The sequence below is a fragment of the Cetorhinus maximus genome, chromosome 5 (assembly GCF_964194155.1).
Source record: "Cetorhinus maximus chromosome 5, sCetMax3.hap1.1, whole genome shotgun sequence".
Lineage (NCBI taxonomy): Eukaryota > Metazoa > Chordata > Chondrichthyes > Lamniformes > Cetorhinidae > Cetorhinus > Cetorhinus maximus.
In genome coordinates, this window is record NC_135883.1 from 156,542,990 (window position 1) to 156,615,078 (window position 72,089).

Sequence of the window (72,089 nt, forward strand, 5' to 3'; positions counted from 1 at the left end):
TTAGCCCAAAATATAAAAACAGATGGCAAGAGTTTCTATAAATATTTGAAAAGAGAAACAAGTTAACAAAGTGAGCATTTTTCCTATTGTAAGTGAGTCTGGAGAATTGATAATGGAAAACAAAGAAATGGCAGATGAATTGAATAGGTATTTTGCATCAGTTTTCACTAGGGAGGATAAAAGTAACATCCCAGAAGCAGCTATAAATCAGGAAGTGGAAGAGTGGGAGGACCTCAGGAGGCTACAATAAGTTATAGATAGGTTAAGTGAGTGGGCAAAGATCTGACAAATGGAGTATGATGTGGGAAAATGTGAAATTGTCCATTTTTGGCAGGAAGAATAAAAGAGAAGGATATGATCAAAATGGTGAGAGATTTCAGATCTCTGAGATGGGGAGGGATCTGGGCGTCTTAGTACATGTATCGCAAAAGGTTACTATGCAGGTACAGCAAGTAATAAGGAAAGCTAATGAAATGCTGTCCTTTATTGTGAGGAGAATTGAACACAAAAGTTGAGAGGTTATGCTTCAATTAAATAGTCCACTGGAGAGACCACATCTGGAGTACTGTGTACAGTTTTGGTCACCGTATTTAAGGAAGGATATAAATGCTTTGAAAGCAGTTCAGAGAAGGTTTACTAGTCTAATACCTAGAATTATTGGGTTGTGTTATGAGGAAAGGTTGGACAGGCTGGGATTGTTTCCGCTGGAGTTTAGGAGAGTAAGAGATAGCTTGATGGAAATATATTTGATCCTAGAGGGTCTTAACAGGGTGGATGTGCAGATAAAGTTTCCTCTTGTGGGAGAATCTAGAATAGGCATCACTATTTAAAAATAAAGTGTCATCCATTAAAAATGGAGATGGGGTGACATTTTTCCTTTCAGATGGTCGTGAGATTTTGGAACTCTCTTCCTGAGAAGGCGGTGGAAGCAGAGTCTTTGAATATTTTTAAGGCTCATGTGGATAGATTCTTGATAAGCAAGGTGGATGATAGGTTATCGGGAGTAAGCAAGATGCAAATTTGAGGTTATTATCAGCTCAGCTGTGATCTTTTTGATTGGCAGAGCAGGCTGAAGGGGCTGAATGGCCTACTCCTGCTCCTTGTTCAGATGCTCGTATGGAACATTGTGCAATCATCAGGGAACATCCCCACTTCTGACCTCATGATGGAAGGAAGGTCATTGGCGAAGAAGCTGAAGATGGCTGAGCCGAGGACACGACCCTGATGAACTCCTGCAGTGATGTCCTGGAACTCAGGTGATAGACCTCCAACAACCACAACCTTCATATACCACATTACTGATTTGTGTGATAGGCAGAATGACTTTTTGGCTTGATGGCAGCATCCTGCTACTAGTGAATACCACTCTTGTTACTGCTGCACAAATGATTGGGGTACTTTGCCCTTCCAGGGTAATCAGAGGTAGACTGGGCACTTTTCAGGGCTGTAATGACAGCCTTAGCCCCATTCATGAGTTTGTGTGATACACAACATGAACTGATCTGATCAGGGTAGCCATTCTCCAGCAGGATATCTTTGATACGCCCTATTTCAGCATCAAGCTTGCATGGGGAGCAAATGGCTCGGGCCCTATTTAGAAGGTTGCAGATAAGATCATTCTTATAGCGTGTGGAACTATAAGAATCCCAACGCTGTAATTGACCAGTGCAGGTAGGCTTGTGGTAGACTTGGTAGAGAAACTCATGGCAGATTTCTAATCTAGCACATCAAGGAATGGGAGTGAATTTGACTGCTCCATTTCTCAAGTGAATTTGAGGACAGGATGGAGCCCATTAAGAAATGTTAGGAAATTATTACATGCAGCTGAGTTTAATGTAGCAAACGTACCATCCACATATCAGGAAATTGCAATGGTGTTATGGCACAGCGGATGGTAAATGCTGAGCTGTTCAAATACCAGAGGGAAACTTAAAACAACTGCCACAACTCATTTACAATTTCTATTTATTTTGAGCTGTGTGATTTAAGTTCAGTACTAATAGGCCCACCAAGTTTTATAGGTTCCTTGTACATCCAAATTAAACCTTTATTAATAAAAATGATTTTAAGCACATATATGGGTTTACAAATTGCTACTCTGAAAGCTCCTGGATCCGCTGGTTAATCTAACTCCCAGTTACACTTCCATTAATTCAACAGTAAAACACAGATTTTAAATGACCCAGGCAAAGTAACACGATGCCCAGAACAGTAGAATTCAAAGTGAATTTTCATCACTTCAGTTCGTGTAGAAGCAACTTGAGGCTAAGAGGCTTGAGGATTTTCACACTTGTTAGATCTTAGAATGCCCTCCTCTTACACAAAACCGCATCTCCTCTGTACAGGTTTCTTCCTTTTTAATGAAAATCCCATTGTCCCAATATGCCTTTCAACTCTATTTTACTAATAAAAATATTTTTTAAAGATCTTTCACAGTTCCAATTTTATCAGTAAGCTTTGGGGAAAATAAACACACTGTTTGGCTTCTTCTGGTTATGTATAACATTTTAACGCCAATTTTGAAATTTAAACGACTCTGGTTTATCTAAAAATGCAAATTTCCCTTTACACCTCACATTCTAAAACTTCAGCCATGTTTAACTATTTATAATTTCAAACCCAGCTTCACTTCTGTTACATCAAATCCTTCAGACCAGCTATCTTTAATTCAATTAAGCCCTACCTTACAATAAATTGTGATACCAAACGAAAAATTATTATAACAAAAACAAAATACTGTGGATGCTGGAAATCTGAAACAAAAACAAAAATAGCTGGAAAAACTCAGCAGGTCTGACAGCATCTGTGGAGAGGAATACAGTTAATGTTTCGAGTCCATATGACTCTCCATCAGATAAAAATTATTATGTTTTCCTAACTAGGGGTAGGAGGTTCGGTGTCACTCCATCAAAGACACGTTTCTCATGGAAACCAAAAAAGATGTTTGAGAGAGCTGGGCCTCGAGTTGACCCCATAGCAACACCATCTATTTGGGCTTACATGATGTCATCAAAGCTGAACTCAACTGCGCGAATTGTCACGATCATAAGTTCAATGAAAACTGATACACGTCATGTCAACGCCTCTACCAGTCAGAGTCCACTTGCCAATCAATCAACACTCTCTTCTCATACAGTATAAATTATTGTTTTCCCCTTATATTGCTATTCTTGAGAAGAGTCCTGATGAGTATAAAATGAAAAGCTTTGACATGTCTCTGTTTTCAGCAATAATCATGTTCCCTACTACCAATATTGTAATATTAATAAGACTGCATTCTCTATTAGAGACAAGATTATACTAAGTTTTCCTCGAACTGTCAATGTTGCGATTGAATTACCATAAAAATGAATTGCATGCTCAGTTCCTGAATAAACATTTATATAATTTAGAAAGTATATTGTCTCATATCACCTTCTATATCCAAACCCGGAAATACATCTCTGTACAGCCTTCAGTGGAGAATTATAATGTTATGGAGAGATGCCCGAACCTCAATAATATCTGGGCTGTTATAATCGAGTTTAAACTTGTTAAAACGGCTATCTGGAGGACAGCAATATTCTCTGGTAGTTCCTTCCCTTCAGGGAGAGTTCGATCAGCTCTAAATATCTGTGAGGCCTCATTCTCTTAACCTGAAGTGAGAGTGATCATCCGAGGAGTGTGTCTGATCGGGAATAGCGCAAAGAGGGGCTAGGATTATAATCCACTTCATCCTTACCCAGTTTTGACCCTGTTGGAGGCTACACTATAAACAAAATTGTCAAAATCCCAGCTCCCAACCGCTGGGATTCATCCTTGAATTGAATGGTTGATTCCTGGGAAGGTTCATCATGGAGCAGGATATCCGGCTGCCCCATGGATATGCTGCTGCCCCTGCCTGGAATTCCAGGATCAGGACGATTGGAATATATTGGGGCTGTGGCTGTGATTCCCTCACTAACTGGTGTGTCTGTCTGAGTGGGGTTTGGAGGGATATCACTGTGTGATCTTGCTGCCATGTAAGTGGGGCCTCTTCCCTGGAACAAAGATCCTTAAAAAAATAACAAGACCTGATTTTAAATGTTCTGTTTTTGCAGCAGGAAAAGTGTCCCTTAGAGGGAAAGCAGGTCTCACTCCAGCCAGGATCAGACCCTGGAATGCTAGTCTCCCAGTTTCCTACAGGGAGAAGCAACTTTCACACAATGGAGGTGGAACTGACAGAATTCCCAATTGATGAGATTCTCCCGTCAGTTCAACCTCTTCCTGAAAATTGTGGAGGGAAGGAGTTTTGGACCATTCTTGGGTGTAAATTTGAACACGTGAGGAAAGGAGAATGAGACGCAGATTAACCAGGTCCCTCCCTAGAATCGTCCCTTACCTGCCCAGATTGAGAGAGTTTCCAAGCGATATGAATTTCACAACACCCGACCGATGATTGATCCATGAATTGTGTGTTGGACTCTGTCTATCCTGGGAGTTTATCAGTGAAATCCCATTGAGAGAGTTTTGAACCCTGTTCAGAGTGGAGTTTGACAGGTTGAAGTGTCAGGCTGCACGGGGTGTGAGCTGTCACCTGGAGAATAAGGAGCTCACTCTCCAAGTGTCACATCTCTCAAGAAATTACTCTCTGTCTCTTCATTCCTTCTCAGTCTTTCCTCTTACACCTTAATATTTTGACAGAATCATTTCACTGAAATGTGGAGAGTTTATCTAAGATTTTTATTTCATCTTCCATGGGATATGGGTGTTCACAGAATGACAGAATCACACAGTGCAGAAGAGGCTCTTCGGCCCATCGAGTCTGCACCGACACTTGAGAAACACCTGACTTACCTACCTAATCCCATTTACCAGCACTTGGCCCATAGCCTTGAATGTTATGATGGGCCAAATGCTCATCCAGGTACGTTTTAAAGGATATGAGGCAACCCGCCTCCACCAACCTCCCAGGCAGCGCATTCCAAACCGTCACCACCCTCTGGGTAAAAATGTTTTTCCTCACATCCCCCCCACTATTACCACAATACCACTATCTCCCCAGAAATAGTAAATGAGTGACCCAGATTTATTTCTGAGTAAGAATCTAACATGAGACCAAATGTTGAAATGCATCACCCTCTTTATTTCACAGTGAGAATACATTCCCAGCAGTTTGAAAAACAAAAGACAAACAAAGGCAAGAAGACAATGGCTTATTTGTTCCATGCGAGAAGCCTGTGAATGGGTCACCTGTTAACAGGGGTAATATCTGAATAGATCATGTCCTCAATCACAGGTTCAGTCTGTTGATATTCCAAATGTGATCTCCCAATGTGGGTGAGGAGATGGGATTCTGATTTTTATTCCATATTCAGTCCTTGGATTCTAATTTTAGATTGGGGTTCTTTCTCAGTTTTAAGCTGCTTCAAACCAGAGTCGTAAAATCTTCCACTTCAGGTTCCTCACGATTCTAATGAAAACTTAATTTGCCGATTGTGTACATGGGAGACGTGTGTGACCATGCTGCGGGGAAGCTTTTCAGTGGTGAATACTGTTGTCAGCTGACATATGAACAGGTATAGGCGGGTTATAAAAGAGTCTCCTGGACAAACAGGGAGGATCTTCATCATGACCACAACTTTCCTGCCCAACTCTATTGCTACTAACAGGAGAATTATTGAGAGCAGAAAGGTGGACTGCATGTTTTTTAAATTTAAACTTCGCTTGTAAGTATTTCACATTACATTGGTTTCTCTTTATTCATGTCGGCACCATCGTTATTTGTTGAAACTAATTTAATCAGAAAGCTCAATGTCCTGTCACAGCTCATAGTTGGCACAACTTGATGGTTACAGAAGAATTAGGGAGATACAATATTATCTCTTCCACAATAAAGGAGTTTTTTGCTTCACTCTTTATTGATGTTTATGTTAGTGTCCAGTGTTGCACTCACTGCTCTGTGGAACATGGCTGAAGTTGCCGGCTCAGCTGGCTCTCCCTTCCATGCATTGTAAAGGAGATTGTCGGAGATCACTCTCCGCAGGGATATTTGGAATGTTGTAGGTGAACTCAAGGACTCAGCCAATCAACAATTAGAAATGGATCCACATGTCCTGACATTGTCCTTTAAGCCCCTCATTTTCTGATCAAAAACTCCTTTTCCCCACCACCCTTACACCCACCCCTACCAGACCCAAGATGCCAGGCCCCTCCTATTTCACCCCTCCCTGCCCCAAGTCCACCCTCTGCCCTCCTTGGATCTTTCTGTTTTTGATTACTGTTTTGAAATTGCAATCTGTACATATTGTTCACTAGAAGCTTCCTTCCAGAATTATACCCGCAGAGGGAGTCTGCAGGAAGAAGTGGAGAGTCTGAAGAAGCTGTTTTAATACAAGCAGCCATGTTGCTCATGCACTTTAATTCTAGGTGTCTCTGGCTGTTTCTATTACCGAGCACCTCACACACTTTTTAACTTCTGCATGTCCCCGAACCCTGACTCAACTCCACATACCCCTTCACCACTGAGTCACTCGTGCCGGTCCTGGGCCTCAATGCAAGCTGCCAATCTCATGCTCCTCTCCCTGAGCTCAGGTACAATGCCAAACCTGACCACTCCATAATTTCATTCGTAACAACTTCAATTCTCTCTGCTCTGAAACACATCCCATTTTCAATTAGATACTTTCACTTCACCTTTAAGCATCCTGATCAGCATGATTGTGATAAACATAAATATAATCCATTGCTGTGTCAAGATAGAACATTCTGGAACTATTTCAGTCACTAGGACCATCTCAATCTCAGTATGGTCATGATTCAATTAAAGCAAGATTATAGAAAAGGAAATTACTGCAGTGATTAATCTCTGTTACCCAATGGAGGGCTCACTACCCATGTCCAACTGGGATTAGGCCTGTGTATATGCAGGGCGGTGATGTTAGACTCATTTTACCTTTGCTGCCCACAGAGGTGGTTGGTCAGAAATGAACCTGAAACATGAGCAAATAACTTGGAATTGAAGGAGGAACCTAATTATAAACAATATGAAAAGCAACAGCAGCAGTCAGGGCTCCTGTGTCAGGGACAGTCAGATCTGCCAGGGCTGGATCCTCATGTCTGGTTAACGTGTGGGAAGAAGACCATGTGGTTTCTCCATATTTGTTTGGTTAAGTGAATGGGTAAGAAGGTGGCAGACGGAATCTCAATTGAGGACATGTGAAGTCTGCCAAATATAGGAAAAATTTAAAGTGGAATATTTTGCATGGGTGAGTGACTGGAAAATGTTGGTATTCAGAAGGGCTTGGGTGTCTTTACTCATGAAGCATAGAAAGGTAATATGCAGTTACAACAAGCAATCAGGAAAACAAATGGTATCTTAGCCTTTATTACTACGAGAGTAAAAAGAAAATAAATTTTACTTCAATTATATAGGTGACACCACAACTGTAGTTTTGGCCTCCTTACCTAAGGTTTGATGAACTTTCCTTAGAGGGACTGCAATGCCTGTTTATTAGACAGATTACACACTCGAGGGATAGTGTGGGAAGGTGGAATTGAGGGAGAAGATCAGCCATGATCTTACTGAATGGTGGAGCAGGATTGAAGAGCCTCTGTTTTATTTGACTTTGGGAAAGACAAGGAGGGACAGCCCCTGGTGAGAACCATGATCTGTCTGTCACTGGATAGTGTGGGAGACATTGAGCTCGACACCTGGAAAGAGCAGTTGTTTAGAATCACTGAACAAAACAACTAAAGGGACCAGTTTATGTAATGAGGAAGAAAGGCTCACTGTTGATGCTAACGTGTTTGTATAATTTTGAATAAAGATTAAATGCAGCAGTGTGTTTGGGAGTCAGAGTTATCTGTCAGTAGAGGGCAATTTTCTAAACAGGGTCTCAGTGCTGAATGTGTCATTGGTGGAATTGTTCATAACCCCAATACCAGCACATATATGTAATCTGTCTAATGAACAGTCATTGCATTCCCTCTAAGGTAAATATATCCTTCCTTAGGAAAGGAGACCAGAACTTTGCACAGTACTCCAGCTTAAATCCAAAGTGTAATTAGTGGAAGGTTCAATCAGTTTAAGAATAAAGTTAAGCACATCTCACTGTTCGATGTCTATAGAGGCAACAAAACCTACCCGAGAGGATTTACTATCTTTCTAAAAGCTATTTGCATGAGCCCATGTGTGTTAAAAAAAGCAATGATAAATTTTGGATCAAAGTGTCGATTGTCTTGTTCCAAGTCCTGCCGGAATTCAGTCACGAGTTTTTCATATTGTTGCCCATCAAGTTTCTGGTCAAAATCCCTGCAACAGAATTAAGAATATATAATTTTCATTTTTGTTCCTCCTGACAAAGCCCGTATGGAAGCCAAATGGATTGTCAGGACATTCAGCCCACTGAGGATCCTCCACCATTCAGTTCATCCACAGCTGTAGTGACATAATATCTAAGATAGCCCAATGGGCAGACAAGTGGCAGATTGGATTTAATACAGGGAAATGACATTCAATGGCATTACCATCACTGAATCCCCTACTATCAATTTCCTGTGGGTTACCGTTGACCAGAAACGGAACTGGACTAGCCATATAAATACTGTGTCTACAAGAGAAGGTCAGAGGTTGGAAATCCTGTGGTGAATAACTTACCTCCTGACTCCCCAAAGACTGTCCACCAATTACAAGAATGTGATGGAATACTCTCCACTTGCCTGGATGAGCGCTGCTCCATCAACACTTGAGCAGTTTGACATTATCCAGGAGAAAGCAGCGCACTTGATTGGCTTCCCATCCACAAACATTCACTCCCTCCACCACTGGTGCACAGTGGCAGCAGTGTGTATCATCTAAAAGATGCACTGCAGGAACTCACCAAGGCTCCCTAGACAGCATCTTCCAAACCCACAATCGCTACCATCTAGAAGGACAAGGGCAGCAGATGGAGTTTAGAAGGATGAGGGGGGATCTGATGGAAACTTACAGAATAATGAAATGCCTGGATAGAGTGGACGTGGGGAAGATGTTTCCATTAGTAGCAGAGACTAGGACCCGACGGCGCAGCCTCGGATTAAAGGGAAGACCTTTTAGAACAGAGATGAGGAGAAACTTCTTTAGCCAGAGAGTGGTGAATCTATGGAATTCATTGCCACAGAAGGCTGTGGAGGCCAGGTCATTGAGTGTATTTAATACCGAGATAGATAGGTTCTTGATTGGTAAGGGGAGATGGCGGGAGAATGGGGTTGAGAAACTTATCAACCATGATTGAATGGCGGAGCAGACTCGAAGGGCCGAATGGCCTAATTTCTGCTCCTATGTCTTATGGTCTTATGGTCTTATGGTGTGGGAGAATTGGGTTTCGATTCATGGTCGCTGGCACCAGTATTGGGGAAAGTGGGAGCTGTGTTGCTGGGACAGTTTTTATCTGAATTGTGCTGCGACCAGTGTTCTGGTGAGTCATGTAACTAGGTTGGCAGCTAGGACTTGAAAATAATTTGTGGGGCCGAGGGATCTAGTATTGGAGGATGTGATGAGAGAAGACAAGGCGGGAGAGCAAGGAATCAATAGGGGAAATGATAGTCAGAGTGTGGCAGGAAGGGACGGAGTGTAGAAACTTATATGTGCGCCAGCAGATAAAGCTGGAGGTTATGGAAATAGAAAAAGCATAGAACTAAAGGCTCTGTATTTAATTGCATGGAGCATTCACAATAAAATGAATGGATTGAGAGTCCAAACATAAATAAATATGTATGATCTGATAGCCATTGCAAACACATGGCTGCACGATGACAATGCCTGGGACATGAATATTCGAGGGTATGTGACAAGTCAGAAGGACAGGAGCTGGGAAAAATTGGAGGGTTAACTCTGTTCCTTAAGTTTTGCATTAGTACTTTGGAGAGAGATGACTTTAGTTCTAAAAACCAAGATGAAGAATCAGTTTGGGAAGAGATGGAAGTCATTTATGGGAGTGGTTTATCGGCCCCAAACAGTAACCACACTGTAGGAGCGGGTATCAGAAAGGAATAACAGGGGCTTGTGACAAAGGTACAGTGATAATCATGGGTAATTTTAATCTACATATAAATTGGATGAATCAGGTTGGCAAGATGTGCTCAGAGAGTGTTTTTGGGACAGTATCTTAGAGCAGCACATTCTACAGCCAACCAGAGAGCAGACGATGCTACACCTGGTCATGGGCAGCAAGACAGGATTATTTAATGATACGTAACAGTAAAGGCACATCTAGGCAGCAGTGACCATAATATGATTGAATTTTGCTTTCAGTTTGAGGCAGAGAACTTGGGCCAGAACTTCCGTGAATTGACAACGACTATTGCATTGCCACTCTGCTCCTTTTTCTGACCTTACTCAGGAGCTGCACCTTCCTGTCCCGACCTTTCGCCTCGGGCCAGGTGAGAAATGTGCAGTGCAGCGTGTTCCCGAGGCCTTCAGTCGAGGGCAGCAGAATCATTCGAGAGGAGGCCAGAACCCTTTTTATGGCACCAGCTGCTATAAAGCAGGTAAGTTTAAAGTTTAATGAGCTGGAGAGGCTGGGCCGCAAAGTACATTCAAGGCTGAGATAGACAGATTTTTATTCAGTAAGGGAATCAAGGATTATGTGGAAAAAGCAGGAAAGTGGAGTTGAGAATTATCAGGTCAGCCATGATCTCATTGAATAGCAGGGCATGCTTGATGGGCCAAATGGCCGACTTCTGCTCCTACGTCTTTTGATCTTTTGGACCCAGCCATTTTGAGAAGCCAGGGAGAAGGTAAGTGTGCAAGGTAAGTGGGTAGGATCGGGGGATGCCTGGTGGTCAGTGGGGGTGGTGGGATTGTAGGGTGAGCCAGAGGCTGGCACGGGAATGGGAGGGTATCCGCGGAGGATGGGGGTTGGTCATGGGATCGGGAGGGTTCAACCAGTTGCTGGGTGAGTAGTCGGGGAGGGTAGGGAGTAAAAACAAAAAGCTAAAAGCTACTGCGGATGCTGGAAATCCAAAACAAAAACAGAATTACCTGGAAAAACTCAGCAGGTCTGGCAGCATCGGCGGAGAAGAAATCAGTTAACGTTTCGAGCCTCCATGGCCCTTCGGCAGAACTGAAGCATAGTTAGAAGAAGGGAGAAATATAAATTGGTTTAAGGTTGGGGGTGGGGGGTGGGGGTGTGGTTGGTGGGGGGAGAGAGACACATTGAGGGTGTGGTGATTGTGGAGATGAGCAGATTATCTGCTCATCTCCACAATCACTACACCCTCAATGTGTCTCTCTCCCCCCACCAACCACCACCCCCACCCCAAACCTTAAACCAATTTATATTTCTCCCTTCTTCTAACTATGCTTCAGTTCTGCCGAAGGGCCATGAAGGCTCGAAACGTTAACTGGTTTCTTCTCCGCCGATGCTGCCAGACCTGCTGAGTTTTTCCAGGTAATTCTGTTTTTGTTTAGGGTAGGGAGTAGGTTGGGCATGTTGGGCCAATTTGAGTTTCGAAGAATGAGGTGATCTTATTGAAACATAAAAGATGTTGAGGGGGCTTGACAGAGTGGATGCTGAGAGGTTTTTTCCCTTTGTTGGAGAGACCTGAACCTGAGAGCAAAGTTTAAAAAGAGCTCTCCTATTGAAAATGGAGATGAAGTGAACGTTTTTTTTTCTCAGAGGGTCTTGAGTGAGTGGAACTCTCTTCCCCAGAGAGCAGAAGAGGGTCATTCAATAGTTTTAAGGTAGACGGAGTTAGATTATTGACCAGTAAGGGAGTGAAAGGTATAGGGGGTAGGCAGGAAAGTGAAATTGAGGCCGCAGTCAGATCGGCCATGATCTTAGTGAATGGCAGAGAAGGCTCCAGGGGCTGATGGCCTACTCCTGCTCCTAATTTGTATGTTTGTATGATCTTGCTGTGCACAAATTGCCTGCAGAATTTCCAGCTCTCTACAAATCTACCACATACTGCCAACCCATATAAAGGATCCACATCCAGCTGATGTCTCAGAAACTCCTCCCACCCCAACTTCTACTCTTTGAAGGGAAAACTTCCACTTTCTTTGATTGTTTAAAATATGAGGACAGAATCTGTGATCAGGAATTCCTGGAGTGAATTGTTGTTCACAGGGGTCACTGGTTGGGAATTCACAGGCCCCAAGTCTGAATTTCTGTCAATAATTTAAAGAGAGTGAAAACTAGGCCGTAATTTTACCAAACAGCAATCTCTGTGATCACAACTGCTCACTGTAAAAGCTCAATGTGCAAGCTCTACAGATGACAAAATAGCATCACTGTTCATTGCAGCAGGGGGACAATGTCCACATTGGAGATCGTCCTGTGTAGTGACCCTCACTGATAGTGTGAATTGGTGAATGTTTAGTGAGGAAAGGACTGGGCCCAGCTTGATCCTCTCTGAGATCAGCAAATCACACTGTCATTCATCATCCAGACACATATGAGGAAAATGTCCCATCCAAAGGGATTGGGAGCGAAGCCAGTAACATTTGGAACCGTGCCAGTTATGACTAAGCACAGAAAGAGCAGATAAAGGGACATTTAAACTAATTAGAATAGAACATCAGACATCTCAATGAGATGATGAAATGAAATGGTTTTGGGTGAGGCACTGATTAACCATAGAACCATAGAAAAGTTACGGTGAAGAAACAGGCCATTCAGCCCATCATGTCTGCACCAGCCAAAAAAGAGGAAAACAAAACTAACCACTCATTTTAATCCCACTTTCCAGCAATAGGTCCGTAGCCTTGCAGGTTACAATGTTTCAGATGCAGGTCCAGGTACCATTTAAAAGAGTTGAGCTTTTCAGCCTCAACCACCAACTTAAGCAGTGAATTCCAAAGTTTTTCCACATGTCCCCTCTAATATTCCTACCAATCTCCTTAAATCTATGTCCTCTGCTAATTGACCCCTCAGCCAGGGGAATCAAGTCTTTCCTGTTTACCCATTCTCGGCCCCACATAACTTTGTACACCTCAATTAGGTCACTCCTTAGTCTCCTCTGTTCTAAGGAAATCTACCAGAGCCTATCCAATCTCCCCTCATACTGAAATTTTGAAGCCATGGCAAAATTCTTGTAAATCTCCTCTGCACTCTCTCCTGAGCAATTATGTCCTTCCTGTAATGTGGTGACTAGAACTGTGCACAGAATTCCAGCTGTGGCCTAATCAGCATTTGATAAAGTTCCATCATTATATCCTTGCTTTTATATTAAATAGCTCGCCTGATTAAGTTAACCATCTTGTCCACCGGTCCTGCCACATTCAAGGACCTGTAGACATGCACTCCAAAGTCTCTCACTTTGTCAAACCCTCTCAATAATTTCCCGTTTATTGAATATTCCCTTGCTTTGTTTGTCCTCTCCAATTGCATTTCCTCACACTTTTCCGGATTGAATTCCATTTGCCATTTCTCCACCCACTCAACAAAACCATTGATATCATTCTGGAGTCAACAGCTGTCCTCTTCACTATCATCTGCACAGCCAATTTCTGTGTCATTTACAAATTTCCCAATGATGCCTCACACGTTAAAGTCTAATTCATTAATAAATACAATAAACAGCAAGGTCCCAACAATGAGCCTCATGGAAAACCACTGGAAACCCTTTGTTTCCTGTCACTGAGCCAATTTGGGATTCAACCAGCCACCTTCCCCTGTATCCAATGGGATCTCACTTTTCTGAACAGTCTGCCATGCGGGACCTTGTCAAATGCCTCATTAAAATCCATGTAGACAACATCCACTGCACTACTCTCATCAATCCTCCTTGTTGCTTCCTCAAAAATTTAATTAAGCTAGAAAGACACAATATTCCCGAACAAAACCAGGCTGACTATCCATGATCGATCCGTCCCAGTTCATCCTGTCTCTCAGAGTTGTATCCAATAATTTGTCCACTGCTGAAGTCAGACTGACTGGCCTGTAATTTTCGGGCATATCCTTCACACCCTTTTTAAAAAATGGTACGACATTTGCAGGCCTCCAATCCTATTGAGGATTGGAGAGTGATCCTTAGAGCATCTGCGGTTTCTTCCCTGGCTTTATTCAAAAGCCTGGATACAATCCATCCGGCCCTGGTGATTTATCCACCTTCAAGGATGCCAGTCCCTCCAATACTTCCTCTCCCACTATGCTTATTGTATCTATATAAAACAAGGATGTGAATTTGTTCTTCCAAAAATAAACAATGTGGTGGATGTGAGAGTGTCGGAAAAACAGGAGCTAACTCCACATGAACCTGACTAATGTGAATGGGGAGGTCTCGCTCTGTTCTCAGAAGAAGGAACTGCAGATTGTGAGATATGAATCACTCCATTATACAATTACTATTGACCAATGTTCCAATGTACTCGGATGAGCCCATTAATCATAGCCTGATTCTAGGTTAGGTGATGTTGACACAAGAGCTGAGTTAAAGCAATATCAAACTCAATGTATCAGTAACTAAATTCACCTGACATAGTACCAATCTGTGGGTTGAATCCCTAGTTGAACTGTTGGATCTGTTGGTTCTGGTGGATTGATGACTTCAGCAACTATCATAACAGATATCAAGAATGTCTGTTCCATTGTGCCATTTTCCATGTATCCAGAAACTACCCAAGGTGCAGAGATGGGAACAATTGTACCTGTAGACAAAGAAACACATTGTTACAGCATTGCTCATGGTGAATCAGGGAGACTTTGCTGAGATGTGGAAAACACTGATGTGGTTACATTGAATCATAGACACACAGAATGATACAGCCTCCAGGCAGGCTGCTCCTGTGTTGTTTGGTGGACATAACCCACTAATCACCCTGACCTCCTCTTTTCCCACAGACACACAAAAATGTTTCCCATTATCTCAAGAATTGTCTTTTGAATTTTAATATTGAACTTGGTTCACCACCAGTTCAGGCAGTGCTCTCCATATCACAGTGACTCATTGTTTAAATAAATGTTCCACCTGATCCTTTTGCCAATCATCTAAATTCTATGCACTCTGGGTATCAGCTGCTCTGCCACTGAAAACAGTTTCTCCTTATTTACTCTGTCAAAACCCTTCCTGGTTCTGAAAACCTCTCTCAAATCTCCTGGCAACGTTCTCTGCTCGAAGGAAATGACTTCTGACCTCTCCAGTCTCTCCATGTAACTGAGACCCATCCACACTCCTATATTTCTAGTAAATCTCTTCTGCACCCTCTCCAAGGCCTTGATCTCCTTCCTATTGTAAAGAAACCAAAGATGTGCCTGGAGGAGGTGTGATTGACAGAATCTGAACAGCTACCGCCTGAAAACAAAAAGAGCAAAACAAGAGAGAGAAAAGGAAACCAGCAAAGAGAAAGGAAAGGAAATGGAGGCAGAGGCTCTGATGAGAGTCATTGGAACATGGCAGGAGACTGTGGACAGCAAGATCAGCATGGAAGCAAAATGGAGAATTAAAATGACAGGTGACCAGAGGCTTGAAGACTGAAGGGACGTGTTTTGCAAACCAATCGCCTGATCTCACTTTCATAAAAACATACAAATTAGGAGCAGGAGTAAGTCATTTGGCTCCTTGAGCCTGCTCCACACTCAGTAAGATCATGGCTGATCTGATTGTGGCCTCAACATTCTTGCCTACCCCCTGTACCTTTGACTCCATTGTTGGTCACAAATTTATCTATTTCTGCCTTAAAAATATTCAGTGACCTGCCTCTACCCATCTCAGGGAAAGTGGGTTACACAGACGCACAACCTTCTGAGAAAAAAAAAAAATCTCTTCATCTCTCTCTTAAATGGGAAACCCATTAATTTTAAACTGTGTCCCCCAGTTCTGGTCTTTCCAACAAGGGGAAATATCCTCTCAACATCCACCCTGTCCAGCCTCCTCTGGGTCTTATATGTTTCAATAAAATCACCTCCATCTTCTAAACTTCAATGGATACAGGCCCAACCTGTCCAACCTTTCCTCATATGATAATCTGCTCAGCCCAGGAATCAGTCGTCTGAAACTTCTCTGAACTGCTTCTCACGCAATTATATCATTTCTTAAATAAGGAGATCAAAACTGTACACAGTACTCTAGATGTGGTCTCACCAATGCCCTGTAAAACCGCATGAAAAGCATCACTACCTTTATATTCAACTCCATTACTCAAGGGGAGTCTGGGCAGGAGGAGTGGGCCTGGGCATGCTGGAGTTTGAAATTAAATGTGAGAGAAAAAATAAATCAAAATGTCACATCACTGGAAAGTATGAATTAATTGGCTGGTGAGTATTGTAGCTTGTTTCCCTATCTCCAAAGTTAAGGAGATAGTTTAAGGAGCAGGGAAATTAAAAACTACAAAACAAAATTAAGAAAGTCAATGAGATTTAAATAAAACATTTGGTTACATTCCCTATGTTTCAATGGCATCAGTAGAAAGGAAGTGAGAAGCTGGTGAGTCTTTATTTTTTTTAAGTAGTAAGCTGTATTAGTAGTAGTAAGTTTTCGTATCTAATAGATAGAGGAATGGAAGGGCAGCTCTGACCTCTTGAATGCACATTCTGCGCTACGTAGGAACTCCAGGATGCTATCTTCCTACCTAGCTCCCTAAATCCTGACTGCAGGATCACATTCCTCATTGCGTCTGTGCCGTTGGTACTGCTATGGACCAGACCGCTGGCTGTTCACTCTTCCCCAGCAGGATGCTCAGCAGCTGAACCGTGACATCTTTGACCCTGGCACCATGGAGGCAATATACCATCCAAATTCACCTCTGCAGTCACAGAAAAATACAACCTGTCCCCTAGCTATTGAATTTCCTATTACTATTGCTCTTCCAGTCTTCTTCAAGTGTCCCTCTACAGCTGGGCCAATGGTGGTGCTAATGACTTCCCAGAAGGTAAAAACTGTTTTGACCGGTATTCTTATTTCCTAGTTTTACTGGTGTTCCATTTTAAGGTATACAAGGTGGGCTCAGGGTAAGAGGGAGAGTAACAATGTCTAAATTAATGTTACTGTGCATGTATGTGAACACATGGGGCAGGATTTTACGCATCGGCGTAAAAACCTTTTTCTCCCAAAGGTTCATTGGTGTGTGGAATTCTCTTCCCCAGAAAGTAGTGGAGGCTGCGTCTTTGAATTTATTTAAGGCAGGGTTAGAAGATTTCTGTTAGTCAAGGGTTATGGGGGAGCAGACAGGAAAGGGGAACTGAGACCACAGCCAGATCAGCCATGATCTTATTGAATGGTGGAGCAGACTCAAAGTGCCAAATGGCCTGCTCCTGCTCCTATGCTCCTACACTTATATTGGACGTCCTGTTAGAACCTCCTTATTTTTTGCTGCATTCCCTAACATTAATATCATCTGCAAATGTTGGCATTATGCCTTGCATACCCGATTCCAGATCATTAATACTTATCAAAAGTGTAATAGTCCCTGACCCCTGGAGAACACCACTGTAAACTTCCACCCAGTCTGAAAAACAACTGTCCACCACTACTCTCTGTGTTCTGTCTCTTAGCCAATTCTGTATCCACACTGCCAACCCCTTTAATCCCATGGGCTTTAATTTTAATAACAGTCTATTATATATTAATTTGTCAAGCATCTTTTGAAAGTGTATAGACATAATATCAACTATACTCTCATCCACCTTTAACCATTAAATATCTCAATGAAGCTAGTCAAACATGATTTATCTGTAACAAGACAGAATTTCCTCAGTCTGGACCCAGCATTCCAGCAGCATCCAGTAACCTGAGAGAGATGCAATGTATCAGCTTCCACAAGGGTACATGTCTACTCCAGTAGTGGGATTCATGCCTGGCATATGGAGCCTTTATTACACTAGGAAAATTCAGCAGCCACTGCTGGAGTAGGAACATGAGTTTGGAATCCCACTCCCACCATGGGCAGGATTTTCTGTGCCCGCTGGAGTCGGCATGATCGGTGGCGTGAGCGGATAATATGGCGCGATTGGTTTTGTGACAGCAGTAAACCAGTTTGCGATTGCCCGCTCAGCCCGCTATCGGGCATCATTGTAACTCATTAGGAAACTCACGGTAATACATCTGCATATCATTATCAGGCCAGCCCGCCAGAATCGGACCCCCCTCCCCCGGGTCATCCGTCCATGTCAGCAGGATAGTCCGCCAATGTGTTTCACAACAGCACATAAAAGGAGTGAGCTTGGTGGCCTGCACTTTGAGGGGAACTCGGAGGTGAGTACACAGTAACTTTGTGCAGCTCTCGCCAGGGTCCCCTGTTGGACTTCAAGCTTCAGGAGAATCGGGGGGGTTAGGGTTAAGGGCAGCCACGATGCTCACAGCTCCTTGCAATGTCAGCATCCCAGTTTAGACCCGTCTCCCCAATTGCTCAAGCTAATAGGGCAGCCATGCAGTGCACTATTCTCTGACCATCCAAGTGGTGGCCAGCACTCTCCGGGAAGTGTTATGGGGCCATTACACTTAACCAGGACAGGTTCTTAGTGCACCCATGCTAACCACATGTCTCTCACTTTCATCCTGCAGGCTGAGTATATCAGGATCATGGAGCCTGGTGAACTAGCTGTATGCCTGATGGCCTACAGGATGCAAAGACGATGGAGGAGAGAGCGACTGAGGATCCTGGCTGCATAGAGGCAGGAACAGCAACCTCAGGAAGAAGGGGCGGCTGGTGCTCCAGCAGACATCACCCACGAGCCCCAGTGAGCCATTGCAGGCCAGCGCCTAGCCACACCCAGGGTCTATAGACGCTGCCTGTCATTCCTGCAGATGACCAAGAACCAGTGTTGCCGAAGACTGCACATGTCTAGGGAACTGGTCGGTCCCATCTGCCGGCTCCTGCAGGATTTGGTGCCATGGGGACATGGAGAGTATCCAACGCCAGTGGCTGTGAAATTGACAGTGTAGCTCAATTTCTGCGCCAGTGGCTTCTTTCAAGGCTCCACAGGGGACCTCTGTGGGGTATCACAAGCTTCTACCCACAAATGCATCCATGAGGTCACGGATGACATCTTCACGAGGCCACACAACTCTGTGCATTTCACCAGGGACCAGGACAGCCAGGAAGCAAGAGGGATTGGATTCACCCAGATCTCGGGTTTTCCATAGGTGCAGGGTGCGATTGACTGCACCCATGTGGTGCTCAGGTCTCTATTGCAACATAGTGGACTATATCAACCACACGTGGTTCCATTCGCTGAATGTGCAGCTAGTGTGCGACCACCAGAAACACATCCTGCAGGTGTGCGCACGGTTTCCAGGGAGTGTGCACAATGCCTACATCCTCAGTCAGTCACAGATCCCTGGAGTTTTGCAGGGTCCACAGAAGCTGCAGGATTGGCTCCTCGGGGACAAGGGCTACCCGCAGAGGCCGGGGCTGATGACACCGTGCGGCAGCCTCAGACTGCAGCAGAACAATGTTATAATGAGGCTCATGCTGCAACGCGTAACTTGCTGGAGCAGACCATCGGGATGCTGTAGATGAGGTTCCGCTGCCTGGACCAGTCTGGTGGAGCCCTGCAATACAGTCCGCAGAGGGTGACACACATTGTTGTCTTCAGATACGCCCTTTACAACCTGATCCTGCAACGTGGAGAGGAGCTGGCTGAAGAGGAAATGGAGGAGCTGCACGTCTCCTCTGATGAGGATGACGCCAACAGGGATGAGGGTCAGGGGGTCCTCGGAGGCGACGATGATGGTCATAAGCCCTCGCACTGACTAGATGAGACAGGCGTGGTCAGGAGGCCCTCATAGCTGCTAGATTTGTGGAGGATGATGACGACATACAGTGAGGAGACACCATAGATCCTCACATCACATCTGTTAATGTTTGACTCCAGTCTGGCTTATGGCAGCTCAAATACCCTCTGTGATAATGCTCCTGTCATGGAGATGCAGTGGAGGCCCTAATAGTCGCTTGATTACAGGAGGATGATGATGACCTGCAGTGAGGACACTCCATAGATCTTCACGAAGCCTCTGACAATGTCTATCTCCTGGCTGGCTGAGGGGCAGGTCGCCTGTGCTCTGTGATCAGGGACATATCATAGAGACACAGCCATGAAACTTTAGAAGCATCTGATCCTTTGTCCACCTTCAGCATCTGAGCCCTTCAGGAGCACAGCGTCACTGGTCACAGATGCTGAAGAGACGGGGGTCAGCCCCTCCTTAAAGGTGCTGAGAGCACACTGAGAGAATGAGCGAGCTCTGTGGCACCAGCCCACTACATTCTGGCAGCAATGACAAGCACTGTCGAGGTGCAGACATCAGTAATATTTCCCGGGGTAGAATTTTCCGCTCGTCGTGCGGGTGCGCGCCCGATCTGAACGTGTGTAAAATGACGCAGGATGACATCAGGCGAGCATCCCGACGTCATCGCTCCCTCACGCGGTATTTCAGTGGGCAGGCGCGTGCAACAGTCGGCAGCTCGCCCGCCGACAATTAACAGGCCCATTAAGGACATTAAAGGTCCAATTGAATGAAATGTTTCACCGCCCGTCCGACCTTACGGTTGGTGGGTGGGTGAAAAGGCCAAGCGGCCTTTGGATTTTTTGTGAATCCTCATCCACGGGCGGGATGAGGTTTCGATCAGTCATCAAAAAAAATTTAAATGTTTCAACTAATTGCCTTTACCGCTCCAGCAACTGTGACATGACTGAGTCCAGAGGCTCGTCATCTGACTTGGACTCAGCACAATTCTGGCCTCCAGCGGTCCACCGAGTGCCAGAAACCTCGGGGGTCACTGCCTCCGCCTGCTGTGCGATGTGCTCACCAGATTGTGATCCCGGGGCTACTCTAAGGCTCAGTCCCACCGAAGTGTGTGTCTGCGCTGGTGGAGGGTGAGGGTCAGCACTGTGATGGGACTTCAGGGAGGGTGCCTCCAGATTCCTGCACAGAGGTTTCTTTGGGGCTTGTTTGGAGGTGCTGGGCTGTGGACTCCATCGGCTTTTTGGCAGATGTGCTTGCGCAAGCAAGGGGAGATAATTAGTGCATGGCAGTGGCCTGTGAAAGAGAACATATCATTCACAGCATAGTTGTCTGTTGTGAAGCGTTCTCAAAATTCCCACATTTTTAAAATCATCAACAAGTATATGACTTTTGGACTTTTAAACTGCTGAGTTAAGTGTAAAACCCTGCAGACAGGAGGCTGGGCCCATGAAGGCCTGGGGCTGCACATGCCCGGGCGTGTTGAGTGCAGTGTGGATTGTTTTGCCTGAAACCAGACAACGAGAGGAGACAGAATACGCATTCTTCCCTTTAATACAATCAACCCAGAGAAAAACTTCACCTCACACGAAACTGTAGCCCATCAAAAATCTTGCATAAATAATCAAAGGCACAATTAATTCAATTATGCGTACCCATCAATACTCCACACATACAATGGCTTTCAGTTTAAAGCTAGTTACCAGGCAGGAAGACAATGATAAACATCATGCGAGCCCATTAAAAACAATGAGACATCAATCACCTGGGGAATCCCACCAAAATCAAACAAAGAACTAACCTTGATTTGGATTCCAATAAGAAATTCGAAAGACAGTATAACTGGGCAGTCAGTTACGAGAGGGAGAGAGGGAGAAACCAGCTAACAGAAGGGTAAGCGGTTTTGAAAGCTGACACAGGACAGTGAGCAGTTGGGAGCGGTTGAAACAGAGTTTAAGCAAGAAGATTTGGAGGTTTGTAGGCCCGCAGGCAACTTCACGGCGAGGGGCATGGGGTGGCAGGCTCAACCGAAGACAACAAGGCCGCAACCGCAGCCCTCCACGAAGACCGACCACCTACAACCGCGCCCTCCACCCAACTGAAGAACCTTCGCAGATTCCACAGACCAGGACCACGTGGGGACGGCAGACCCCAGAGGACACAAAGAGTGTACCCCAAAGCTGCAACCGGCTTACCTGGCTGGATTTCGAACTGTCAAGGAACCCTGGTTGGTGAGCATGATCCCTGACCTCTCCAAGATCAATTTAGTTAGGTTTTGGGGGTGGGACCAGGGTAAGGGGATTAGTAGCGTGATTTTCCCTCGTTATGCCGTGTGTTCCCCATTCTTATCTAAGTGTACTTTGTAAATCTGAATAATCTCAGTGTAATCCTAATGTTATAAATTCATTTGTGACTTCAATAAACACAGTTTTTTTTGCACCAAAACCAGTTGTCTGCTGCACCTTGTCACAACCCCCAAGTAAGTCCAAGGTCTAGAACCCAGGGAGTGGGAGCGATTCGGACCGCTCAGAAGTCAGAGGTGAAGCTGACTCACACCACCACCTCCTACAGTTGGATGTTGCACTGCTGGACCCTCAGTTGGTAGAGCACCGCTGACCTCACCGTCAGCCAGGACCGGTCCAGATCATCACCGGCCAGCTGGACGGCTCTGTTTTCAAAGTCCATGAGGACCTTGATTTCGGGCAGTCCACCAGCGGTCTCTTGAACCAGCTGTGAGTGATGGCCCTGTGGGTCTGCGATGCGTTTGTGAGTGTGTGAGTTGAAAGTGATGAGAAGAGTGAACTGTCTATTTTTATTCGTTCATGGGATGTAGACGTTGCTGGCTAGGCCAGCATTTATTGCCCATCCCTAATTGCCCTTATTCAGAGGGCATTTTTAAGAGTCAACCACATTTCTGTGGGTGTGGAGTCACATGTAGGCCAGGCCAGCTGAGGACAGGAGATTTCCTTCCCTAAAGGGCGTTACTGAACCAGATGGGTTCTTATGACAATTGACAATGGTTTCATGGTCATCATCAGAACTTCAATTCCAGATATTAATTGAATTAAAATTTCAAATTCCACCATCTGCTGTGGTGGGATTTGAACCGGGTCCCCAGAGCCGGGGGGATTACCAGCCCAGTGACAATACCACTACACCACCGCCTCCGCTAATTACCCTGGCAGAAAGGAGGAGATCTTTCATGCTCTTGCGGCACTGGATGGCTGTTCTCTATTGAAGGGCGTTGGCACTGCCAACTGCTGCCACCACCTCCCAAGCTGGGTTAGTGCTGTTGATGCCCTTCCTGTGGCCAGAGTGGGGGAAAGGACATCCCGGGAGCCCCCAAGGCATCCAAACGGTGCTCGAGGGGTGCGTCGCTGAACCTGTGGGCTGCAGTCTTTTCCGTTTCAGGGCCATGTCTTAGGGGCGGCAATTGTGGTCTGGAAGCACTGAGATGTGTGCCTGCAGCTGGACTTTAAATGTGGTGCCCGGCGTGATGCAGCGGCGGGGTAATTGTGGGAGGGTGAATGACAGCCCACCCACCATGGAAATAGCGCGTTTCCCGGGAGTACATAAATAATGTGGTGGGCTTCGGATGATACGGCGTGAAAACCCATCATCGTTTTACCTGCCTGCTTCCGCACTGAGTGCAAATCTGGGATGATTCCATCCCATATGTGGGAAACCTTCCAATTCTGGGAGTATAACGTCTGCAAATATCAAAGAAATAGCCCAAGTGGCACTTCTACCCACTGGGAACAAGTGAACAAGGAAGCCTCTGGGATTGACAATGGTGGGATTTTTCGGTTAGTGTCTCAGTCTACACACTAAGTTTGAAACAAGACAGATCAAAGATCGAAAGGTTGTTTTCTATCCTTTTGTTATTTTGAGGGAACATTTGATGTACCTGCAGCATTAGAGAAATGTGAATAATTGAAAAGTCTCTCCAGGCCGGTCTCTATTGCTCGATTCATATCCATTCCACGAACCGTTGTTTCAACCCATTGGATGTATTGGAATTCTTCCTCTTCATAATTCTAAGACAAAAAGGAGCAGAATGTATTACCCTATGACACAACTGAACTCCCTCTGTAAAGCGTCATTGTTGAGAAGGCACCCTAGTTTCCCAGGTGCAGTAGCAGCATTCATGTCCTGGATGGGCTGGGATTGAAAGAGAGTTAGGGGGTTTTGATGGAATTCTTGGCATTAACACTTTCTGGTTCATTTTCCTTTTTTTTTCACTCTTTCAACTTTAGCATTTCCTGCACTATTGGCCTTGCTCCTCCCCTTGGGTTTTCAATAAAAAAAAATAGAGAGTGTTATTGAAAGTCTTTTACACTGAGTCACGTCCCTCTGAGTGTTCTCAGGGCCAGGGAGAGAAGTGCTTCTCCTCTTTTTGGGCCCCTTATTCCCAACACCACTAACGCCCCACATGCTTACCCCCACCACACCATTCCCCCCTCAATGATGCATGATCATTTATCCCCATTCAACATTCACCAATTCATTCACCAAACAATCACACTAAGGTCCCAGTAAAATTGTAACTCCCATTGTTGGCATCTGGTTGTAAATATCATCTGGTATTTATGCAGAATGGGTCATTAATATTAAGAGCTACAGTGATACAATGCAGTGTTAGTTTGTGGGCACCCGAAAGGTGATCTCACCATGACCGTTAAACAGACCAGAGATTACAAATTTTACTTTAACAGCATCATGCAATATATCCCATTAGTTATTAATAACACTGCAGACGATAACACTGATTTTGTTCAGCCCTCATTATAATATTCTGCGTGTTGTACCTTATGGAAGTGGTGACAGTAAATTAATATTTGTGGAAAGATTCTAAACTTGCATCTCCGATAAACTGCACAAGATCTTTTTCATTCTATGGAAGCAGTAGAAGACTTTATTCTGCCTTAGGTGCATGACATTATTCAATATAATTATTTCACACAAGGGGTCTTACAGTCATAGAGTCATAGAGGTCTATAGCACAGGAAAAGGCCCTTCAGCCCATCTTGTCTGTGCTGGTCAAACAAGTACTTAAGTATTCTAATCCCAATTTCCAGCACTACGCTCTTGTATGCCATGGCATCGCAAGTGCACACCCAAATACTTCATAAACGTTATGATGGTTTCTGACTCTACCACCTTTTCAGGCAGTAAGTTACAGATTCCCACCACCCTCTGGATGAAAAAACTCTTCCTCACATCCTCTCTAAAGATCCTGCCCCTTACCTTAATAGATTCTACTTTACCAGTAAACTCACAGGATAGAAATATCAAATACCTCCTTGTCAATAAAGTGGAATGATGGCACAACATGGTCTTCACTGTCAATGAGAAGCATTGGAGCCCTAATGTGTCTCTGTGCAATGCAACATTTAAGAAGCTAAAGGACAAAGTCTGAATGGTTCACATTTGTATTTGTATTTTCTTGTTCAGCAAGTCTGAAGACTCTTCTGATTGCTGCTTCTTACTGTGATATATTTTAATATCTAGTATGCAATACAAATTTATCATGATATTTCAATGCCTCAAGAAACTCATAAAAGCACCAAGACAGAGTGAGGTAATAGGTAAGTAGATAAAAAGACAAGATTGAAGTCAATGGAAAAGACTTTTGAGAATCATGTAGAGTGTAAAATAGGTTACAGATTCACTATGAGCCCATTACGCTCTTGTGTCCTTGTAATTTCACCCCACAAAGCCTGCTAACAGTAAACTTCCATTGGCAAAAAAATAAACAGAACTCCAGCAATGATTCAACTTCCTGACGGCAAGATAATTATGGATGATAAAGGCCATCTTGACCAGCTTATTGGATCCATCCAGCATGACACACAAACATACTATTAGGAGCAGGAGTGAGCCATTTGGCCCATTGAGTTTGCTCTGCCATTCAACAACATTCCCTAAATGATAACAATAATTACAACTCAAAAGCACTTAATTGGCTAGAAAGTGATTTGAGACATTGTGAAAGGTGCTGTACAAATACATGTTTAACTTTTTTCATTACACCTGCATTCAGTAGGCAGAGTGACTGTAACAATGGTGATATTGCTGGACCAATGCTGATTCTCTTAGGATAATTAATCTCAGAGCAATCAACTAGTGTAGGCAAAGTGGCTACAAAGAAAACACTACATTTACAAAACAATTCGACTCTGTAACAATATAACCTTGCCATTCTGACTTCACTGGCACCAACTCATAGTATACTTTAAATGGAATTGGTCCCTTGTATGATAATGCCACTATCCAAGGGTTTGTCAATCAGACATTTACCAGCAGCTCAGAAAAAAACGTATATTGAATCGTTGATCTGAATGTTTCAGAGTAGAATGATACATGGTACAAGCATTCCGTACGGCCATCACTCAAGAACTGGATTGATTTCCCTGCCCCCAGAAGCTGTCGTACAAGTTGTGTTGAGCACTGAATTTACAGCCTATCCACAGGTTCAATGTGATGTTGCATTTCATTTCTACTAAATAAATGTGCAAATAGTATTTTTTTTAAAAATTCTACTTGCTTTTGAGATGTGTGAAAAACAGGGAAATTAAGTGGAAAAGTGTAATTAATAAAGAAGAATCTCCAAAAGGAAAAAAAAGTGACAGCAATTTTCAGTGTGACCGAGCACTGGAGTGTGACCTCAACAGAGTCCCGAGAGTTTGGTGAGTTTAGGTAACATAAATCTCATTCTAAATGTCTAATAATGTTTATATTTAGCATTTAACATTTAACTGCCAATTCTGTTTAAATTCTAAATCTCATTCAGGGGCCCAAGCAGGGAGAGAGTAGCTAACCACTGGGGCACAGCTGTAGATAGCTTGAAATGTTTTTCTGTACCTGGGCTCAGCTAGTGCCGTTATTTTCAGAGCACATGAATTCAAACATTTCAGTGCAACTTAGCACTGGAGTGTGACCTCATCGCACTGCTGGGAGTTCAGTGAGGAAGGGAGGAAGGTGCAGTTCTGCTTTTTCTCACTTTTCCACCTGTAGGAACTGGTTCTTGCTCTACTACATGGGAAGGAGCTATCTGTTTGGTGAGGATCTGGTCAGTGGTTCAGGTCTATTCTATTCCTAAGGTTTAAAATAGCATAGGAACTGGTGGTGAGATTAATAGAATACATAAAATAAAATAAATAATTCAATAAAATAATTAAGTAGTTAATTAAAACATATAAAGAAGGCAGGGCAGGTGATGTGACACAGCTGCAGCATGTGGGATCTGGATACCACTGTCATCCAGGGCAAACATGAAGCCATTCAAGTGGGGGGAGCTAGAATGAATATAGTGATAGTCGGGGAGAGTACAGTGAACGAGACTGACACTGTTCTCTGCAGCAAAGAATGAGAGTCCAGGCAGCTGTGTTACCTGCCTGGTGTCAGGGATAGGGCTATTTGCTCAGGGCTGGAGAGGAACTTGCACTGGGAGGGGGAGAATCCAGTTGTCATGGTCCATGTACCAATGACATGAGCAGGAGAAGGAAGGAGGTATTACCTAGTAAGTGTGAGGAACTAGGCACCAAATTAAGAAGCGGAACTCCAAAGGTGATAATCTCCGGATTATTACCTGAGCAATGTGCAAATTGGCATAAAGGAAATAAGATTAGAGAGATAAATGTGAGGCTCAAAGACTGGTGTGGGAGAGGTGAGTTCCAGTTTGTGAGGCAATGGCATCAGTACTGGAGAAATTGGGGGCTTTATCGCTGGAAAGGCATACGTGCTGGGACAAGTGTTCTAGCGAGGCGCATAGCTAGGGAAATAGAGAGGGATAAGCTAAATAAAGGGGATCAGGGATCAAGCTTGGGTGGATGTTGAAAATTAAGGCATAGAGTGAAGGCAGGAGAGCCAATTAGCCACATGGGAAATGAGGGTTAGAGAATGGCAGGGACAGAGAGAAAGAAAACCTAAAATACACCAACAGTCAAGGCTGGATATTACAAAGATAACAAAAAGACAAAACTAAAGGCTCTGTATCTGAATGCACATAGCATTCAGCACATAGTAAATCAATTGATAGCGCACATTGAAGTAAATAAATATGACCTGAGAGTCATTATGGAAAATGGCTGCTGGGATGACATGGATTGGGTTCTGAATAAATTAAAGGCAAATGACATTCAAGAAGAATAGGAAGCTCGGTAAAGGTGGAGGGGTGGCACGGTTGATCAAGGATGGCATTGGTGCAATGGTTAGAGATGACCTTAGTTCAGGAGATCAGAATGTTGAATCGGTTTGTGTGGAGATGAGGAATAGTAGGGCAAAGAAGTCACTTATGGGACGGGTCTACAGGTCACCTAAAAGTAGCCACAATATAGGACAAAGTATACAAGAAGAAATATTGGGTGTTTTTGATAAAGGAATGGCAATAATCATGGGTGACTTCAAACTACATATAAACTAGAAAAATCAGACTGGCAGTATTAGCCTGGATGAGGAGTTCATGGAATGCATTCGAGATAGTATTTCAGAGCAGTACATTCTGGAATTAAACAGAGAACAGGTTATATTAGACCTAGCACCGTATAATGTGGTAGGATCAATTAACGACCTCAGAGTGAAGACACCCTGAGGTAGCAGTGACCACAATGATTGAATTTTACGTTCAGTTTGAAAGGGAAGAGAGTGGGTCTAAGACTCGTATTGTAAACTTAAATAAGGGTAACTACTTGGGCATGAAAATTGAACTAGCTGAAGTGAACTGGGATATTAGGCTAAGGGATAGATCGATAGAAAAGCTGCGGCAGGCATTTAAGGGGATATTTCAGAATACTCAGAATAAGTATATTCCTACTCTAAGGAAAAATTCTCAAGGGAGGACCGATTGACCATGGTTAACTAAAGAAGTTAAAGAAAGCATAAAACTGAAGAAAAAAAGCCTATAACGGTACAAATTTGAGTGGCAGTCAGGTGATTGGTCAGAATACAAAGAATGGCAGCGAAGGCTAATCAGTTGAAAGAAATTAAAGTATGTGTGGAAGCTAACTAGAAATGTAAAAATGGATAGCAAGATTTTCTACAGTTAAACAAAGGAAGGGGTTATCAACAGTGCTATCAAGTGGCACTTGCTTTGCAATAATCTGCTCACTGATGCCCAGTTTGTGTTGCACCAGTGGCACTCAGCTCCTGACCTCATTACAGCCTTGGTTCAAACATGGACAAAAGAGCTGAACTCCCGAGGTGAGGTGAGAGTGACTGCCCTTGACATCAATGCAGCATTGACCGAGTGTGGCCCTAGCAAAACTGGAGTCAATGGGAATCAGGGGAAAACTCTCCACTGGTTGGAGTCATACCGAGCACAAAGGAAGATGATTGTGGTTGTTAGAGGTCAGTCATCTCAGCTGCAGGACATCATTGCAGGAGTTCATCAGGATTGTGTTCTAAGCCCAACCATCTTCAGCTACTTCATCAATGACCTTCCTTCTAGCATAAGGTCAGAAGTGGGGATGTTTGCTGCTGATTGCAAAATGTTAAGCACCATTCGCAACTCCCCAGATACTGAAGCCGTCCATGACTTTTGCGCTACACAATGACCATCTCCAACAAGAGAGAATCCAACCATTTCCCCCTGATGTTCAATGGCATTACCATCACTGAATCCCCCACAACTGTCAACAACCTGGGGGTTACCAATGACCAGAAACTGAACTGGACGAGCCATATAAATACTGTGGCTACAAGAGCAGGTCAGAAGCAAGGAATCCTGCAATGAGTAGCTCACCTCCTGATTCCCCAATGCCTGTCCACTACCTGCAAGGCATAAGTGAGGAGTGTGATGGAATACTCCCCACTTGCCTGGATGAGTGCTGCTCTCGCAACACTCAGGAAGCCTGACATTATTCAGGACAAAGCAGTTCACTTGATTGGGATCACATCGACAAACATTCATACCCTGAAACATTGATGCACAATAGCAGCAGTGTGTACCATCAACAAGATGCATTGCAGTAATTCACCAAGGCTCCTTTGACAGCACCTTCCAAGCCCATGACCACTACCATCTAGAAGTACAAGGGAAGCCGACACCTGGAAGTTCCCCTCCAAGTCACACACCATCCTGACCTGGAAATATATAGCTGTTCCTTCACTGTTGCTGGGTCAAAATCCTGGAACTCCCTTCCTAACAGCACTGTGGGCGTATCTACACCAAATGTACTGCAGTGATTCATCACCTTCTCAAGGGCAACAAGGGATGCGCAATAAATGATGGCCCAGCCAGCGAAGCCCGCATCCCATTAATGAACATAAAATAAGCTTCCACACAAAAGCTTTTGCAGAAAATAAAAACGCAAAGTGTAGCTGGTAACATATTAATATTGAAAGAGGATTGGCTGGCTGACAGAAAACAGAGAGTATGCATAAATGGGTCTGTTTCTGATGGCAGGATGTGATGAGTGGGCTTCTTCAGATCTCTGTGCTGGGGCCTCAGCTTTTTATAATTTATCAATGGCCTCGATGAGGGGGAGTGAAGGCACGGTTGTTAAATTTGCAGGTGATAGGTAGAAAAGTATGTTGTGAAGAGGACACAAGGAGTTTGCAGAGAGATATATATATATAGGTTGAGTGAGTGGCAAACTCTGGCAGATGGAATGTAATGTAGGAAAATATGAAATTGTTTAAATTTTGGCAGGAAGAATAAAAAAGCAGAGTGTTACTTAACTGGAAGACGGCTGCAGAATTCCGAGGTGCCGAGAGATCGAGCTGTTCGAGTGCAGGAGTCACAAATAGTTAGTGCGCAAATAAAGCAAGTAATTAAGAAGGCTAATGAAATGTTATCCTCTAATCCGAGAGAGGTTAAACATAAAAGTAATGATGTTTTGCTTCAGCTATACAGGGCATTGGTGAGACCACATCTCGAATACTGCTGCAGTTTTGCTCTCCTTATTTAAGGAAGGATGTAAATGCATTGGAGGCGGTTCAGAGGAGATTTACTAGATTAATACCTGAAATGAGCAGATTGTATTACGAGAAAAGGTTGGACAGACTGTGCTTGTTTCCAATGGACTTTAGAAGGGTGAGGGATGATTTGATTGAAGTATATAAGATCCTGAACGGCCTTGACATGGTAGACATGGAAAGGATGTTTCCTCTTGTGGGTGAGAGCAGAGCTAGGGGGCACTGTTTTAAAATTAGGGGTCGCCCTTTTAAGGCAGAGATGAAGAGAATTTTCTTTCTCTCAGAGGGTTTCTGGGATTTCAATTAACTTTTTTTTGCCAAAGCTACAACGAATGATCAGGAATAGTCCTCCCCAGGGACATTTTAGTCCCACAGTGTGACCACATTCTGCTAGATTTTAAACAGGATGGTGCAGGGTGGGATGAATCTAGGATGGAGCAGGGATTTGTAAAACCTTCCTTTAACCCAGGCTTGTCCAACCTTTCGGCTCCGGGGGCCACATTTGCATATTTTTCACACTCAAGAGGCCCATGAGCAAATTTCAGAAAGATAAGATTTGGCACAACAATAAAGTGATTTTTTTTAAAATCTGAAGTTTCAAGGAAAGAAACGTTTGGTGAGTGGATTAGTGATAGTGACCACAACATGGTACAATTTAAACTTCTTATGGACAACAAAATAGACAAGTTGCAAAAAAATGTTTTGGATTGGGGGAGAGTGCATTTTAGTAAAATAAGGCAGGATCTGGCCAAGGTAGAATGAGGAACTCCTGCAGTGATGTCCTGGAGCTGAGATGATTGACCTCCAACAACCACAGCCATCTTCCTTTGTGCTAGGTATGACTCCAACCAGTGGAGAGTTTTCCCCCTGATTCCCATTGACTTCAGTTTTGCTAGGACTCCTTGATGCCACCCTCAGTTAAATGCAGCCTTGATGTCAAGGGCAGTCAACTCTTTTGTCCATATTTGAACCAAGGCTGTAATCAGGAGCTGAATGTCCCTGGCGGAACCCAAACTGGGCATCAGTGAGCAGGTTATTGCTAAGCAAGTGTTGCTTGTTAGCACTGTTGATGGCCCCTTCCATTGCTTTACTGATGATGGAGAGTTGACTGCTGGGGCGGTAATCCAAAGATTCACAAGCCTTTGAGTGAGGAAATTTCTCCTCCTCCTTCTCTCAGTCCTAAATGAGTAACCTCTTATCCTGAGTCTGTCCCCCCGTGTTCTAGGTTTCCCAATCAGGGGAAACAACCTCCCTGTGTCTGCCCTGCCAAGCCCCTTCACAATCTTGTACGTTTCAATGAAATCACCTCTCACTCTTCTAAATGCCAGAAAGCATGATCCAATTTATCATTCCTCTCATCATAGCACAACTCTCCGCATCCCAGAAGTCACCCCCCGTGAATCTTCATGAATCGCCTTTAAAGTGTGTACATCCTTCTTTCGATCAGGAGATCAAAACTGTACCCAATACTCCAGGTGTGGTCTCCCTAAAGCCTTGTACAATTGGAGCAAGACATCATTATTCTAGAACTCCAAACCCCTTTCAATAAAGGGCAACTTAATGTTTGCTTTTCTAATCATTTGTTATACCCATATACAAACTTTCTGAGTTTCTTGGATTAAGGCACCAAATGCTTCTAAATACCAAAATGGAAATGTTCTTTATACCAATTCAAAAGTTAGAGCCATCGAGGCCTACAGCACTGAAAAAGGCCCTTCCGCCCATTGAGTCTGCACCGGTCAAACAATTACCTAACTATTCTAATCCCATTTTCCAGCACTAGGCCCATAGCCTTGTATGCCATGGCATTGCAAGTGCACATCCAAATACTTCTTAAATGTTATGAGGGTTTCTGCCTCTACCACCCTTTCAGGCATTGAGTTTGCAGATTCACACCACCCTCTGGGCAAAAAAATTCTTCCTCACATCTCCTCTAAACCTCCTGCACCTTACCTTAAATCTATGCCCCCTGGTTATTGATCCCTCCACAAAGGGGATGAGTTCCTTCCTGTCTACCATATCTATGCTCCTCAAAATTTTACGCACCTCAATCATGCCCCCCTCAATCTCCTCTGCTCCAAGGAAAATAACCCCAGCCTATCCAAACTCTCCTCATACGTAAACCTCTCCAGCCCAGGCAACACCCTGGTAAATCTCCTCTGCACTCTCTCTAGTGCAATCACATCCTTCCTATATTGCCGATTCCAGAACTGTACGCAATACTCTTAACTATGGCTGAACCAGCATTTTATACAGTTCCAGCATAACCTCCCTGCTCTTTTATTCTATGCCTCGGCTAATAATGGCAAGTATCCCATATGCCTTCTTAACCACCTTATCTACCTGTCCTGCTACCTTAAGGGACCGGTGGGCATGCACAGTAAGGTCCCTCTGGTCCTTGGTACTTCCCAGGGCCCTACCATTCATCGTGTATTCCCGTGCCTCATTTGTCCTGTCGAAGTGCATCACCTCAAACTTATCTGGATTAAATTCCATTTGCCACTGATCAGCCCATCTGACCAGCCTGCCTATATTCTCCTCACTATTTACCACCCCACCATTCTGATGACCCTCTGATTTTCTTCTTATCAAAGCGAATAGCCTCACACTTGCTCACAAAATATTCCATCTGCCAACTTGTTGCCCAGTCACCTAACCAGTATATATCTCTTGGCAGCAGAAAAGACAACACAACCTTCGGAACACCCGGTCATAGCTGCAGAGAATCGTATCGATCCACTGAACTGACCCCGAGGATGTAAACTATCAAGTACAGTGAATTGGTCAGCCTTTAGTCCCATTAGTTTCTCTAGTGCTTATTTTCTTCTATATTAATTACTTCAAATTCCACACTCTCTTTCATCCTTTGGCTCCCCATTATTTTATGTGGTAAGCCGTGGATGGACCAGTATTCCCGGAAAATTTATTGTTTCTCAATGGAATGTGGTTTCACTGAGAATTTGGATTTATTTCTTTAAATGTTTACCACAGTTTATCAAAACCCCATAGCTCTGTCTGTCCATTATCCAATCCCCTATTCATGTTAATGGCTCACAACATCCGGGGAGTGATAATCACCTTCTGATGCCACTCCGCTCCTTTTCACTCACCCAGGTGTGGGGGAGGGTCAGGATGTCAGGAAGGGTAGGGAGCAGTGAGAGGCAGGGGGTATTCAGGGGGGGTTTGGAGTTCAGGTGATAGTCGACGGGACTGGTAGGATAGTTAGTTCAGTGTGGGTTAGTCGTAGGGTCATCGAGGTAGGAAAGGGGTGTGGTGGTTTGGGGATAGTCAGGGGTGGGATGTATTCAGAGTGTTTTGGGATAGTCATGGATTGGAGGAGTGGGGGAGTATAGTGTTCGAAGGGGTGGGGTGTGGGGGTTAGTCAGGGGGTTGTGGTGTAATCAGGGAGTGGGAGGGTCACAGGATAATGGTTGGGGGTGGTGGTGAGCGGTCAGAGTGATGCAAGGTCTTTCTGTCCTCTTTCTGTCCATTATCCAATCCCCCATTCGTGCTAATGGCTCACAACTCCACTTTAGACCCACTGCTGGAGACGGAAACCCTGATATTCTCACTACACAAGCTGACAGTGGAGACCAATCAGCTGACAGCAGCTCATGTATAAAATGTTGTGGAGGAATAAAATACATGTATAATTGTGCATGATTGTGAATGAAATGAAATACACGTATAATTGTGAATGAAATAAAATACACGTATAATTGTGAATGAAATAAAATACACGTATAAATGTGAATGAAATAAAATACACCTATACTTGTGAGAGAAATAAACTTAAAATACATGTATAATGAAATTCCTGTAGAATGTCCCCAAACAGTCACGCAGCCAGCACATAAATAAGCAAATCAAAGGGCCAGTGCTACCTTCCCAGACTAAGGGGCTCCGGATGTCAGATACGGTGGCAAAATCTAAGAGGAAAAAAACTATTGTGTGTGCATTGCCCAGGATATGTAACCAATTAGCACTATCTATTTGCTGAACCATCAACATTGTCCTGTCTATTTGCTAAACCATTGACATTGTCCTGCCTATTTGCTAAACCATTGACATTGTCCTGTCTAATCGTTAAATCATTAACACTGATCGCCATCCTTTGAAGCCATTTGAAACTATTGTAAATGCCCAAGTTTCTGTCACAAACCTTTTGCTGTATCAAAGTTTTCAGTATATGGTTTGAGTTGAGATTTCTGGCAAAAATTGTAATTTGAAGGTAGTGTAAAGATAAAACAGGGCTTGCATTTGTTTGAGATGAACCAACCCTTGTACCACCCCCTTGCAGACTAGTAGGGAATAACCCTCATCATCAGCTTCCAAGCTGATTGGGATTAATACAACTGACGTTTCGGGTCCACATGACCCTTCAACAGAACTGAAGTATAGTTAGGAGAGAGGTGAAATATAAGCTGGTTTAAGGTGGGGGGCGGGGGGAGAGAGAAGTTGAGGGTGGGGTGGTTGTAGGGACAAGCAAGCAGTGATAGGAGCAGATAATCAAAAGATGTCACAGACAAAAGGATCAAAGAGATGTTGAAGGTGGTGATATTATCTAAGAAAAGTGCTAATTAAGAATGGATGGCAGGATAGTCAAAGTACAGCTCTAGTGGGGTTGGGGTGGAAAGACTAACAAGGTATTAGTTGTAGATTTAAAAATAATGGAAATAGGTGGGAAAAGAAGAATCTATATAAATTATTGGAAAAAAAAAACAAAAGGGAGGGGGAAGAAACGGGGTGGGGATGGGGGGAGGGGGAGTTTAAGATCAAAAGTTGTTGAATTCAATATTCAGCCCGGAAGGCTGTAAAGTGCCTAGTTGGAAGATGAGGTGCTGTTCCTCCAGTTTGCGTTGGGCTTCACTGGAACAATGCAGCAAGCCAAGGACAGACATGTGGGCAAGAGAACAGGGTGGAGTGTTAAAATGGCAAGCGACAGGGAGGTTTGGGTCTTTCTTGCAGACAGACCGCAGGTGTTCTGCAAAGCAGTCGCCCAGTTTGCGTTTGGTCTCTCCAATGTAGAGGAGACCGCATTGGGAGCAACGAATGCAGTAGACTAAGTTAGGGGAAATGCAAGTGAAATGCTGCTTCACTTGAAAGGAGTGTTTGGGCCCTTGGACGGTGAGGAGAGAGGAAGTGAAGGGGCAGGTGTTGCATCTTCTGCATGGGCATGGGGAGGTGCCATAGCTGGGGGTTGAGGAGTAGGGGGTGATGGAGGAGTGGACCAGGGTGTCCCGGAGCGAACGATCCCTACGGAATGCCGTCAGGGGGGGTGAAGGGAAGATGTGTTTGGTGGTGGCATCATGCTGGAGTTGGCGGAAATGGCGGAGGATGATCCTTTGAATGCGGAGGCTGGTGAGGTGATAAGTGAGGACAAGGGGGACCCTATCATGTTTCTGGGAGGGAGGAGAAGGCATGAGGGCAGATGCGCGGGATATGGGCCGGACACGGTTGAGGGCCCTGTCAACGACCGTGGGTGGAAAACCTCGGTTAAGGAAGAAGGAGGACATGTCAGAGGAGCTGTACCACTAGAGCTGTACCTTGACTATCCTGCCATCCATTCTTAATTAGCACTTTTCTTAGATACTATCACCACCTTCAACACCTCTTTGATCCTTTTGTCTGTGACATATTTTGATTATCTGCTCCTATCACTGCTTGCTTGTCCCTACAACCACCCCACCCTCAACTTCTCTCTCCCCCCGCCCCCCACCTTAAACCAGCTTATATTTCACCTCTCTCCTAACTATACCTCAGTTCTGTTGAAGGGTCATGTGGACCCGAAACGTCAGCTCTTTTCTTCTCCACCGATGCTGCCAGACCTGCTGAGTTTTTCCAGGTAATTCTGTTTTTGTTTTGGATTTTCAGCATCTGCAGTAGCTTTTTGTTTTTATCTCTGGGATTAATACATGCAAGTTCATATTCTAAAATTCTGAGAAAAAGATATCACTTGAAATTCAGAAGGATTCTAGGAAAACCAAAAGACACAAACACAAGGTCTAGATGGTTCCAATGGATAAAAAGGGGTTTCTTATGAAGAGATGAATTAAATATTAAAGGAATTCTGCTTTCCAAAAGCACTGGAATTTGAATTGGGGAGAATCTTGAGATGTAAAGTGCAGTGTAATTTAACAGGTTACTTTTGAATCACTAGGATGCTATCTAAGATAAAGAATGTGTCGATAAACATACGGAAATTATGACTTGGATACAAATCATTACACATGAAAAAGAGGTTGTTTTAATATTCATAGTGTAAATTACAGTTCTTGCAAAGTTTAAAAATTTGAGGTTTGGTTCTTGATAAAGTTCTCAAAAGGGAATTTTCATTTTAAAAGAGTTGACAACAATTGGCACTAATTCAAATGCTGCAAGCTTTTGTGTTTGTAAGTCTGTTCCCAAAATATGAAGCTAAGCTCAAGACCTTGGCAAAGTTTGGCAGAAATCCAATTTTTGGCGGAGTTAATGAATCTGGGATAATTCTAAAAGAAAAGGGCCAGATACAATTTAGTGAGTTACTTTTAAGACAATAAAATCTTTGAGAAGAAGAAAAGGAAGCAAAACATGTCAATACCTGATTTCTGTTTTAAAACTGTTATGAGAATACTTTATTGGATTGTAAAGTCTCTCCAGACAACCTGAACAAGATAAGATGGTAGCTGTTGCAAGTGTAAACTGGTCTGAGGAAAGTAGGAGAATGAGTCAGGGAAAGAGGACATAATGTACAAACTGTTTAAGGGAAATGAATTTGATAATCTGGCCATCATCTGAGGCATTGGAACTGCACAGGGGGAGATATGCAAAGATCTAGAGACAGAGATCCCCATTGAAATGGAATAGTTAATATGGCCTAAAGAGTAAGGAAACATTTTAAACAATCAAGACAATAGAGAAACTGAACTCAAGAGAACCTTAGGATGATCATGGTCAGGGAAGAAAACTTAGAGGTAAAACTATGAGGAATCTGTAGTTCAGGAATTGAAATGTAAGGAGAAATAATACTTAACAACAATTTACCACAAGATGGATACAGGTAAAGGGCTAAATAGATGTATTACTGATTACATTAATGTGCCTGTGAGCTACAAAAAGTAAAACCATAGGATTAACACCTTGATGGTAGGCAGAGTTAAGCGGTTCCCAGAGAGAACCATCACTGGAAGTGAAAATACTGAGCCATTGAAAGATAGGATAAGAAGATGCACTGTAGAGTTGTTTAAGGAATTGAGGTCTGACATGAGACAGCAGCAGGAGGGAGTAAACTGGAAGGAGTGGGGGTGCCTGGATTCAGATCAAGGAACTAATTTCACAGGGAGAGTCATTAAAGAAGCGTGCAATCTTATGGAGATTAAACAGAAATTCCATATTCCTTACCACCCCCAGAGTCCAGAGATGGTGGAAAGGATGAACTGAACTTTAAAAAAAAACATCAATCAAGAGACAGGGAACAGCCCAATATTCTAATGCACTTTGGGCTACCCCAAGCAGGACCGACAGGTTCACCCCCATTTGAAATGATAACAGGTAAGGGCCATGCAGTTGCCTGAAGGCATTATAGTAGGAGGTGTAGGGCCACAGAAGGGAAAAATACAGGACAATGTAAGGGAATTAAGTAGGCAATTACATAAGTTGAGAGAGGAAGTTAGAGACTGACAGATGATTAAGGATATGGAAACAGGCAAATCCAAAGAGCAACAATGGACCATACGAGGTAATTATGACAAGTGATACATGCACACTTGTAGATATGAGAACGGGAAGTAAATGGAGGCATTACACACAGTTAAAGATAATGACAATTGACCAAGCGGTAACCCAGAGAACGGGAGCCGATGTTAATGTCTCCACAGACCTACGATCCTGGTCGTGGGCCTATCAGTACTGGGAACAAGGTCGGGGATCGTCAATGCTCATCCCGCACCGCAGGAGGAACTTTGGTACAGCATGGACAGTGCCGAATGCGACACGCAACGGGGAATGATAAATGTAACATTAGGAGAACAACTGCTTTCAAATTGTAGTAAGGGTTGCTTCAGATCGAGCATGGGAGGTCTGCCCAAAAGAGCCACTACCCAGCCACCTCCCACCTCTACTTTCACAGTCTGAGTAGTGATAATTGAAGCCCCTCAAACCACACCGACTGATCCATCTTGTCCGACTAAGCATCCAGGACTGACGAATGGTTTGGTACTGGTTAATCAGAAGCTTTGTATGATAATGTACACCATGAGCTGGTACCCGTAGTCTTGAATGTATCCGGTGTCGTCCTGCCCCAATGGTACTCAACCCATACCCAAGCACTCTATACGGCTCTGACGCGCCAGTTGATGACTGAAGCAGTTCAGTTCAATGGCGAGATGCGATCAGGCTTGGGAGGGAACTGCGTTAAGCGCAGCCTGATAAATGATGCCGCTACAATATTCAATATAGGGACATCATTGGTTAATCCAAAGTCTGGCTACCGTGCTCGAAAGTCATACGGGGACTATCAATAAATTAATTGAAATAAGGAAAAATATTTCAGACAAAGCGAGCAGAAATGATGTATGCAACACCTATGGATCTTGGGCACTGGAACAAGCCCGAGAAAATTTAAGACAGACTAAAGAAGGGGTAGTCCCCTTTATGGGTAACTAATGAGCATTTATTGAATCTCTCACGACACAGTAATCATGACTTGACCGGTTGCCAACTCAGGGGTTTAACACGTGTAGAATGAATGTTGAATGTATAGTGAATAGTAATATGCTAATAGGCATTGTATTAGTAATACCTGTCATACCTATGTCAATGACATAACCCAGGCAAGACGCCCACAGTGACTGCTGGTACAGGACCCCAGCCATGGGGCCCATTTGTACACCTACAAATAGACTTTATACAAATGGCTAAATGTATGGAATATAATTATGTTTTAGTTCTAGTATGTTTGTTCTCACGATGGGTGGAGGTGTATCCCACCCGACGAAATGATGCTGTTGTTGTTGTAAAATTGTTGTTCATTTTACTGCTAAAGTGATAAAGGAACTGTTGAAGGCCTTACAATGCGACCATCACCTCCCTGCCCCCTAGTCTACTGGAGAAATGGAAAGACAAAATGGTATTCTGAAAAACAAACTAGCTAAATTATGTGAAGAAACCAGTTTGAAAGGGCCTGAAGCTCTACCCTTGGAGCTCATGACTGTGCTCTCTCACCCTAACTGTCTCAAGAGCTTGCATATAAAGGTAGTAGAAGCTCAGAAAAAGCCCACCATTGAAGATTGCCATCAATACCAGTCCGGGGACCTAGTCCTAGTAAAGACCTTCAGGAGAAAGAACTGTTTGGAACCTCGATGGGTAGGGCCTTTCTAAGTCCTGCTCACCACCCAAATGGCCGTAAAGGTTGAAGGACGCCCTTGTGGATCCACGCATCGCACGTCAAGCAGACGCTGACCTCGGACGGAAGTGCTTGTACAAGAATTTTAACTGAGCCGTCAGAATGCTGACTCTGATTTGGATCCTATCCTGCGTGGTCCTTGCGGGGGCCTGGAATACCAATTCTGCGGTTCAATGAATGCAGGCCGTAGCCTCGCAAGTTCATCGGACTAAATGTTGGATTTGTACTCATTTTCCTCTATGCAAAACAGCAGCTGAATTGCATGAGAGGGTGGAAAGGACTCTACCTTGTGCTGCTAACAACTCGAACGGCCCTGAAGATTAAGGGGAAGGAAGACTGGGTCCACGCCACTCGTTGTAAAAAACATTGTCCGGCAGTCCTATAACCGTCGTTATCAGTGAACTAATTTGCATTATGTATTGGATACTGCTTTTTGCTATATTCTGTCTTTTTGCTATAATTTGTGGGGTGTACCCAAAGGATTCTCACCCCAACACCTTTTTGTCTTTATGCTGCACCTATGGTAGAGAGGTAGGACAGGGCGCCTATTGGATATGCGCCCAGACTCCCCAACATGGGAGAGAGACGGGTAATTGGCATGCTAAATGACACTGAGTATGCTGACGTTCGAACTTTTAATATTGTAACACCGCAGCACAATATGTTTAGGGGTTGGTTCCGTCGCTCTCCACCTGCCAATGGGTGGAACTATACAGAACATGGAATTAGAATTAGAGCCCCACTAGAGCCGGTAAACACCACCTGTTGGTGTTCCAACCTTACACTCAGCACTTATGATCTGGGACGAAGCTCCTGTCATACTACAGTATCATACATCTTTGACCTATCTGTCCGAAAGCCCGCCGGTACTGAACATCCACCAGACCCTCTTAATGGTACATACTGGGTTTGTGGAGATAAAGCTTACCCCTGGTTGCCTGGGATGCCTCAACTATCCCTTTTCTCTAATGTGCCTGTAGGAAATTCGGAAAAGAACGAAACCACTCTCACCTGGAGGGGCTGTTGCTACCTAGCATACTTAAATCCCTATCTTCGCCAGATAGGTAAATCAGATATGCACCCACATCGGCGCCTACATCGCCGTGGCATCTCGGAATCTGAACGATTCTGGATGATTGCTTTGCCCCCTTATGGATCGGCTCGTAATTCACGTGAAATTATCAACCTGGCAGCTGCGCTTGAAAAAGTCGCTAATTCAACGGCTGATGCTCTGATTAAAACACAGAAGCAGATCTCAGCCAGCACCACTGAAATGATAGCATTACGCCAAACCGTATTACAAAACAGGATGACCCTTGACTTCCTTCTCGCTGAAAAAGGTGGCACTTGTGCTATGATAGGCGCAGAGTGCTGCACTTATGTACCCGATGTCTTTGAAAATATCACTGACTTGGGACAGCATGTCATGGACAAGGTACAAGAAATAAAGAAGGCTGGGGAAAGTTCAAGCAATTTTTATAAAAGAGATTCTCAGTGGTCTACAATACTAGGCTGGTTTTCCGGTTTGGGAAGTTGGTTGTTATACTTTTTAATTGGGATAGTCGGAGCATGTATCATAGGGTGCTGTGCATGTGTTACTTTACGGATTTGCTACTCCCAGATTATCAATAGTGTCTCTACTGGATTAGGGGTTGCCCCAATCATTCCCCAAATGATGTGCACTGGCTCCAGCGAAGCCCACTGGTGGGGAGAGAAAGTTTACCCTTTCAGGGACCGGCCTTTTCCTCATGGTTATGAACCCCTGTATGATGATGAAGATATTATTCCTCACTGGTGTTAATCTAAAAGAAAAGATTAATGAGGAGGGACTGTGGAGGAATTAAATACATGTATAATTGTGAATGAAATGAAATACATGTATAATTGTGAATGAAATGAAATACATGTATAATTGTGAATGAAATAAAATACACGTATAATTGTGAATGAAATAAAATACACGTACAAATGTGAATGAAATAAAATACACCTATACTTGTGAGAGAAATAAACTTAAAATACATGTATAATGAAATTCCTGTAGAATGTCCCCAGTCACGCAGCCAGCACATAAATTAGCAAATCAAAGGGCCAGTGCTACCTTCCCAGACTAAGGGGCTCTGGATGTCAGATACGGTGGCAAAATCTAAGAGGAAAAAAACTATTGTGTGTGCATTGCCCAGGATATGTAACCAATTAGCACTATCTATTTGCTGAACCATCGACATTGTCCTGTCTACTTGCTAAACCATTGACATTGTCCTGCCTATTTGCTAAACCATTGACATTGTCCTGTCTAATCGTTAAATCATTAACACTGATCGCTATCCTTGGAAGCCATTTGAAACTATTGTAAATGCCCAAGTTTCTGTCACGAACCTTTTGCTATATCTATGTGTGTAAAGAGGTGTTAGTCAGAGACTGGTTCGCTCCATTGTGTGCGACTAGGCTCTCCGTGATATCACGGCTTTAATAAAGACTTCCTAGACAAACCTCCAGGGTCTGAGTGTTCACTCCGTTTTTCCGCGACAAATGTTAATGAAACCCAAGGACCAATTTCAGCCCAGTCTCATGTTTCAGGGTTGGGGTGTGCATTGTCGGTGCACCACAGGTTAATTACCCCAAAAACGGGCATTGAATAATTTCCCCTGGTACAAACATGACAGAACGCAGTAAACTCTGAACTATACTTACCTTGTCCACAATGACTTCTGCGGGCTGAGTGCAGTCATTTTCATCACAGAAGTTGTCCACCTCATCCTGTGCAGCAAGTTGCTGCCAGAAGAGGACAGACACAGTTAGGAAGAGTCTCAGCATCCTGGTGTCCGCTCAGATCACTGGTGAATGCACTGAATGACTCTCAGCACCTTCAGGTGGATCTGCAGATTGAGCAGAGAGCTCAGGTCTTTTTATACTGATTTATGAAGATGATTTTGAATAAAGTTAAGCAGCAGGTAGCAACACCATGTGTTGAAGAAACGCACTAGCTGATTCATTATGGAAATGTTAGTTGAAGTGAGAAACCATTAACTCTCTGAGTGCCGGTTCCCGGGAAGTCTGAACACTCGGGAAGCTATTTTACAATTGATTCCAGTTCACACATTCAGGATTGTCAACCCTCCCTGTTTGGGAGTTGCCTGGAATGGAAGATTGATCTGCCGGTCGCTGGTGTTAGTGACCCGGGAGAAAATAATTTCACATTCGGGTTTCATGTCTGCACAGTTTCATTTCTTGGGTCTCCTGCATTGGCGGAAAGTGGGAACCCAGTGGCCATGCTGCACTCCAACCGCGGGACACAACACCATTTCCTCACTGAGTAGGTGAAGCTGGTGTGGGTCTCACTGCCCAATGACTTGAGCATTTCACACTGTTCCTGTTTGTTTCTTCCCCTCCTCTCCTGAGGTAACTGAGACTGGCTGAGGTACATAACCCTTGGTAACAACTCCCACTGAAGTCCAGTTCCTGACACTGCCTTGGGTTCGCTGATGATTACACGATGTTCAGCAACATTCGCCGCTCCTCAGATACTGAACCAGTCCATGTCCAAATGCAGCAAGACCTGGATAATGTCCAGGCTTGGGCTGACAAGTGGCAAGTAATATTTGTGCCACACAAATGCCAGGCAATGGCCATCTCCAACAAGAGGGAATCTAACCATCGCCCCTTGACGTTCAATGGCATTATCATCACTGAATCCCCAACCAGCAACATCCTGACCTGAAATTGAACTGTGCCAGCCATATAAATACAGTGGCTACAACAGCAGGTCAGTGACGTGGAATCCTGCGACATGTTACTCACATCCACATTCCCCGAAGCCTGTCCACCATCTACAAGTCACAAGTCAGGAGTGGGATGGAATAGTCCCCAATTGTCTGGATGAGTGCAGTTCCCACAACACTCAAGAAGCTTGACATTGTCCAGGACAAAGCAGCCTGCTTGATTGGCACCACATCCACAAACATTCACTCCCTCCACCATTGATGCACAGTAGCAGCAGTGTGTATCAACTACAAGATGCATTGCAGGAATTCATCAAGGTTCATTTCACAGCACCTTCCAAATCAACAGCCACCACCATATAGAACGACAAAGGCAGCAGATAGATGGGATCACCACCACCTGTAAGTTCCCCTCCAAGTCACTCACCATCATAACTTGGAAATATATCGCTGTTCCTTCACTGTCGCTGGGTCAAAATGCTGGAACTCCTTTCCTAACAGCACTGTAGGTGTACCTACACCACATGGACTGCAGTGGTTCAAGTAGGCAGATCACCACCACCTTCTCAATGGTAACTAGGGATGGGCAATGAATGCTGGCCTAGCCAGCGAAGCCCACTTCCCTTAATGAAAATTTAAAAAAGTTTTCCTGGCACTGCCTCTCACCGGGTTACTTTATCCCTGGCACTGCCTCTCACCGGTTTACTTTATCCCTGGCACTGCCTCTCACCGGTTTACTTTATCACTGGCACTGCCTCTCACCGGTTTACTTTATCACTGGCGCTGTCTCTCACCGGGTTACTTTATCCCTGGCACTGCCTCTCACCGGGTTACTTTATCCATGGCACGGCCTCTCACCGGGTTACTTTATCCCTGGCACTGCCTCTCACCGGGTTACTTTATCCCTGGCACTGCCTCTCACCGGGTTACTTTATCCCTGGCGCTGCCTCTCACCGGGTTACTTTATCCCTGGCACTGCCTCTCACCGGGTTACTTTATCCCTGGCACTGCCTCTCACCAGGTTACTTTATCTCTGGCACTGCCTCTCACCGGGTTACTTTATCCCTGGCACTGCCTCGCACTGGGTTTTTGTTTCCTGGCACTGACACTCACCCGGGTGCTGATCCCTTGGCATTGAACTCACTCGGTTTCTCTTTCCCTTGCACTGCCTCTCACTGTGTTAGTTTTTCACTGGCACTACCTCTCACTGGGGTGCAATCCCCCTGGCACTGACTGACTGGGGTAAAAGGGAACCTGCAATGGGGGGCACAGTGTGAAAATAAGGAGAAGCCTAGACATGTGCATCTTTATTTTTTGAAGGCTGGGGAAAGAGGACAGGGATAGATAGTACAACCCCTCGAGACTGACCATCCATTCAGGCCCAACAGTCTATCTGACCATCACTCCAGGACCTGGCCTGACCTCCAGTTCAGGCATCCCTTCAACTTCCCCAATTCCAATCATTTCCAGACCTTTTCCCTGACCACTTTACTAATGCCAGGGGTCATTCTCTCCCGTCTCTGGTCGTAGCCTTTTTAATGGTTCTGTTATTTTTATCTCCCGGTAAGGTAAGCCAATTCCCTTCAACTTATTGCCAGCTTAAAGTCCCAACTAGAAGAGGTTATAAGCATTAACAGAACATAATCTTAGATTCGTTCCTCAAATACAAACCCTCTGCTCCAGGAGTCTCAAAGCCCCTAAAATATCTCAGGACCAGACATACATTGAGGCCTGTCTTAGCAGACCAGCTTCTTTGAAAGTCAAACAATATCAGCTCTTAGAAATCATAATAAGACTTCTGGAGTAGTGTATTTATGTGGATTGCCGAGATAATAAATATTTTAGATTACACGTAGCATATGCTTCAAAAACATACACAACTTATTGAAGCCCACTATTCTTTATAGCTTATACATCAAGTTATAAATGATAATTAAAGCTAAACATAGCATGTCAATAATAGTCTTAAATACATGAAATTTATAAATCCAACTTACCTGCAAATATTGTTGGATAACTCAAACAATCAGTCACAATTAATAAAGATATTTACTCACCAATTCAATATGGTTATATTGAATTTTGATAAATCTCTGTCTCAACCCGGGGTAATTCTCAAAAGGGAACACTGATCCTTTATGTTCCAAAGGTGGATGAATGGCCTAATCCTCATGGTGTGATCTTTTAAATGCAGTGGGTGGAATTGTCTGTGCCCGCTGGCGTCGGGCGTGTTCGATGCTGTGAGCGGACAATATGGCAAGAAGGCCAAAAATGGGTTCCAGGGAGTTGTGAAACCAGTTTGCGATCGTCCTCTCAGTCCATCGATGGCGGGCTGTATTTCCATCCATTGGACATGGGGAACCTCAATGCCGTACACCTGCATATCATTGTAAAACTCACCTGTCAGACTCATTCCTCCCCCAGCCGGATTGTCCACCCACGCTGATGTGTTTCACAACAGCATATAAAAGGCGTGCACTTGACGGGCTGCACTTTGAGGCAAACTTGGAGGCGAGTGCACAGTAACATTGCGGAGCACTCACCAAGGATGCCTGTTAGACTTCAAGGTTCAGGCGTGTTTTTCAGGGGGTTTGGGGCAAAGGCTGCCCTGCAGTTGAAGGTAGTGCACAAGCCCATGTGGGGTGGCGGGTGGGGGAGTGGGTGAGGGAAGCGGCCACGCATTAGGAACACCTTGTATAAAGTGACCCTTACTCTGCAGCTGAGACAGTTCAGGAGCAGCCACATTGATATGATTGGAGTTGGGCCTCGAGCTTATCTGCCCACTCAAGCAACACAGAGGCATTAAAGTGCCACCAAGTGCTCCAGAGCTTATTACAGCATGGGTTATGAGAATGCCTGCCCCTGAGCTGAGAGCACAGCATGCAGTCCAATGGGCAAAGCTGCCGCCAATCGGCCGGGTGGATTGGGGTGGAGGAAGGTGGGGTTTCGGGCAGCCATGCAGTGCAATAATCTCTGGCCATACAAGTGGTGGCCAGCTCCCTCCGGGATGTGTTAAGGTGACTTCAAACTTAACCAAGAGAGGTTCTTAGTACACCCATGCTGACCCACAACTCTCTCTCTTTCATCTTGCAGGAGGAGCACATCAGGATCATGGAGCCTGGTGAATTAGCTGTCTGCCTCATGGCTTACAGAGAGCAAAGACAATGGAGAAGAGAGTGACTGAGGCTCCTGGCTGAGCAGAGGGAGGAGTAGGACGTGGCTGATGACACCCGTGCGGCGGCCTCAGACTGTAGCAGAGCAACGCTATAGTGAGGCTCATGCTGCAACCTAGTGGAGCAAACCATCGGGATGCTGAAAAGGAGGTTCCGGTACCTGAACCAGTCTGGAGGAGCCCTACAATACACTCCGCAGAGGGTGTCTTCCATCATCGTCGCCTGCTGCACCCTTTACAACCTGTTGCTGCAAACAGGAGAGGAGCTGGCTGAGGAGGAGATAGAGGACCTGGAGGTCTCCTCCTCCTCCAACACCTTTGAGGACATCAACTGTGATGAGGGTGAGGAGGGTCTTGAAGGCAACCATGACTTGGATGAGGCCCTCACACTGGCCAGACGAGGCAGACGTGCTCGGGAAGCCCTCATAGCCTCTAGACTTGTGGAGGATGATGACACCATAAGATCCTCACATTACATCTATGAATATTTGAATCCAGTCTGGCTTATGGCAGAACACATACCCTCTGTGATAATGCTCCTGTCATGGAGATGCAGTGGAGGCCCTAATAGTCACTTGATTGCAGAAGGATGATGACGACATGCAGTGAGGACTCACCTAATATGTTTACATAGCCTCTGAGAATGTCTGACTCCTGTCTGGCTAAGGGCAGCTCGCTTCTGCTCTGTGATCAGGGTCGAATCAAAGTTACTCGAGAGACATGTCATTGAACTGGGAGGGCTGCAGTCTTTTTTCCATTCAGGACTATGTCTATGGCAGCAGCCGTGGGTTGGAAGCACTGAGAGGTTTTGCTGCAGCTACACTTTAAATATGGTGCCGGGTGTGAAGCGGTGAGATGATGGTGTGGAGGGCAAATGAGAGGCTGCCTGGCATGGAAACGGTGTGTTTCCTGGGAATGCATAATTAACACGGTGGGTTTGGGACAATGAACTGTTTTCTGGCCGATGGGTAAAATGTCGTTTTACTTACCTGTCACTAGTCTCCCTGACTTTGCCTCACGGTGCAGCGCACTTTGACAGATGGGGAATCCCTCACTCCCCCCACCCTGCACAGGAAGCGCAAAGCGTTTCCCGTCGGGCAGGCCGCTGGGCGGACCTTAATTGGCCCGCCCACTCAAAATGGCGGCGGGCCCCGTTTCGGTGGCGGGGGTCGGCTGTCCGCCCGCCACAGAGCCAGTGGGGCCCGCCCACCATCCGAGGGCCAAATTCTGCCCAGTGTGTTTCCTGGGAATGCATAAATAACACGGTGGGTTTGGGACAATAAGCTGTTTTCTGGCTGATGGGTAAAATGTAGTTTTACCCGCTCGCTACCGCACTTAAAGCAAATCTGGGACAAATTCCCCCAGTGCCTGCAGAGACAAAACAAGCTCCTATTGTCTATTTTATTAATAAATCTTATCATTGAAGAATTAGTGAAGGCTAAATGTTTTCTTTCCAACCTGTGTAATGGGGTATTTTGAAGTGAATGGCTGGTTGGCTCCCTTCCAAAAGTAATTTAGCTTCAGGGTTTAGCTGTACTCTGTGTTTCTTTCAATTTTGGCTGATACAAATGAACATACGAATTAGGAGCAGGAGTAGGCCACTCAGCTCCTCGAGCCTGCTCTGTCAATCTATAAGATCATGGCTGATATGAATGTAAACTGAACCCCACATTCCTGTCTACCCCTGATAACCTTTCACCCCTTTTTAAAATCAAGGATCTATCTTGCTCTGCCTTAAAAATATTCAAAGACTCTGCTTCCACCGCCTTTGGAGGAAGAGAGTTCCAAAGACTCACAACTACCTGAGAGAAAAAATCCCCCCTCCTCTCTGTATTAAATGAGCTGTCCTTATTTTTAAACAGTCACCTCTCGTTCCCGATTCTCGCACAAGGGCGAACTTCCTCTCCACATCCACCCTGTCAAGGCTCCTCAGGATCTTGAAGGTATCAATAAAGTCAATTCTTACTCTTTTAAATCCCAGTGGATACAAGCCTAACCTGTCCAGCCTGTCCTCATAAGACAACCTGTTCATTCCTGTCATTAGTCTAGTAAACATTCTCTGAACTGCTTCTAATGTATTTACATCTTTCTTTAAGTATAGAGAGCGGTGCTGTTCACAATACTCCAGATGATTCATGCATTAGGATCCCCAGATCCCTCTGAATCTCAGAGATCTGCAATCTCTCACCATTTAGATAACAAGCTTCTTTCTTATTCTCACTGAAAAAATGAACCAGTTCACAGTTGCCCACATTACTCTCCATTTGCCAGATCTTTGCCCACTCACTTAACCTACCTATGTCACTTTGTAGCCTCCTTACATTCTCTTCACAATTTACTTTCCTATCTATCTTTGTGTTGTCAGCACATTTAGCAACTATTCCTTCGGTCCCTTCATCAAAGTCATTTATATTAATTGTGATAAGTTGAGGCTTCAGCACTGATTCCTGTGGCACAAGAAACATAGAAACTAGGAGCAGGAGTAGATCATTCAGCCCTTCGAGCCTGCTCCACCATTCAATATAATCACTGCTGATCCTCTATCTAAACACTTTCTCTCCATACCCCTTGATACCACTAATATCCAAAAAATTATCAATTTCTTTCTTGAATATACTCAGCGGCCTGGCCTCCACACCCTTCTGTGGTAGAGAATTCCACAGATTGAGCATCCTCCGAGGGAAGGCATTTTCCCTTCTTTCAGCCCAAAATGGCCTGCCCTGTATCCTGAGAGTGTGATCCCTGGACTCCCCAACCAGGAGAAACATCCTCTCTGCATTCAGTCTGTCTAGCCCTGTTAGAATTTTATATGTTTCAATCAGATCCCCTCTCATTCTACTAAACTCTAGAGAATACAGGCTCAGTCGAACCAATCTCTTCTGATGCGACTAAACTGCCATACCCGCTATCAGTCTAGTGAACCTCTGCTGCACTCCCTCTATGGCAAGTATATCCTTTCTTAGGTAGGGAGTCCAAAACTGCACACAACACTCCAGGTGTGGTCTCACCAAGGCCTTGTATAACTGCAGTAAGACATCCCTATTTCTGAACTCAAATGCTCTTGCAATGAAGGTCAACATACCATTTGCCTTCCCAATTGCTTGCTGCACCTGCCTGTTTACTTTCATTGACTGGTGTACAAAGACACCTTTGTACATCCACATTTCCCAATATATCACCATTTAAATAATACTCTGCTTTTCTGCTTTTCACACCGAAGTGTGTAACTTCACTTTTATTCATATAATGCTGCATCTGCCATATGTTTGCCCACACACACAACTTGTCTAAATTGCCCTGAAGCCTCCTTGCATTTGCCTCACAACTCACAACTCTGTCCAGTTTTGTGTCATCAGCAAACTTGGAAATATTGCATTTGGTTCCCTCATCCAAGTCATTTATATTTCTCCTGAATATCTGGGGCCCAAGCACTGATCCCTGCGGTACACCACAAGTCACCGCCCGCCATCCGGAAAAAGATCAATTTATTCCCACTCTCTGTTTCCGGTCCATCAACCAATTCTCAATCCATGCCGGTATATTACCACCAATCCCATGTGCATTTATTTTGCCCATTAGCCTCATATGTGGGACCTTATCAAAAGCCTCCTTGAAATCCAAATGCACCACATCCACTGGTTCTCCCTTATCTATTCTACTAGTAACATTCTCAAAAAACTCCAGTCGATTAGTTAAGCATGATTTCCCTTTCATAAACCAATGCTGACTTTGTCTATTCCTGTTAATGCTTTTCAAGTGTTCTGTTACCATGTCTTTTATAATAGACTTTAGCATTTTCCCCACTAATGATGTTACGCTAACTGGTCTGTAGATCTCTGTTTTTTCTCTCCCTCCTTTTTTAAATTGTTACATTTGCCACCCTCCAATTGTAGGAACTGATCCAGAGTCTATAGAATATTGAAAGTTCACCACCAATGCATCCAATATTTCCAGGGCCACTTCCTTTAGTACTCTGGGGTGTAGATTATCAGGCACTGGACATTTTTCAGCCTTTAAACCCATTAATTTCTCTAGCGCCATTTTTTCAACTTATACTGAACTTCTTCAATTCCTCCCTCTCATTAGACCCCTGGTTCCCTAACATTTCTGGGAAATTATTTGTGTCCTCTTTAGTGAAGACAGAACCAAAATGTATGTCGAATTCTTCTGCTATTTCTTTGTTCCCCATTAGAATTTCCCCTGTTTCTGACTATCAGGGTCCTACATTTGTCTTTGCTAAACTTTTTCTCTTCACATGTTATTGAAGCTTTTACAATCAGTTTTTATGTGCCTGACAAGTTTACTCTCATACTCCATTTTCCCCTTCTTGATCAATCTTATTGTCCACTTTTGCTGAATTCTAAACTGCTCCCAATCCTCAGGCTTGCTTCTTTTTCTGGCAATTTTATATGTCTCCTCCTTGGATCTGATACTATCCCTCATTTCTTTTGTAATCCATGTTTGAGCCACCTTTCCTGTTTTATTTTTGCACCAAACAGGAATGAATGACTGTTGTAATTCATGCATACCTTCCATAAATATTAACTATTGCCTATCCACCATCAAGACTTTTAGTAAGGTTCCCCAATCCATTATTGCCAACTCGCACCTCATACCCTCATTGTTCCATTTATTTAGATTCAGGACCATAGTTTGGGATTCAAGTTCTTCACTCTCCATCTTAATGGGCAATTCTACATTTTATGGTCACTCTTCCCCAATGGATTTCTCAGTGCACAATACACATTTTAGGATAGCCTGCTGCCTCGATGGTTCCTCAATATTTGATCTAAGAAATCATCATGTATACACTCCAGGAAATCCTCCTTCACAACCTTATTACTAGTTTTATTAGTCCAATCTATATGTAGATTAAAGTCACCCCTGATTACAGTTGTACCCTTATTTCCTGTTTAATGCCTTTCTGCGTTACTGTTTCGGGGCCTATAGACAAACCCCACTGATGTTTTCTGCCCCTTGGTATTTCTTATCTCCACCCAAACAGATTCCACATCATGATTTTCTGAGCCAATATCCTTCCTCACTATTGCATTGATTTCATCCTTTACTAACAATGCTCCCCCAGCTCCTTTCCCTATTTGTCTGTCCTTCCGAAATATTGAATAGTCCTGGATGGTCAGTTCCTTTCATTGGTCACCCTGCAGCCATGTCTGTGTAATTGCAACTATATCAGAACTGTTTATATCTATTTGCGTTGTTAATTCATCTACCTTATTGTGAGCACTCCGTGCATTAAGAGACAATGCCTTTAGACATGTCTTTCTAACCTTGTTAGTCATCTTTATGTTGCACCATTTGTTTTACACCCTTGTTTTTTGGGGTTGAGAAACTTATCAGCCATGATTGAATGGCGGAGCAGACTCGATGGGCCGAATGGCCTAATTTCTGCACCTATGTCTTATGGTCTTATGGTCTTATGCTCTCTGGCCTCTCCTCTCCGGTCTAAAACTCACCTTCCTCTAACCCGAACAGCAACTTTTAGTTAATTGTTAAATTAAAGAAAGACTAGACTTTAGATTGAATTTTACCCTTAATTTAACGCTTATACTCTCTTAGTCTCCAATCTCCAACTGAAGCTCTCTACTGCAACCAAACACAGCACTCCAGTGCAGACAAAAGACCACTCGTGACATCCTGCCAACCAGAAAAAGACCCATTTATGCCAACTCTCTGCTTCCTGTTAGCTAGCCAATCTTCTATCCATGCCAATATGTTACCTCCTACACCATGAGCTTTTATTTTCTGCATTATCCTTTGATGTGACACTTCATCAAATGCCTTCTGGAAATCTAAGTACAGAACATCCACCGGTTCCCCTTTTCCACAGCACATGTGACTCCTTCAAAGAACTCTAATAAATTGGTTAAACATGATTTCCCTTTTACAAAACCATGTTGACTCTTTCTATTTGCCTTGAATTTTTCTAATTGCCCTGCTATAGCATCTTTAATAATAGCTTCTAACATTTTCCCTATTACAGAGGCTAGGCTAACTGGCCTTTAGGTTCCTGTTTTCTGTCTCCCTCCCTTTTGGAATAAAGGAGTTATATTTGTTATTTTCCAATCGAATGTAACTTTCCCCAAATCTAGGGAATTTTGGAAAATTAAAGCCAATGCATCAGCTATCTCACTAACCACTTCTGTCAAGACCTCACAGTGAATTCCATCTGTACCTGGGGATTTGACAGCCCGCAGCCCCAACAATTTGCTCAATACCACTTTTCTGGGGATTGTAATTTTCCCGAGTTCTTCCTCCCTTCCATTTCCTGATTTACAGCTAAGCCCAGGATGTTACTTGTGTCCCCTATAGTGAAGATCGAAGCAAAATATCTGTTTAATTCTTCCGCCACCTCCCGACTTTCAATTATCAATTCCCCCGACGCATTCTCTAAAGGACCAACGCTCACTTGTTAACTCTTCTTATTTAAATATCCATAGAAACACTAACTACCCATCTTTATATTACGAGCTAGCTTTCTCTCTTTCTCTAATTTGTCCCCTCGTATTACAAAGGTACAGAAGGCCAATCGGATGACCTGCTTTAAGATTTTGTCTTATGTTTCAGAGGGGAAGGGCCCAGAGTCAGAAAAAGTGTATAAACGTCAGAGCCCAAAGAAGACATCAGCGCTGCAGGCGGAAGATAGGGGCCTGGTCACTCACTGGGAGACGTGGGGAGATATCGTCCAGTGGGCCGACCACCTGTAGGGTGAACCCGTGCACAGGGAGTCACCAAGATCCCAGTACAGTGAGTACGAGCTGTCACTAGTGAATGAATAAAGGTTTTCCACCTGAAGTAGAAATTGCATCCAAGACTGGTTTTGTGTTGTTGATACCCAGAGAACAGGTCCCGAACCTTGTAGACACCTTGCTTCTAGTGTTTTACACCTCCTGGACAGCCGTTGCAGTTCAGAGCTGCATACTGCAGACCTGGACAACACCCTGGCTTGTCTGATGAGGGGTAAAGAAATTTCATGCCACCCAAGTGCCAGGCAGTGGCCATGAATGATGGTATCACCATTGCTGAGACCCAAGCATCAACCTCCTGGGTGTCACCATTGTGCAGAAACTGAAGTGACCAACCACACAAACACTGTTTCTATCCACCCAGATTAGAGACTTCATACTGGATCAGCTCCTGCACACCCAATCCTCACTGCAAGGTAGACATCTGGGTGTAATGTAATCCTCACCACTTTCCTAGATGCTCAGGGCTACCTGTGCGGGCGGGGGCAGGAGGGAGAGTCGGGGCCTGCACTCTTTCACACACATGGAGCTGCCTCAGGGACATTAAGGAAAGTCATAAAAATTGATCAACAAAAAAATAAAATTATTCAGACACGTCCCCTCATGTGACATTGTTACATGAGGTTGGATATGTTTATCAATTCATACGAAACAATTTATTAAATTAATAAAGCCTTCATGAGATCTCATCCTGCCCGTGGATGAGCTTCCATGTAAAATGCGAAGGCCGCCTGGGCTCTTCGTCTGCCCAATAACCTTAAGGTTGGCCGGGCAGCCCTGTTAATTACTTCAATTCGTTTTTAAATGGCCTTAATAGGTCTTTGACAGCTCGATGGGCACGCAGCCGATTCCGCTGGGCACCTGCCAAACTCAGGATCAGAATGACGCGCGGTGACGTCAGGACGCACGCTCAACATCACCGCGTGTCATTTTACCCGTGGGTGAGCGGGGCCCACCCCCACACACCGACCAGAAGTTTCAGGCCTTTGTGATTGAAGAGCACTTGAACAATTTAAAATATAAAAATCAGCTCCAGTTATTGCTCTGAAATGTAGGCCCTGTAAATGTCCGGAAGGACAATTGGGATTTGATTTCAGATCTGTCTTTGGAGGCAGCTTTACTTCAGTGATCATTGGGTGGTCCAGATCTTACCCACATTTACAATGACCCTGTTTTTGAGTGAGGTACTTAGCTGATTTTATTACTTTGCATTGAGAGAGCAACAAGTCATTTCTTGGCCTCTCTTCTCAGTAACATTTACAATGTGCTTTGCATCTTTTTATGCAGAACTAATGAGAGATGAAGAAAACCAGTATCACAAGACATAAAGTGACTTCATCTGCACCTGGACAAACCAAATACCTGAATTTTAATAACTGGAGATTTTCCAACCTGAGACACAAAATGTACCTGTTATTCTCTCTGACTCTTTATTCCCTGGGTTAGTTACAAAGCTTGTAGTCAAACCCGAATCTAGCAGACATGAGGAGGTGGGCGGTGGGTAGCAGTGCGATTGGACATGGCATGAGGCTGTAAATTAAGTTACAGATCAGGTGGCAAATCTGAGGTTTGAAGTTGTTAATCCCAGGATTAGCAGCACCACATTAGCAGCATCAGGTTAGCAACATAAAAAGTCAGAATTGACTTTAACTACTTAAGATGGCTGATAACTTGAATTCTTGCCAATGTAACAGAAGAATATAAGAACAAAAGAAATAGGAACAGGAGTAGACCATTCGGCCCCTCAAGCCTGCTCCGCCATTCAATAAGGTCATGGCTGATTTTTTTGTGTTTTGAATTCCACATTCCCATCTACCCCCGAAACACTTTGTTTCCCATGCCTAACAAGAATCTAGCTACACCAAAAATAAAAATACCTGGAAAAACTCAGCCGGTCTGGCAGTATCTGTGGAGAGGAACACAGTTAAAGTTTCGAGTCCGTATGACCCTTCAACAAAACTAAGCAAAAATAGAAAAGAGGTGAAATATAAGCTGGTTTAAGTGGGGGTTGGGTGGGACAGGTAGAGCTGGGTAGAGGGCCAGTGATAGGTGGAGATAGCCAAAAGATGTCAGACAAAAGGCGAAAGAGGTGTTGAAGGTGGTGATATTATCTACGGAATGTGCTAATTAAGGGTAGAAAGCAGGACAAGCAAGGTACAGATAGCCCTAGTGGGGGTTGGGTGGGGTGAAGGGATTGAAATAGAAATTAGCACATTCCTTAGATAATACCTATCACTGGCCCTCTATCCAGCTCTACCTGTCCCACCTTCCCCTTAAACCAGCTTATATTTCACCTCTTTTCTATTTTTGCTTAGTTCTGTTGAAGAGTCATTCGGACTCAAAATGTTAACTGTGTTCCTCTCCGCAGATGCTGCCAGACCTGCTGAGTTTTTCCAGGTATTTTTGTTTTTGTTTTGGATTTCCAGCATCACAGTTTTTTGTTTTTATGCAAGAATCTATCTGCAGCTGCCTTAAAAATATTCAGTGACCCCGCCTCCACCACCTTGTGAGGCAGAGAATTCCAAAGTCGCACAACCCTCTGAGAAAAAAAAAAATCTCCTCATCTCTGTCCTAAAAGGCCATCCCCTAATTTTAAAATAGTGCCTCTTAGTTCTGGACTCACCCACAACAGGAATCATTCTTTCGACACCCACCTTGTCAAGGCCATTCAGGATCTTGTCTACTTCAATCATATTAGCCCTCAATCTTCCAAACTCCAGTGGAAACAAGCCCAGTCTGTCCAACCTTTCCTCATCAGGCAAAGGAAGCTTCAGATGGTGAGAAATTAGAATGTAGCCAAAATAGACATCTACTCTCAGAATCAGTCTGAACATGAAATCACTTCAGATAAGCAAACATTTTTTAAAACAACTAAACCTTGAAGTGACATTACTTTTGGAAGGTAGCCAACCATCCAGCCATTTCAAAACACCCCATTACACAGTTTGGAAATAAAACATTTAGCCTTCACTAACTCTTAAATTGATAAGATTTATTAATAAAATAGACAATAGGAGCTTGTTTCGTCTTTGCAGACTGTCTAGAAAAAGTGCACACCATTAGCTTTCGGTCAGTCAGCCATCTTTGGAACATAAAGGGTCAGTGGGCAGTCTTTTGAGAATTCCCCTGGGTTGAGACAGAGATCTATCAAAAGTTGATATGACCATAGTGAATTTCTGAGTATATATCTTTCTTAATTGTCACTGTATGCTTGAGTTATCCAACAACATTTGCTGATAAGGTAGATTTATAAATTCCGTGTATTTAGGACTACATTATTTACATTTTATGCTTAGCTTTAATTATCATTTATAACTTAATGTATAAGATATAATCTACAATGGGCTTTAGTAAAATGTATACGTTTTTGAAGCATATAGAATGTGCAGTCTGAAATATTCATTATCTCGCCAATCCACATAAATACATTATTCTAGAAGTCTTAGTAAGTTTTCTAAGAGCTGAAATTGGTTAACTTTCAAAGAAATTGGTGAACTAAGAAATTCCTCAATGTGTATCCCGTCCTGAGATAATTTTGTGGGCTTTGAGACTCCTGGAGGAGAGGGCTTGTATTTGAGGACCCAGTCTATGACTATCTTCCCTTAATGCTTAGAATCTCTTTTAGTTGAGACTTTAAGCTGGCAATAAGTTGAGGGATTGGCTTACCTTGCCAGGAGTTATAAATAGTAGAACCATTAACAGCTGGCACCCAACATGGGGCTTGAGATAATTTTAATGGAAACCATCTGAAACTAGAGTTATCCTCTGAGAGATAAGGGCCAGGATTTTCCAGTTGTCGAGCGGGCATGACGGGAGCGGGTGTGGGCGGTCGGGAACACGATCACCGACTGCGTTTGGCTCTGCACCGCTATTTTACACGGGTGGGCCAATTACAGCCCGCCCAGTATAATACACGACAACGACATCAGCAAGAAGGGGCGGGCGGGGGCGGGAGCTCATTGATTAATGACATGTCCTTGTTCTTCCTTTCAGGTTCACCAGAAGCCCCTCAGGGTCAGGGGCCTGAAGGCCCGCCGCTCACCCCAGAGGACAGAGGCGATAGAAACGCACCAGTGTCACACCCTCTCAGCCAGGCAGGCATTAGCACAGATACCAGCACCTCGGTGGGCATTAGATCGGTGGATAGTATCTTGGTGCACAGTGGTGAGGGCACTTTACACTCACTTGAGTTGCAGGCAGAGGCAGAGTGTGCCCAGGGTGCCGGCAGTCAGAGTACTGCTGGGGAACTGGAACATGCTCAGTCGGTAGCTGGTGATGAGCCTCTGGAGTCGTCCCTGAGGCAGCAGATGCTGTGAGTCCAGCAGGGTGTGCGGGAGGATCTGGCAGAGATACATGAGGAGTTGCGTGCCATGGTCTCCATTGTGGAGGAGTCCATGCGGAACATGAGTAATGCAATGACCCTCATGGCCAAGCACACTGCATCCTCCATGGAGAGAGTGGTGACTCTCATGAAGAGGCTGCTCCAGGGGCTGAATCAGGGCTTCCTGGGGATGCGCTCGGGCCTCCAAGCCCTCACCCGGGCAATGACCTCAATGGTCACTGTCAGTGTGGCAGATGGATTGGGCACCCAGTATCTCAGCCCGTCCAGCAATGGTGATCAGGGAGGTCCGAAGTGACCTGACGCTGGTGCACGAGCTGCTTGTCATCTCTGCAGGATCCTCTCAGGGTGCTCCGGATGATGGCAGCAGCTCCTCCGCCCCTCTGCCAGTGACCGTGGCATCCGATGAGTCTGTGGGCACTGGGGAGACGCCAGCCATGGCACTGGGTGCTCCCTCCCAGGCGGGGCCAGCACAGGCTCCACAGGCCAGAGGATGCCCACCAAGGTCTTCAAGGCCAACAGGACAGCAGTGTGAGCGGGCGGTCTCCAATGCCAGTGCCAGCGAAGGGGGAGAACCTGGACATCACACCCGCAAATTAAAACTTAAAGCACAACACGGGCTTATCACTGATGATAGTTTTTATCTCCACTTTTCCGTTAATTATTAGTAGGTGTGATGGAGAACATCTTTCCATTTAATTTGTTTTTTGTACGCCAGGCACCGCACCATTAAATGTGTTTGTGTTCAACAAGCCTCTGGGAGCTTCACTAATTCTGCAGGTGCAGGGTAACCCATGATGTTATGAGTGAATTGCAATCAATTGTAAAATAGCTTCCCGAGTGTTCAGACTTCCCGGGAACCGGCACTCAGAGAGTTAATGGTTTCTAATGGAATCAGCAAGTGCATTTCTTCAACACATGATGTTCCTGCCTGCAGCTAATCTTAATTCAAAATCATCTTCATAAAACAGTATAAAAGGTCTGAGCTCTCTGCTCAATCTGCAGATCCACCTGAAGGTGCTGAGAGTCATTCAGGGCGTTCACCAGTGATCTGAGCGGACACCAGGATGCTGAGACTCTTCCTAACTGTGTCTGTCCTCTTCTGGCAGCAACTTGCTGCACATGATAAGGTGGACATCTTCTGTCGAGAAAATCACTGTGTTGAGCCCGCAGAAGTCATTCAGCACAAGGTAAGTATTGTTCAGAGTTTACTGCGTTCTGTCATGTTTGTACCAGGGGAAATTATACAATGCCCGAACCCCAGCCCTGAAACATGAGACTGGACTGACATTGGTCCTTGGGTCTCAGTAACATTTTATACATGAGCTGCTGTCGGCTGATTGGTCTCCACTGCCAGCTTGTGTGATGAGAATATCAGGGTTTCTGTCTCCAGCAGCGGGTCTAAAGTGGGGTTGGTGTGGAAACAGACAGGCTAGAGGGACAATGCGAAGGACTGTAGAGTCGGGACACATTCCTGTTACTCCTGTATTCACTGAATCTAACCTAATTTCGGAAATTTATATCAGACTTAAGTTCACTATGTTACATCTGTAAGAAGCCAAGTCTTGCTTTAGGCGATACCCCCACACCACAGATACCTGCAAAGTCACATCAATACAGCAGTGTCCTTAAAGCAGGTTTGGCTGTGAGAATTAAACAAAATCCTTGTTAGGGTAATATAAATTGGCCCAGAACTTCTGATCTCTGGGGAGTTTTACCCAGGAGGTTCCCCTGAAGATGTGCTGGGGACACCCGCGAAGTTCCCATGCAAGGACTTCACGGGTTTTGTCTGGGAATGCTCAAACCTCCGATGGGTAATTATCCTGTACTGGGAACTATGCGATGCTCTGACTTAAATCAATGACTTTGGATGGTTCCGACTCTCTCAGCAGAATAATTACCCAGGAAAAGTTAGGCAGATTAAAACAACTTCTAAATCCGAGCTACCCCCTGTGGTACTGACCCTCCAAATCCCCACTGAAACCACTGACACCCTCCCACCCCACCCCCGCCAATGCCCCCACCCCCGCCCCTTTGGAAGCTGGCATCAACAGAACAGATGCGATGGAGGCTAAGGTACTGAGAGAATGGGATGGAGCCCTCACAGGAAGCAGGGTGTGAGGAGCTGTAGTCGAAGTAGCTGATGGGAGTGGGTGGGCTTGTACTGAATATTGGTGGACATTCTATCACCAGGAGCAGAGACAGAGGTCAAGGAAGGGAAGGGAAGTGTCAGATGCATCATGTGAAGGTGATAGAGGGGTGGAAATAGAAAGCAAAATTGATAAATTTTTCCAGGTCTGGACAAGAGCATGAAGCAGCCCCAATACAGTCATCGGTGTACCGAGAAAAGAATTATGGGAGGGGTCCTCATGGTGCCACCTTCCAAAGTGGCACTTCTGACATGCCTTCTTTCCTCCTTAACCGAGGGTTACCCGACCCCAATTGTGATTGACAGGACCTCAACTGCATCCGACATGTTCCCTGTGCCTCTGCCCTCACCCCTTTCCCTCCCTCCTAGAACCATGATAGCGTCCCCCTTGTCCTCACCTTTCACCCCACCAGCCGCCACATTCAAAGGATCATCCTCCGCCATTTCTGTCAACTCCAGCATGATGCTACCACCAAACACATCTTCTCCTCACCTCTCGCCATCAGCATTCTGTTGGGTCCGTTCCCTCAGTGACACCCTGGCCCACTTCTCCATCACCCCCAACACCTCATCCCCTACCCATAGCATCTTCTCATGCAATCACAGAAGGTGCAACACCTGCCCCATTCCCTCCTCCCTCCTCACCGTCCAAATGTCCAAACACTCTTTTCTGGTGAAGCAGCGCTTCACTTGCACCTCCTTCAATTTGGTCCACTCCATTCGCTGCTCCCAATGCGGTCTCTTCTCCACTGGGGAGACCAAACGCAGACTGGGTGACTGCTTTGCGGAACACCTTCGGTCTGTCTGCAAGCATGACCCAGACCTTCCTGTCGCTTGCCATTTCAATACCCTACCCTGCTCTCAGGCCCACATATTCGTCCTTGGCCTGCTGCAATGTTCCAGTGAAGCCCAACACAAACTGGAGGAACTGCAGCTCATCTTCCGATTAGGTACTTTACAGCCTTCCGGAGTTAACAATAAGTTCAACGACTTCAAACCAAGACATATCTCCTTCGTTTTCACCCCCTTTTAATCCATTTTTAAAATTGTATTTATATTTCAAAAGTATATTATTCATTTATTCATTGTTTTACCCCTTCTTTAGTGAAGGAAATCTGCTTGGCTACATGTGACTCCAGACCAAAGCAAAGTCGTTGACTCTTAACAGCCCCCGAAGGCAATAAATGCTGGCCTAGTCAGCAACGCCCACATCCCATGAACCAATAAAAAAAGTGTCTCTCCAGAGTGAAAGTGCCCCTGGGTAGCACCAACCACAGTCTGATTGAATTTTACACCCAGTTTGAAAGGGAGAAGAGTGGGTCTAAGACCAGTATTTTAACTTAAATGACGGTAACTACATGGGCATGAAAGCTGAGCTAGCTGAAGTGAACTGGGATACTCAACTATGGGCTAGATCAATAGAGAAGAGTGGCTGACATTTGAAGGGGTATTTGAAAGGGGCATTTGAAGGCCTTTATCCACAGTGCATGTTACTCCTTCAAAGAGCTCCAAAAAATTGGTTAAACATGATTTCCCTTCCTCAAAACCATGCTGACTCTTCCCACTTACCTTGAGTTTCTCTAAGTGCCCAGATATAACCTCCTTAATGATCAATTCTAACACCTTCCCCATGACAGGTGTCAAGCTAACTGGCTTATAGTTTCCTATTTTCTGCCTCCCTCCCTACTGGAATAGAAGGGTTAAATGTGCTACTTTCCAGTCTGATGGAACCTTTCGAGAATCTAGCGAATAGTGTAAAATAAGCACCAACACATCTGTTAGCTCATTAGCCACCACTTTTACGACCCGAGGATGAAGTCCATCAGGACCCGGAGACTTGTCAGCCCGCAGCTCCATCAGTTATCTCAGTACCGCTTTCCTAATGATTGCAATTTCACCAAGTTCCCCTCTCCCTTCCACATTCTGATTTACAGCTAATACTGGAATGTTTGTTTGTATCTTCTATAGTGAAAACAGAGCAAAATATTTCTTCATTTCATCCACCATTTCCTTATTATTTAATATTAACTCCAATTCTACTCTCTGGAGGACCAACACTCACTTTACCTAATCTTTTCCTTTCTAAATAACCTGTAGAAGCTCTTGCTATCCATTTTTACAATTCTTTCTAGCTTCTTCCCATCATTTAATTTCTTTCCCCTGATTAACCTTTTAGTCATTCTCTGCCGTTCTTTATATTCTGACCAATCATCGGACCTGCCACTCATCTTTGCACAGTTATATGCTTTTTCCTTAAGTTTGATATTTTCCTTAACTTCTTCAGTTATCCACGGATAGTGGGTCCTCCCTTTAGATTTTTTCTTTACAGTAGGAATATACTTGTTCCAGCACCAAGCAGAGAGGTCACGTACAGGAGGAGGCCCGTCCAACCTGCTGCTGCCCTCCCGGTTCGAGCAGGACACCCTTGAGCTGGAGAGCCAGCACGCACCCGTGCACCCGGGCATGGAGAGGCGAGGGTGCCAGATGAAGGTAAGGGCTCAGTGCACAGAGGTGACTCTCTCGGATTGTGCAGCCATTCTAGTGCAGTCTCCTCATTGATGGGAGCCTCGAACCTGGCTTCCCCATTGATCATTGGAAGATTGGAAGACAATGGCACTCTGATTCCGATCTCTGTTGACTCACCAGGGTGCCTGGCATGCACAGTGACAGAGTGATGACTTTAACTAATGAAATGTCCTTCTTCTCCTTTTTAGGTTCACCAGCTGACGTCCGATCTGTAGACCTCGAAGGGCCTCCCCCTAACGGCAGAAAACCTCCGGGCATCACTGTCACCTGCATCACACCCGCTCACTGAAGCAGGCACCAGCGCAGATACCAGCACGTTGGTGGGCATAAGTTCAGTGGTTAGTAATTCAGTGCACTTTGTTGAAGGCACTTCACAGTCGCTTGAGGTGCGTGCGGAGGCAGAGAGTGCCCAGCGCGCCGGCAGTCGGAGGATTGCCGGGAGCCAGGGTGATGCTCAGTCGAAGGCTGAAAATGAGCCTCTGCAATCATCCATTAGGCAGCAGATGCTGAATGTTCAGTGAGATGTACGGGAGCATCGAGCGGAGATCAATTAGGATATGCGCACCATGCTCCCCGTGATGGAGGAGTCCATTTGGAGCGTGAGCACTGCATTGACCGTCATGGGCGAGCGCACTGCCCCCTCCATTAAGACAGTGGTGTCTCTCATCAAGAGGCAGTTCCAGGGACAGAATGAGGATTTCCTGGGGTTGCTATTGGACCTGCAAGCCCTCACACAGGAACTGACCTCAGGTGGTAAGTGTCAGTGTGGGAGAAGGATGAGGCACCCAGTATCCCATCTAGGCACATGTCCATTAATGTTGTGCAGGGAGATCCACAGAGACCTTACATTGGAGAACGAGCTGCCAGCCATCTCTGTGAACTCCTCAGGGTGGTCCAGGTGGCAGCAGCAGCTTCTCCGCCCCTCCACCAGTGACCATGGCACCAGGTGAGGCTGTGGCAATTGGAGAGGTGCCAGCTGTGGCACTGGCTGCTCCATCCCAGGCGGGGCCAGCACGGGCGCCACTGGCCTGAGGACAACCAACAAGGTCATCAAGGGAACAGGATGGCAGGTCAGCAGGCTGTCTCCGCTACCAGTGACAGAGACGGGGGAGCACCGAGAGGGAGCACTCACAAGTGTAAGTTAAAGGCAGCATGAGCACAAGAGGGACAGGTCATTGGTGATTTTATGTTCATTTATGTTTAGTTAATGTAAACTGGTCTGGGACTTAAGACCAGAGGGTTTCATGTAAGTAGCCTGTTCTTGTCAAAATGATATAAATCTGTTTTTTTCATCATGGCCTGAGTATCTTCACCTTTTTAATTCATTGGTGTGGGGAACGCCAGGATGTAATTCAGGATGTAGGTGGCTGAGAACTTTATTGCTGAGTGTTCTTCGTGTTGAAATGAAAGGGTCCTTTCAGACATCCGGGTTGGAGGAGGCAGCCCTGGCATGAATTTGAAGCTGATCTTTGGTAGCCTCGCTGAAGGGGCGTTGGATCAAGGCATCCCTGCTGTCTCTGCCTTCCTGGAGGATACCGAGGTCAGGCTCCACACCCACAGCATTCTCCTCTCTGTGCTCATCTTCCAAATCACCACTGGACACATCATCTGTGGCTTATGCAGCTGCATCAAGATCCCTTTCCTTCAGTGTGTCCCCCCCTTGCTAGTGCCAAACCACAGTCCCCATTAGCAGAGTAAAGGAAGGCTGTCTGATACCTGGAAAGGTCCACATGGTTTGAACCCTCCTGGCAGACAGCAATGAGTCCTGAAATGAGGCCGGGAAATGCTAAGAATGAGGCCCTGAACAGAGATGAAGCTGCCAAATACCAATAAACAACCAGCTGCAAACTATCTCCAAAACTCCTCACTACCCACACTGGCAATGCTGCTGACCCTTTTTATCCCGCCCTTAGATGAGGTTTGAGGAAATGTCAGCTGGCCACCTGCCTGTTTTGCCCGTACAATGAGCAGAAAATCGCTCGGGCAATGAAAAACCTCAGACAATTGCATTGTTCAGGGCCTTGAGTGGCTTGTTAATTAATGGTGGGCACCGCTCTCGCACCCGCACGCACCCACCGGGTGAATGATCGCGAGACTGCGCGGTGACGTAGGGAGGCTCGCCCAGGAGGGAAACATTCTGCCCTTGGAGTTTGGTGAGAGGGGAGTTTTAAGTGTTAATTTTGTTCTTAAATTTTGCTCTGAGAATCAAATCTAGTCGGTAATTAGCAGTAACTGGAAAGTGCTGTGTAAGCAGGCTAAGTTCTTTCTTGCAGTTTAGACAGGGTAAACTCACTCTCGGCTGTAGGAGCTGAGTAGTTAATTAGCTAACTGGTTCAATCTGGTTACTGTTGCCCCTGTTCAGTTTACTATAAATTCAGGGTTCTTTCATGCAGCTGACAAATTGAGTGAAGACTTGGAGTTTGGTTGGAGGGAGGAGTTGTTCATTTCCTCTTTCTACCATTCTCAGCCCATAGAAATTGGTTCTTGCCCTACTACAGGGAGAGGAGCGAGCTGTTTGGTGAGTATCTGGTAAGTGGGTAAGTTCTATTCTATTGCTAACTTTATTTGGATGAGAGTGGAGGCTTCAGGTGGATGAGCAAACTGACCATGGAACCGTGGTACAGGGAGCCATTCAAGTGGGGGAGCAAAAAGGAATGTAATGGTAATAGGGACAGTATAGTGAGGGGGATTGACACTGTTCTCTGTAGCAAAGAGTGGGAGTCCAGACAGCTTTGTTGCCTGCCTGGTACCAGGGTTCGGAACATCTGCTCAGGGCTAGAGATAAACTTGCAATGGGAGAGGGAGGATCCAGTGTTCGTGCTCCATGTAGGTACCAACAACTTAGGTATTCAAAGCAAAGCAGATGAACTGATACCGCAAATCGAAATAAGTAAGTACAATCAGATAGCCATTATAGAGACATGGCTACGGGATGTCAAAGATTGGCTATTGAATGTTGAAGGGTACGTGACATTTAGGAAGGACAGGAAGTTGAGAAAAGGTAGATGGCTGGCTCTGTTAATTAATGATGGTGTTAAAACTTTAGAGAGGGATGACTTAAGTTCAGGAAACCAGGATGTAGTAGTGGTTTGGGTTAAGATGAGGAATGTTAAAGGCAAGAAGTCACTTGCAGAAGTGGTGTACAGGCCTCCTAATTGTAACTACACACTAGGACAGAGCGTAAAAGAAGAGGGAATGGGGGCTTGTCAGTAAGGTACAGTGATAATCATGGGGGATTTTAATCTGCATAAAGACTGGAAAAATCAGATGGGCAAAGGCAGCATAGATGAGAGTTGATAGAATGTTTTCAGGGTAGTTTGTTAGAACAGTGCATTCTGGAGCCAGCCAGAGAGCAGGCGATACTAGACCTGACATTGAGAAACAAGATTGAATTAATTGATAATCTCCTAGTGAAGGCACCCCGGGTAGCAGCGATCATAATATGGTTGACTTTTACATTCATTGTGAGGGAGAATCAAGTGCGAACAAGACGAGTATTTCAAACTAAAATAACGGCAATTATGGGGGCATGAAAGCAAAGGTAGCTAAAGTGAACTGGCAAATGAGGTTAAGGGATTGGTCAATAGAAGTTCACTGGCAGGCATTTAAAGGGATATTTCAGAGACACAGAATATAAATACATTCCAATGAGAAAACATTCCAAGGGGAGGGCCCAACATCTGTCGTAAAGTAAAACAGTATCAAACTTCAAGAAAAGGCAGATAGTAAGAGCTTCTTTCGATATTTAAATAAGAAAAGGGTTAACAAAGTGAGCATTGGTCTGATCAAGAGTGTGTCTGGGGAATTGATAATGGCAAGTTGGGGGATGTCGGACAAATTAAACAGATATTTTGCTTTGGTCTTCACTATAGAGGACGCAAGTGACATTCCGGAAATAGCTGTAAATCAGGAAATGGAAGGGAGAGAGGAACCCGGGAAAATTACAATCACCAGGGAAGTGGGATTGAGCAAATTGTTGGGGCTGTGGGTTAACCAATCCTCAGGCCTGGATGGACCTCACCCTAAGGCCTTGAAAGAAGTGGCTAATGAGATAGTTTACGTATGAGTTTTAATTTTCCAAAATTCCCTAGATTCGGGAAGGTTCCAGTAGATTGGAAAATAACAAATATAACTGCTTTATTCAAAGAGAGAGGGACACAGAAAGCAGGGAACTTTTGGCCACTTTGCCGAACATCTGTTAGAGGAACATAAGAAGTTATTAGGAAAGATATAATAGCAGGGCACTTAGAAAAATTCAAGGCAATCAGGCAGAGTCAACATGGTTTTATAAAAGGGAAATCATATTTAACCAATTTATTGGAGTTGTTTGAAGGAGTCACATGTGCTGTGGATAAAGGGGTAAATGTACTGTACTTATATTTTCAGAAGGCATTTGATAAAGTGCCACAACAAAAGTTATTGCAGAAAATAAAAGTTCATGATGTAGGGGATAACATATATTGGCATGGAAAGAGGAATCTAATAGGAAGCAGAGAGTTGGCATAAGTGAATCTTTTTTTGGTTAGCAGGGTGTGACAAGTGGTGTGCCACAGGGATCAGTGCTGGGGCTCAACTTTTTACAAATGATGTAAATGACTTGGATGAAGCGGCCGAAGGAATGATTGATAAATTTTCTGGAGGCACAAAGATAGGCAGGAAAGTCAATTGTGAAGAATATGTAAAGAGGCTACGCTGTGACATGGATAGGTTAAGTGCGTGGGCAAAGATCTGGCAAATGGAGTATGGTGTGGGCAAAAGTGATATCAGTCACTTGTAGGAAGACTAAAAAAGATACCTAAATGGTGAGAGATTGCAGAGTTCTGAGAATCAGAGGGATTTGGGTGTTCTAGCACATGAATCATTAAAGTTTATTATGCAGGTAGAGCAGGTAATTAGGAAACATAATTGAATGTTATCATTTATTGTGAGGGGAGTTGATAACAAAAGTAGGGAGGTTATGATTCAGTTGTACAGAGCATTGGTGAGACCACATCTGGAGTACTGTGTACAATATTGGTCTCCTTATATAAAAAAAAGATGTAAATGCGTTCCAAGCAGTTCAGAGAATGTTTACTAGACTAATGCCAGGAATAGGCAACTTGTCTTATGAGGAAAGGCTGGACAGGCTAGGCTTGTATCCACTGGGATTTACATGAGGAAGGAGCAAATTTATTGAAACCTTTAAGATCCTGAGGGGTCCAGACAGGGTTGTCGTGGGGAGGATGTTTCCTCTTGTGGAGAATCTGGAACTAGATGTCAGTGTTTAAAAATAAGGGGTCGCTCATTTAAGACAGAACTGAGGAGAATTATTTCTCTGAGGGTCGTGTGTCTTCAGAACTCTCTTCCTCAGAAGGCAGTGGAAGCAAAGTCTTTGAATATTTTTAAGGCAGTGCTAGATAGATTCTTGACTAACAAGGGGGTCAAAGGTTTTAGGGGAAAGCAAGAATGTGGAGCTGAAGTTACATTCAGATCAGCCGTGAACTTATTGAATGATGGGACAGTTTTGAGGGGCTGAGTGGCCTACTGCTGTACCAAAATCATAAGCTCTTATGTTCATTTGTCTGACTGACGAATCCTTGGATAGTTTCATTAGCATCAAACTGGCAGATGTCATTTAAAATTCTTTTGAGTTATCAACAGTCACAGATTGCAACTCTTTCGAGTATAATCACAGTTCTTGGTTTCCAGGAGTGGGACATGAACCCACAACCCTCTGATTCAAAGGCGAGGGTGCTATGAACTGAGCCACAGCGTCATTTAAGGTGTGCTGTGATTTGGTGCCAGACAAGTCAGAATGGTAAAAACAAAAAGCTAAAAGCTACTGCGGATGCTGGAAATCCAAAACAAAATAAAAACAGAATTACCTGGAAAAACTCAGCAAGTCTGGCAGCATTAGTTACAGAGTTGAATTGCTTTGTAAATGTAGTGATTTTTTTTGTAGCCACTTTCCTGACACCAGTTGATTGCTCTGTGATTAATTATCCCCAGAGAATCAGCATTGGACCTCCAATATCACTATTGCTCCAGTTCTCTGCCTACTGCATGCAGGTGTAATGAAAGAAAGACAACAGCTGCATTTACACAGCACCTTGCACAAAGTCTCAAATCTCCTTATTGCCAATTAAATGCTTTTTCATTGTGGTCACTGCTTTAATTTAGAGAATGTTATTAAATGGCAGAGCAGGCTCAACAGGCCAAATGGCTCACTCCTGCTCCTAACAGTATGTATGTGTTTCATTCTGGACAGATCAGATGAGCTGGTCTCGATGACGTTTGTCATCCATAATTACCTTGCGTTCAGAGTATTGAATAATTGCTGGAGATCTGTTTATTTTTTTGCTAAAGGTTCTTTACTGTGAGCAAGTTTTGTGGGGTGAAATTATAAGGACACAAGTGGATAATGAGCTCATCGTGAATCATTAACTTGTTTTACGCTCTATATGATTCTCAAGGTTCTTTTCAATTCTGTCTACTCACCTATTAGCTCACTCTATCCTGGTGCTTTTATGACTTCCTGGAGGCATTGAAATATTGTGATAAAGTTGTGTTGCATACCAGATATTAAAAATAAAGTGTTATAAGAAGCAGCAATCAGAAGAGTCTTCAGAATTGATGATCAAGAAACCCAATACAAATGTGAACCATTCAGTCTTTGTCCCCTGGCCTCTTAAAAGTTGTGTTACAAAGAGACACGTTAGGGCACCAATGCCTATCACTGACGGTGAAGACTGATGTTGTTCAATCATTCCACTTTGTTCCTCAGGAGTTATTTGACATTTCTAGCCTATGAGATCACTGGTAAAGTAGAATCCAGTTACACCTCTTGTGTAAAATAATTATATTGAATAATATCATGCACCCAAGTCAGGATGAAGTCTTCTACATCTTCTATGGAATGGGGAAGATCTTGTACACTTTATCTAGGTTACAAGTTTTGAATCTTCCCCTAAATATTAATTTACTGTCACTGCTTCCATAGGACCCAAAGTGCAGAATATGTTAATGAGGTCTGAAGCACTGAACAAAATCAGCGTTATCGTCCGCAGTGTTATAAATAAATAATGGGATACATTACAGGAAAATTTGTACACTCTGGTCTGTTTAATGGCCGTGGTGGGATCACCTTTCGGGTGGGCACAAACTAACACTGCATTGTACCATTGTAGCTCTTAATATTAATGACCCATTCTGCATAAATATCAGTCGATGTTGGCATCTTCCTGCAAATAATAGGAGTTATCATTTTAATGGGACCTTTCTGTGATTGTTTGGTGAATGAATTGGTGAATGTTGAATGGGGATAAATGACCTGCATGATTGAATGGGGAGAGTGTGGTTTGGGGGGAAGCATGTAGGGTGTAGGTAGGATTGGGATTAAGGGGCCCGGAGACAGGAGGAGCACTCGTGCTCATGGCTTCTCTCTCTGACCCTGAGAACCCTCAGAGGGAAGTGACTCAGTGTAGAAGGCTGTCAATAACACTCTGATTTTTATTGAATACCCAAGGGGAGGAGCAAGGCCAATAGTGCAGGACAACGCCAAAGTTGAAAGAGTGAACGAGAAAGAAAAATGAACCAGGAAATGTTAATGCCAAGAATTCCATCAAACCTCCTAACACACTTTCAAACCCAGCCCATCCAGGATATGAATGCTGCTACCGCACCTGGGAAACCAGGATGTCCACTCAACACTGGTGCTTTACAGGGGTAGTTCAGTTGTGTCGTATGATAATACATTCTGCTCTTTTTGTCTTAGAATTATGAGGAGAAAAAATTCCTACATCCCCGATGGCTTGAAACAACGGTTCGTGGAAAGGATATAAATCGTGCAATAGAGACCGGCCTGGAGAGACTTTTCAATTATTCACATTTCTCTAATGCTGCAGGTACATCAAATGTTCCATCAAGGTAACAACAGACTAGAAAACAACCCTTCAATCTTTGATGTGTCTTGTTTGAAACTTTGGCTGGGATTTTCCGTGCCCGCTGGTATCGGGCGTGTTCGGTGGCGTGACTGGACAATATGGCGCGATTGTTTCACAACCGTGTGAAACCAGTTTGCGATTGTCCACTCAGCCCACCCATGGCGGGCCGTGTTCCCTGCCATTGGACGTCGGGAACCTCATTGTGATAGATCAGCAGATGTTTATAAGCCCAGCCGGCCGGCATCATCCTCCCCCGCTGGATCATCCGCCCATGTTGGCTGGAAAACCGCACATAAGCGATGTTCACCTGGCAGGCTCCACTCTGTCTGGACTTAAAGGTTTGTTTGCCTACTTTGCTTCGGGCAGCACTTGAAGGGTTCTCAAAATTCCCACATTTTTCATATCATCAACAAGGATATGGCTTTTGGACTTTTACCTGAAACCAGACAACGAGAGGAGACAGATTATGCATTCTTCCCTTTGTAGGGGGTGGTGGTGTGTGAGTCAGCTTCACCTCTGAGTGGTTTGAATGTCTCCCACTCCCTGGGTTCTAGACCTTGGACTTATTTGGGGGTTGTGACAAAGTGCAGCAGGAACTGGTTTTGGTGCAAGAGAAAAAAACTGGGTTTATTTAAGTCACAAATGAACTTATAACATTAGGATTACACTGAGATCATACAGACTTACAAAGTACACTTAGTTAAGAATGGGGAACACACGGCATAACGAGGTAATATCATGCTACAAATCCCCTTACCCTTGTCCCACCCCCAAAACCTAACTAAATTGAACCAGGAGTGGTCAGGGATCATGCTCACCAACCAGGGTCCCTTGACAGTTCGAAATCCAGCCAGGTAAGCCGGTTGCAGTTTTGGGGTACGCTCTTTGTGTCCTCTGGGGCCTGCCATCCCCACATGGTCCTGGTCTGTGGAATCTGCAAAGGTTCTTCAGTTGGGTGGAGGGCGCGGTTGTGGGTAGTCGGTCTTCGTGGAGGGCTGCGATTGCGGCCTTGTCTTCAGTTGAGCCTGCCACCCCATGCCCCTCGCCGTGATGTTGCCTGCGGGCCTGCAAACCCCCAGATCTTCTTGCTTAAACTCTGTTTCAACTGCTCCTAACTGCTCACTGCCTGCTAGCTGGTTTCCCACTGTCTCCCTTCTGTTAGCTGGTTTCTCCCTCTCAACTTTCAAAACTGCAACCCGTCTGCGAGCTGGTTTCTCCCCCTTCGTAACTGACTGCCCAGTTATACTGTCTTTCGAATTTCTTATCTCAATCCAAATCAAGGTTAGTTCTTTGTTTGATTTTGGTGGCCTGTCCCTGGTGATTGTTGTATCCTTGTTTTTAATGGGCTCGCATGATGTTTATCATTGTCCTCCTGCCTAGTAACTAGTTTTGAACTGAAAGCCATTGTATGTGTGGAGTATTAATGGGTTCGCATAATTGAATTGATGTGCCTTTAATTATTTATGCAAGATTTTGATGGGCTACAGTTTCGTGTGAAGTGAAGTCTTTCTCTGGGTTGATTGTATTAAAGGGAAGAATGTGTATTCTGTCTCCTCTCGTTGTCTGGTTTCAGGCA

General features: G+C 44.5%; 1 protein-coding gene across 1 annotated transcript; it reads right to left on the bottom strand.

Moving 5' to 3' along the window:
- Positions 1-8,089: 8,089 nt before the first annotated feature.
- LOC144681144 (heme-binding protein 2-like) lies at positions 8,090-42,736 on the bottom strand. Its single transcript, XM_078542871.1, has 4 exons — positions 42,614-42,736; positions 23,528-23,657; positions 14,416-14,590; positions 8,090-8,272 (listed from the first exon to the last, which is right to left on the bottom strand). The coding sequence occupies exons 1-4, from the start codon at positions 42,734-42,736 to the stop codon at positions 8,101-8,103; spliced, it is 600 nt and encodes a 199-aa protein (XP_078398997.1). The 3' UTR covers positions 8,090-8,100.
- Positions 42,737-72,089: the final 29,353 nt, after the last annotated feature.

Bases quoted from the DNA above. Each gene is read 5' to 3' on its own strand.
- LOC144681144 (XM_078542871.1), bottom strand. From the start codon at position 42,736: ATGCTGAGACTCTTCCTAACTGTGTCTGTCCTCTTCTGGCAGCAACTT. The intron at 23,658-42,613 runs GTAAGTATAGTT...TTTTTGTCTTAG, and splicing joins CAGAAGTCATTGTGGACAAG to AATTATGAAGAGGAAGAATT. The intron at 14,591-23,527 runs GTACATCAAATG...CTTTGTCTACAG, and splicing joins ACATTTCTCTAATGCTGCAG to GTACAATTGTTCCCATCTCT.